This window comes from Papio anubis, chromosome 8, assembly GCF_008728515.1.
Source record: "Papio anubis isolate 15944 chromosome 8, Panubis1.0, whole genome shotgun sequence".
Lineage (NCBI taxonomy): Eukaryota > Metazoa > Chordata > Mammalia > Primates > Cercopithecidae > Papio > Papio anubis.
The window spans coordinates 62,222,017-62,294,105 of NC_044983.1; the positions used below are offsets into that span (position 1 = coordinate 62,222,017).

At 45.0% G+C, this 72,089-nt stretch overlaps 1 protein-coding gene and 1 non-coding gene across 2 annotated transcripts; one reads left to right on the forward strand and one right to left on the reverse strand.

Annotated features, from left to right (window-relative positions):
* Positions 1–16,025: 16,025 nt before the first annotated feature.
* On the forward strand, positions 16,026–43,988 carry VXN (vexin). The gene is made up of 6 exons (XM_003902821.4): positions 16,026–16,679; positions 20,926–20,981; positions 30,839–30,992; positions 35,579–35,640; positions 39,009–39,106; positions 41,357–43,988. The coding sequence occupies exons 1-6, from the start codon at positions 16,610–16,612 to the stop codon at positions 41,538–41,540; spliced, it is 624 nt and encodes a 207-aa protein (XP_003902870.1). The 5' UTR covers positions 16,026–16,609; the 3' UTR covers positions 41,541–43,988.
* On the reverse strand, positions 26,216–26,322 carry LOC116268698. Its single transcript, XR_004175871.1, has one exon. It is a non-coding gene; the product is annotated as a U6 spliceosomal RNA (small nuclear RNA).
* Positions 43,989–72,089: the final 28,101 nt, after the last annotated feature.

Sequence of the window (72,089 nt, forward strand, 5' to 3'; positions counted from 1 at the left end):
GAATACAATACCACTTTAAGTTAGATATGCATAGCTGGGCATGGTAGCTCACACCTGCAATCCTAGCACTTTGGGAAACCAAGGCTGGAGGATCCCTTGAGTCCAGGCATTCAAAACCAGCCTTGGCAACATAGCAAGACTCCCATTTCTACAAAAAATGAGATTAAAAAAATTAGTCAGTCATGGTGGCACATGCCTGTGGTCTCAGCTACTCGGGAGGCTGAGGTGGGAGAATCCCTTGAGCCCAGGAGTTCGAGGCTGCAGTGAGCTGTGATCATCCCACTGCACTCAGCATGGATGACAGAGCAAGATTTGCTCAATAATACTGCTACTACTAATAATAATAATAAGTTAGCCGTGTGTCTGGGACTGTATTTCTATGGAATATGCTGCTCCAGAAGTTCAGCATAAGCTAGGAAAGAGTAAGGGTTGCAAGCCACCTTGAAAGAACTCAGAGGCTGTGCTGGCCCCTGGAGTCAGCAGAAAAGGGACAAGAGTCACTTAGCATCCCCCCTTGACTATCTAGGGGCTGTCTCAAACTTCCTAGGTATAAAACTGAGTGCCAAATCTGTAATGGATGCTGTAGTCACTACCCAGATTCTCTGGGACCAAGGCACCCTTTTCTCCAGCCACTGAGAGTGTTGGTGACTGACAACCCAACCCCACTCCAAAGCTTGACTTCCACGGAGGAGAGCCACCTTGCCTGAGGTCTAACCCTTCCCAGAACTACCTTCACTCAGCGACAGTCAGTTAGAAAGTCAAGTGTGAGACCTGGCTGACTTGCCCCATTGGAGTAACTCTGAAGGGCCTGACCAACTTCAGAGTTCCCCCATCGGGTTGGTCAAGTCCCTTGTTGGGACCAAGTGGCTACCCAGCAACTTCCTCCAACACATCCTTCTTGTTCTGCTTCTCTCTCAGGTATTGATCACAAAAGCCCTGGCCAGCAAACCTCTCGCATGATCATTTCATCTGGGTCTGCTTCCTGTGAACTTGACCTACAACACGATCTTCCTCCCACATTTCTTCCTCTTTTCATTTTCTGCTGGTGCCGTCTTTACTCCTGTCTTTCTCTCACACCCATAGCCTAGTAAGGGTCAGAAATCCTATTGGTTCTACCTTCAAATTATATCCAGAATTTGACCAGTTTTCAGGGCCCCTTTGCCATTGCCCCTGATCTACACCCCCATCTTCTCTCACTTTGGGTATTGTGGTGGCACCCCCACAAGCTATTCTCCCTAATTCAGCCTTACTGGCCTTGAGTCCCTTTCAACAGAGTAATCAAAACAGAGGTCTCGAGTCAGGTCATGTTGCAGCTCTGCCCAAAGCCAAGTCACTTAGAGTAATGACTAAATCCTTACTAACCCAGCATGCCTGGGATAATCCTAGTTTGTATCTGTTGTCCCAGCATAGTTTTAACAGTGACCACTTAGCCCCATTTGGATTACAAATTATATGGTCACCCTACCTCCTGCTACCTCTTGGAAATCACCTCCTACTACCCATCCCCATCCCCACTCACCCCATTCCAGTGACTCCAGAATAGTCCTCAAAGACACAGAAAAATCTCTGCCTCCAGGCTTTTGCACCAGCTGTTCCCTTGCCTGAAATGCTCTTCCCCAAGATAGCTGCAGCTCCCTCACACAAAGATCGCCTTTTCAATGAGGTTGATTTTCCAGGTCACCCATTTTAAAAGTTCAAGTATCCATTCTAAGCCCTCATATTCTCTCTTCCTTGCTTTATTTTTTCTCCTTTTTTTTTTTTTTTACCTTATCACTCTCTAATATGCTTTATATTCTACTTACTTATCCTGTTTGTCACCAGTCTCCCTCAAGATAAGGGCCAGGGGTGCTGCTACACATCCTAAAATGCACAGGACAGACCACACAGCAAAGAATTAACCAGGCACAGTGTCTCACTCTCTATTCCCGGCAATTTGGGATCCCAGGGTGGGCAGATCACACTTGAGCCCACGAGTTCGAGACCAGCCCGGGCAACATGGTGAAATTCCATCTCTACAAAAAATACAAAAAATAACCAGTGAGTCATGATCGTGCCACTGCACTCCAGCCTGGGTGACAGAGTGAGACCCTGTCTCAAAAAATAAAATAAAAATAAACTGCTTAAGGAATTATTTGGCCCCAAATGCTGATAGTGCTGTAACTGAGAAATCCTGCCTTAGACCAATCACTAAGCTTTTCTTGACCTCACTTTTCCCATCTGTAAAATAGTGATACTACTACTGGGCCTAGTCGTAGGACTGTGAGAATTAAATAAAATAGTGAATGAAAGACTCATAGCATAGTGCTTGGCACATAAGTGCTATTTTTTTTTTTTTAAGGGTTATTAGGTTCAGGCTGTGTCTGATTGTCTCAGTCACTGCAGAGCCTGACAGGTAAGTTTTAGTTCTGCTCCTTCTCAAGTCCTGGCCGCATCTTCTAACACATGAGCATCCCTGGTTGCAGAAGAATGAGGCAGGTTCATTACTAGAGCCAGAAAACTCACTGTAATAGGCTTGCCTGATGTAGCAAATAAAAATACAGGATGCTCAGTTAGATTTGAATCTCTATTAATAAAAACTAATTTTTAGTATAAATATGCCTCATGCAATATTTGGGACATACTTATAATTTTTAAAGCCTATTTTCTATTTATTGTAAAGTCAAATTTAACTGGATATCCTGTATTTTTTCTAACAACCTGACATACCAAGCACCTGCCCTCTGATTAAAGGAGTCCTCTTCACAGACAAAGAACATCACTTTGCATAAGTTAAAGATTGAAACCACCTCTCTTTCCCTCAGAGGAACTGAAAGGAGAATGTTATACTGCTAAAATTACAAATATATCTCCAATTTCACAAAATAAGCCACTGAAGATTACACAACAGAGGTTTCTCAGAGGCCCACAGCCTGGTGCCCCCCTAATCTGCCAAAACTGATACTCTGAGATGGTGGAAAGCCCGGGTTTTAGAGTCATGACGGACCTGGGTTAGAGACTCGCTTTCGTAAAACCATGATAGGCCCACCTTTCCGGGTTGTTGTAGGGCTCATGTATAAAGTGCCTGGTACATAGTAAGTGTTTGACAGTAACATCATCAGCATCTTGTCTGAGTTTGACCCCTGAGAGGTGATGGATGAACACTGTACAGCATGAGCCAGGAGGCCATACATAAGCCCCCACTCATGCTGAGAGCTGCCACCCCTCTGCTCAGCCACTGAATCAGCACCTTATGGGTGCTTTTAAAGCCACATACTTCTGGGAACCACTCCAAGATTTTGGAATTAGAAAGAATGAGGCTGGGATCCAGGCTTGTGAATGTTTATCAAGATGCTCCATTCAACAGTGGCAAGGATGAGCATCCCCTAAAAAGCTTGTTTAAACAGACGCTGGGCCCTGTCCCACAGTTCCTGATTTGGCAGACAGGATGGGGCCAAGAACTGGCATGTCTAACAAGTTCCCAGGTGATGCTGATGCTGCTCTCTGGGGACAATTTGAGAATTACTGTGCCACATCCATGACTCTCAACCCTAGCTTTTTTTTTTTGCTTTTTTTTTTTGCTTTTTTTTTTTTTTTTTTTTTGAGACAGAGTCTTGCTCTGTTGCCCAGGCTGGAGTGCCGTGGTGTGATCACAGCTTACTGCAGCCTCAACCTCCCACAACCCTAGCATATTTTAACCACCAAAGGTGTTTTTAAATACCTGTGCCTGAACCCTTAGTAATTGAATTTAAATAGTCTAGGGGAGGACCTGAGCTGCTCATAATTCTAATGCATCCTGGTCAGGAACTTCTGCTCTCCTTAAGGCAATTCTGCTCTAACTCCACAGTGTGCCCGGGACAAGCCACATTCCATCCCAGACCTTCAGAACCAGAATCTGCATCTTAACAAGCTCCCCTGGTGATTCGTACCCATGCTAGAGTCTGAGCACTGCTTAGGTTTCAGCCTAAATGTAGCTTCCTCAGACAGGGCTCTTTTTTTTTTTAGTCTCACTCTGTCTCCCAGGCTGGAGTGCAGTGGTGCGATATTGGCCTCCCGAGTAGCTGGGACCACAGGCACACACCCAGCTAATTGTCTTATTTTTAGTAGAGACAGGGTTTTGCCATGTTGGCTAGGCTGGTCTCAAACTCCTGACCTCAAGTGATCCACCCATCTCAGCCTCCCAAAGTGCTGGGATTACAAGCATGAGCAACCGCACCCAGCCCAGACAGGGCTTATTCTAGTGCCTTTGGTGGGCTAGATCTTCAGAACTCTCAGATTGGAGAGGGAAACACAGCCACTCGCTGGTCAAGCACGTGGCAAGCTTTTTACAGAGAACCCCGGAAAGAAAGAGTCTCCCACTGTGGCCAGGCATGGTAGCTTACCCCTGTAATCCCAGCACTTTGGGAGGCCAAGGTGGGAGGATCACTTGAGGCCAGAAGTTCAAGCCCAGCCTGGGTAACATAGCAGGACCCTGTTTCTACCAAAAAAAAAAAAAATTTTTTTTTTTTTTTTTTAATCAGCCAAGTGTGGTGTCATGTGCCTGTGGCACCAGCTACTTAGGAGGCTGAGGCAGGAGAATCACCTGTGTACAGGAGTTCAAGGCTGCAGTGAGCTGTTATCAAACCACTGTACTCCAGCCTGGGCAACAGAACAAGACCTGTCTCTAAAAATTAAAAAAATAAATAAATAAATAAATAAATAAAGTCTTCTATTGACATCAATTGACTGCCCTTTCAGTAAATGTAGAAGTCAAACGTAAAAACAGCAGTAAGTGAGCACTGGTGTGCAGTCAGGATGGAACCCTCAGCAGTGAGTTCCCTGGACCTGGGAAAAGAGGAACCGAGACCAGAACAGAGTTGACCTTAGGCTTAACCTTGTCCTGGACAGAAGCTACCACCAGTACTCACAGGTGTGGCATATACTTACTGCTCCATGTGGGTTACACTGTTTGCATTCCAAAATGAGGCCTCAGCCATCCACCTCTCCACGAACTACAAAGTACCTGGGCTAGGAGGACCCTAATAGTCTAATACGATCAAGATTCTGGGCGCTGAGCACAAAAGCCAAACAAGATCATTTCAGCAAGAAATTAAAACTGATAATATCGAGTATTGCAAAGGGTGTGGGGAATAAGCCCCTCATGGCCTATTACTGAAAGTGTCAACAGATTAAGAATTTTTGGTAGACAATTTGGAAAAAAAACCCTCAAAATTTAAAACATACATATGCTATGACTAGCACTTCTGCAGCTAGTAATGCAACCTATAAAAATATTAGAAGTATGTATAAAGATACATCACAAGGATGCACTTTGCTGCATTGAGTCTAATTTTAAATAATGTAAGTAAGCGATGGATCTATCAAGAAGAGTGGATAAATTTCTATAACACAGTGATCTCCTACATATCTGCTAAAAGAAGGAGAACTATAAATGTCGGCACACGTGTGTGTGCATAGTGTGACTCCATTTCTATTGTTTAAAAATCTCATACATGTATATGTAAATATATGTGTGACTAAGCATGAAAAAAATCTGCAAAAAAACCTCCAATCTTTAAACAATGATTGCTTTTAGGAAGTGATACTAGATAGGGGGAAGTGGGTTTCACTTTTTCTGTATACTCCTCTATAATTTTTGAGTTTGTTATAATAAGTGTGTACTATTTTTACCATTTAAAAAATATTTCAAACAGGTAAAAATGATCTCTTGAGAACTGTTTCTCTTTCTCTTTTTTTTCTTTCTTTCTTTTTTTTTTTTTTTTTTTTTTTTTTTTTTTTTTTGACAGAGTCTCACTCTGTTGCTGAGGCTGGAGTGCAGTGGCACAATCACTTTATGCTCTGTCTCAATCCCCACTGCAGCCTTGACCTCCCAGGCTCAAGCGATCTTCCCACCTCAGCCTCCCAAGTAGCTGGGACCACAGGCATGTGCCACCATGCTCAGTTAATTTTTGTATTTTTAGTACAGACAAAGTTTTGCAATGTTGCCCAGGCTGGTCTTGAACTCCTGGGTTCAAGTGATCCACCCACCTCCCAAAGTCTTGGGATTACAGGTGTGAGCCACTGCAGCCCGCCAAGAACTGTTTTGCTCTGGACATGTTTCTTGACATTAACCATTTATCTGTGTGTTTCAGGCTCAATAACTGTGATTGATTAAATTTGGGTTTTCTTAGCTAACACCTAATCCAGTCTGGATCCCTTGGGATGAAGTCCAAGTAATCCTGATTGGCTTTTGGGTTTCCCTGAGTGTTCTTAATTTCGGTTTAGCATCATGTCCTTGAAACGTTGTGTCTTTTAGGCCCTGCTCTTTAATATTGCCTCTATTAAGCATGTGGTTAACCAAAACCCTAGATTCCTTTTTATTAATTTGCTGCTAAAGCATGTCAGCCCCATTCTGTACCAAATCAATTATTTGTGTTAATGTAAAAATATATGATTACATTTGGTTTTGTTAAATTTCATCTCGTAGATTTGGTACAACAGTCCAGTCTGTTAAAACAATTTTGGATCTTCACTTCCATCGCACTAGGTACTCCTCTAAACTTTTTATTATCTAAAAATGTGTCACTGGGGAGATCACAAAATTTATAGACAGCAGGCACAAAGAAGACTTTTCGATACTATCTTTTTATTTATTATTATTTTAGAGACAGTGTCTCACTCTGTGTCCCAGGTTGGAGTCCAGTGGCACAATCATATAATAGCTCACTGCAGTCTCAAACTCATGAGCTCGAGGGATCCTCCCACCTCAGCCTTCCAAAGTGTTGACATTACAGGCGTGTGCCACCACACCCAGCTAATCTTTATTGTATTGTATTGTATTGTATTGTATTGTATTGTATTGTATTGTATTGTATTGTATTGTATAGAGAGGTCTTGATGTGTTTAAGGCTGGTCTCAAACTCTTGGCCTCAAGCGATCCTCCCACATCAGCCTCCCAAAGTGCTGGGATAACAGATGTGAGCCACCACACCCAGCCCTCCTTTTCAATTGAAAATGACCAAAACCTACATAAACTTAAGCCAACAGGAACTTTATCAGATGGAGACTGAGCTGTCTCACTGACTCCAAGACAGGCATGGCGTTGGCCTGAGAGAGGCAAGGTGGGAGACAGGTAATCATCCCTCCCTCCTGAGCTCGGCCTCTTTATTCTCAATCCCCAATATCCCTTCTTCCTCTTCCAACACTCCCTTCAACCCCAGTCCACCCTCCCGTCCCACTGGCCCTTACTCTCATGTATGCATGACCACAGACCCACCAGGTGTGGACCATGGTAAAAGCACTTGTGCCCACTTCCAGCTAAAACTCTTTACATTGGATGTGCATTCAGGCACCAAGGCCTCTGCCAGACCACCAGTTTCATTTATTTCTACTGACTTCCCTTCAATTTTATCCCCTGGGCCATGAGAACTATCACAGATATCCAGAGTTTACACCTTTCCTCTGGCCTCAGAGCAAAGCCCAATTTCTGTTTCCACAAGGCAGTAGTTTGGGTTAGATATCCACCATGGTCCACGCAAAGGTGGCAAGAGGACAAGTTCAAAGAGAATAAACATGGCTTCCTGGAGTCATCCTCTGTGACTGAGTGCAATTCTCAAAGAAAGAGGTATACAATATTGACAACTACCTGATGAGTAAATGCCTCAATTTATTTACTATAGAGATATCAATGGATGCCAACTCTAAGTCTAAAATATATGGATCAGGTTCACCCAAGTTTAAAGTAGTGGAAGGTTTTGCAGTGGGAAAAGTTGTGAGAATCAAAATGGAGTCACTTATGTCATCCTTAACAAAATAGAGCCAAGAGGTCATGGAGGTAGGGGGAGGCTCTCAGGCATGATTTGCCTGATAAAAGGAACTATCACAGGAAATGTTATCAACCCATGGTTTGCTACATGAGTCACACAAGGACAGCTAGCAGCTTGTACACGAACACTTGCCTGATACATTGTCTCCACTAAAGAACTGACAACAACTGGAGGGTTCTAAGATGACTGAATAGGAACAGCTCCAGTCTATAGCTCCCAGCGTGAGCAACACAGAAGACAGGTGATTTCTGCATTTCCAACTGAGCTTTGAAGAGAGTACTAGTTCTCCCAGCACAGAGTTTGAGGTCTGAGAATGGACAGACTGCCTCCTCAAGTGGGTCCCTGATGCCCAAGTAGCCTAACTGGGAGGTACCTCCCAGTAGGGGCCGACTGACACCTCACACAGCCAGATGCCCCTCTGAGATGAAGCTTCCAGAAGAATGATCAGGCAACAACATTTGCTGTTCTGCAATATTCGCTGTTTTGCAGCCTCCGCTGGTGATACCCAGGCAAACAGGGTCTGGAGTGGACCTCCAGCAAACTCCAACAGACCTGCAGCTGAGGGTCCTCACTGTTAGAAGGAAAACTAACAAACAGAAAGGACATCAACACCAAAACCCCATCTGTACGTCACCATCATCAAAGACCAAAGGTAGATAAAACCACAAAGATGGGGAGAAATCAGAGCAGAAAAGCTGAAAATTCTAAAAATTAGAGCACCTCTTCTCCTCCAAAGGAACGCAGCTGCTTGCCAGCAATGGAACAAAGCTGGATGGAGAATGACCTTGATGAGTTGAGAGAAGAAGGCTTCAGACGATTGGACTTCTCCGAGCTAAAGGAGGATGTTCGAACCCATCATAAAGAAGCTAAAAACCTTGAAAAAAGATTAGATGAATGGCTAACTAGAATAACCAGTGTAGAGAAGTCCTTAACCGACCTGATGGAGCTGAAAACCATCGCACGAGAACTACATGACACATGTACAGTAGCTGATTCGATCAACTGGAAGAAAGGGTATCAGTGATTGAAGATCAAATGAATGAAATGAAGCAAGAAGAGAAGTTTAGAGAAAAAAGAGTGAAAAGAAACAAACAAAGCCTCCAAGAAATATGGGACTACATGAAAAGACCAAATCTATGTCTGATTGGTGTACCTGAGAGTGATGGGAAGAATGGAACCAAGTTGGAAAACATTCTTCAGGATATTATCCAGGAGAACTTCCCCAAACTAGCAAGGCAGGCCAACATTCAAATTCAGGAAATACAGAGAACGCCACACAAAGATACTCCTCGAGAAGAGCAACTCCAAGACGCATAATTGTTAGATTCACCAAAGTTGAAATGAAGGAAAAAATGTTAAGGGCAGCCAGAGAGAAAGGTCGGGATACCCACAAAGGGAAGCCCATCAGACTAACAGCAGATCTTTCGGCAGAAACTCTACAAGCCAGAAGAGAGTGGGGGCCAATATTCAACATGCTTTTTTTTTTTTTTTTTGAGACGGAGTCTCGCTCTGTCATCCGGGCTGGAGTGCAGTGGCTGGATCTCAGCTCACTGCAAGCTCCGCCTCCCAGGTTTACACCATTCTCCTGCCTCAGCCTCCCGAGTAGCTGGGACTACAGGCACCCGCCACCTCGCCCGGCTAGTTTTTTGTATTTTTTTTTAGTAGAAACGGGGTTTCACTGTGTTAGCCAGGATGGTCTCAATCTCCTGACCTCGTGATCCACCCGTCTCGGCCTCCCAAAGTGCTGGGATTACAGGCTTGAGCCACTGCGCCCGGCCTCAACATTCTTAAAGAAAAGAATTTTCAACCCAGAATTTCATATCCAGCCAAACTAAGCTTCATAAGTGAAGGAGAAATAAAAATCCTTTACAGACAAGCGAATGCTAAGAGATATTGTCACCACCAGACCTACCTTACAAGAGCTCCAGAAGGAAGCACTAAACATGGAAAGGAACAACCGGTACCAGCCACTGCAAAAACATGCCAAATTGTAAAGACCATTGATGCTAGGAAGAAACTGCATCAACTAACAAGCAAAATAATCAGCTAGCATCATAACGACAGCATCAAATTCACATATAACAATATTAACCTTAAATGTAAATGGGCTAAATGCTCCAATTAAAAGACACAGACTGGCAAATTGGATAAAGAGTCAAGACCCATCAGTGTGCTGTATTCTGGAGACCCATCTCACATGCAGATACACATAGGCTCAAAATAAAAGGATGGAGAAAGATCTAAAAAGCAAATGGAAAACAAAAAAAAGCAGGAGTTGCAATCCACGTCTCTGATAAAACAGACTTTAAACCAACAAAGATCAAAAGAGACAAAGAAGGCCATTACATAATGGTAAAGGGATCAATTCAACAAGAAGAGCTAACTATCCTAAATATATATGCACCCAATACAGGAGCACCCAGATTCATAAAGCAAGTCCTTAGAGACCTACAAAGAGACTTAGACTCCCACATAATAATAATGGGAGACTTTAACACCTCACTGTCAACATTAGACAGATCAACAAGACAGAAAGTTAACAAGGATATCCAGGAATTGAACTCAGCTCCGCACCAAGTGGACCTAATAGACATCTACAGAACTCTCCACCCCAAATCAACAGAATATGCATTCTTCTCGGCACCACATTGCACTTATTCCAAAATTGACCACATAGTTGGAAGTAAAGCACTCCTCAGCAGATGTAAAAGAACAGAAATTTTAACAAACTGTCTCTCAGACCACAGTGCAATCAAACTAGAACTCAGGATTAAGAACCTCACTCAAAACCGCTCAACTACATGGAAACTGAACAACCTGCTACTGAATGACTACTGAGTACATAACAAAATGAAGGCAGAAACAAAGATGTTCTTTGAAACCAATGAGAACAAAGACACAACGTACCAGAATCTCTGGGACACATTTAAAGCAGTGTGTAGAGGGAAATTTATAGTACTAAATGCCCACAAGAGAAAGCAGGAAAGATCTAAAATTAACACCCTAACATCACAATTAAAAGAACCAGAGAAGCAAGAGCAAACACATTCAAAAGCTAGCAGAAGGCAAGAAATAACTAAGATCAGAGCAGACTGAAGGAGATAGAGACACAAAAAACCCTCCAAAAAAATCAATGAATCCAGGAGCTGGTTTTTTGAAAAGATCAACAAAATTGATAGACTGCTAGCAAGACTAATAAAGAAGAAAAGAGAGAAGAATCAAATAGACACAGTAAAAAAAGATAAAGGGGATATCACCACCAATCCCACAGAAATACAAACTACCATCAGGAATACTATAAATACCTCTACACAAATAAACTAGAAAATTTAGAAGAAATGGATAAATTCCTGGACATACACACCCTCCCAAGACTAAACCAGGAAGAAGTTGAATCCCTGAATAGACCAATAACAGGCTCTGAAATTGAGGCAATAATTAATAGCCTACCAACCAAAAAAGTCCAGGACCAGATGGATTCACAGCCGAATTCTACCAGAGGTACAAGGAGGAGCTGGTACCATTCCTTCTGAAACTATTCCAATCAATAGAAAAAGAGGGAATCCTCCCTAACTCATTTTATGAGACCAACATCATCCTGATACCAAAGCCTGGCAGAGACACAACAAAAAAAGAGAATTTTAGACCAATATCCCTGATGAACATTGATGCAAAAATCCTCAATAAAATACTGGCAAACCGGATCCAGCAGCACATCAAAAAGCTTATCCACCATGATCAAGTGGGCTTCATCCCTGGGATGCAAGGCTGGTTCAACATATGCAAATCAATAAATGTAATCCATCATATAAACAGAACCAAAGACAAAAACCACATGATTATTTCAACAGATGCAGAAAAGGCCTTCAACAAAATTCAACAGCCCTTCATGCTAAAAACTCTCAATAAACTAGATATTGATGGGACGTATCTCAAAATAATAAGAGCTATTTATGACAAACCCACAGCCAATATCACACTGAATGGGCAAAAATTGGAAACATTCCCTTTGAAAACTGGCACAAGACAGGGATGCCCTCTCTCACCACTCCTATTCAACATAGTGTTGGAAGTTCTGGCCATGGCAATCAGGCAGGAGAAAGAAATAAAGGATATTCAGTGAGGAAAAGAGGAAGTCAAATTGTCCCTGTTTGCAGATGACATGATTGTTTATTTAGAAAACCCCATCGTCTCAATCCAAAATCTCTTTCAGCTGATAAGCAACTTCAGCAAAGTCTCAAGATACAAAATCAATGTGCAAAAATCACAAGCATTCCTATACGCCAATAACAGACAAAAGAGAGCCAAATTATGAGTGAACTCCCATTCACAATTGCTTCAAAGAGAATAAAATACCTAGGAATCCAGCTTACAAGGGGTGCAAAGGACCTCTTCAAGGAGAACTACAAACCACTGTTCAATGAAGTCAAAGAGGACACAAACAAAGGGAAGAACATTCCATGCTCATGCTCATGGATAGGAAGAATCAATATCGTGAAAATGGCCATACTGCCCAAGGTAATTTATAGATTCAATGCCATCCCCTTCAAGCCACCAATGACTTTCTTCACAGAATTGGAACAAAAAAATACTTTAAAATTCATGTGGAACCAAAAAAGAGCCTGCATTGCCAAGACAATCCTAACCCAAAGGAACAAAGCTGGAGGAGTCATGCTACCTGACTTCAAACTATACTACAAGGCTACAGTAATCAAAACAGCATAGTACTGGTACCAAAACAGAGATTTAGACCAATGGAACAGAATAGAGCCCTCAAAAGTAATACCACACATCTACAACCATCTGATCTTTGACAAACTTGACAAAAACAAGAAATAGGGAAAGGATTCCCTATTTAATAATTGGTGCTGGGAAAACTGGCTAGCCATATGTAGAAAGCTGAAACTGGATCCCTTCCTTACACTTTATACAAAAATTCATTCAAGATGGATTAAAGACTTAAATGCTAGACTTAAACCATAAAAACCCTAGAAGAAAACCTAGGCCATACCATTCAGGACATAGGCATGGGCAAGGACTTCATGTCTAAAACACAAATAGCAATGGCAACAAAAGCCAAAACTGACAAATGGGATCTAATTAAACTAAAGAGCTTCTGCACAGCAAAAGAAACTACCATCAGAGTGAACAGGCAACCTTCAGAATGGGAGAAAATTTTTGCAATCTACCCATCTGGCAAAGGGCTAATATCCACAATCTACAAAGAACTTAAACAAATTTACAAGAAAAAAATCAAACAACCCCATCAAAAAGTGGGCAAAGGATATGAACAGACACTTCTCAAAAGAAGACATTTATGCAGCCAACAGACACATTAAAAAATGCTCATCATCACTGGCCATCAGAGAAAATGCAAATCAAAACCACAATGAGATACCATCTTACATCAGTTAGAATGGCAATCATTAAAAAGTCAGGAAACAACAGGTGCTGGAGAGGATGTGGAGAAATAGGAACACTTTTACACTGTTGGTGGGACTGTAAACTAGTTCAACCATTGTGGAAGACAATGTGGTGATTCCTCAAGGATCTAGAACTAGAACTACCATTTGACCCAGCCATCTCATTACTGGGGATATACCCAAAGGATTATAAATCATGCTGCTATAAAGACACATGCACACGTATGTTTATTGTGGCACTATTCACAATAGCAAAGACTTGGAATCAACCCAAATGTCCATCAGTGACAGACTGGATTAAGAAAATGTGGCACATATACACCATGGAATACTATGCAGCCATAAAAACAGATGAGTTCATGTCTTTTGTAGGGACATGGATGAAGCTGGAAACCATCATTCTCAGCAAACTATCGTAAGGACAGAAAACCAAACACCACATGTTCTCACTCATAGGTGGGAATTGAACAATGAGAACACTTGGACACAGGAAGGGGAACATCACACACCCGGGCCTGTCGTGGGATGGGGGGAGAGATATCATTAGGAGATATACCTAATGTAAATGATGAGTTAATGGGTGCAGCACACCAACATGGCACATGTATACATGCATAACAAACCTGCACGTTGTGCACATGTACCCTAGAACTTAAAGTATAATAATAAAAAATAATAATTATAAATAATTTTTTAAAAGGAATTTTCTGTAACCCACAAAAAAAAAAAAAGGAACTGACAACAACTCCTGTCATAAACCCTTGTAACCAATGTTCTGTTTGTTTCAAAACAATCTACATGTACTCTTTTGCCTTTAAAACTTCCCCTTACCTCAGCCTCCCTGGATGTGCCTATGATTTATCATAGCATCTGTGTCCTGCAATTCCCAATTAAACTACATATTTTTAGAGAGCTTCTCTTTGTTATTTGGATTGACAGGAGATAAAGAATATATTAAATATAGTGATTACAAATTTTTTTTTTTTTTTAATGGGGTCTGGCTCTGTCACCCAGGCTGGAGTGCTGTGGCGCAATCTTGGCTCTTTGCAACCTGTGCTTCCTGGGCTCAAGCAATCTTCCCACCTCAGCCTTGAGTAGCTGGGACCACAGGCACGCACCACCATGCCCGCCTAATTTTTTGTATTTTTGGTAGATACGGGGTTTCGCCATGTGGCCCAGGCTGGTCTCAAACTCCTGAGCTCAAGTGATCCTCCTGTCCTGGCCTCCCAAAGTATTGGGATTACAGGTGTGAGCCACTGCACCTGGCCCGGTTAAGTACATTTGACTTTGCAGTCAAACTAGGGATTAAATCCTAATTCTACCACAAACTAGATATTTTAATCTTACAAGAATTACTCGGTGGCTTTATGCCTCAGTTTTCTCACCTATAAGATGGCAAATATAATAGCTGTCTCATTGGGTAGTTGTAGATATTAAATGAAATTATATATCTGGCTACCTAACTTATAGCAAGCATTTAATAAATGGCAACTCTCATTATTATTATTTCATCACCATCAGTATTAGTATGAAGAAGCTGTAACAGTGTAATAAAATGCAGTGGGTTTGGCACGATACATGTTTCAACCATAACCTTATTTGTGTGTATATACATACAGAATATATAAAATACAGGGCATACATAGGACATCATATGCATATGATATCGTCTATCTAGTTGCCCTGGGATTTTGTTTTCACCTGTGTCCGCAGCAATGGCTTGCTGTCACTTCCATTGTTGTACTGGACTGTTGGTCCTGAATTTAATGAAACAGGGAGTATTTAGCTGCTCTCGCCTTCCCCTTGATGGATTGTTTCTCAGTGATTGATGTTTATCCTTGTGCCTCTTTCCCTCCTTCAAAAAATCAAATACCATCAAAACAGAGAGTCCGTCAGACCCCAGAGACCTGAGGATAAACCGTAGTAAGGCAGCATGTGACTGTCCTTCCCCTCCTGCCTAATATGCCACGTTAAGGAAACGGTCAAGGGCAATTTCACTCACCTTGGAAGGAATCACGGTGGTGAAAACTTCTATGTTCTCGTCACTGCAGCTGTAAATCTGATGCATCATTTCAGCCTCCTCTTCCTCAAGTGCCTGGCAACTGGAGGCCTCTGCCTCTGGACCCCTAGTCGCGAGGCATCCTAATCCAGTCTGACTTAGGGATCGTTGTGCATATATCACATATATGATATCAAATATAAACAGATGATATATAGATATCATATATACACATTATATATATGATATCATATATACACATTATATATATGATATCATATATACACATGATATATATGATATATATACACATGATATATATGATATCATATATGCACATGATATATATGATATCATATATACACGATATATATGATATCATATATACACATGATATATATGATATATGGAACAGTATATAACCTGTAACCTGTATATGTAGCATAATAGGATTTATAAGATAATAAATATATAGGATAAATATATTAGGATATATAGGGTAATACAAATATATACATATGTTATATATACATATACACATATGTATATATACAAATATATGATACATATACACATACATATATATATGATATACATACATATATAATGTGTATGATGTATGGGACAGTATATAACCTGTAACCTGTATATGTAGCACAATAGGGTTTATAAGATAATAAATATATTAGGATATATAGGGTAATACAAATATAACTTTCTATAATTGGCTTCTTGAGCATGGGGCACTGCCTGTTGCCATGTCTCTGTGAGCACCTAAGGGTTACACGCGGAAGTACCAAACACACGACCCTTGAGAAATGTCAGCCTTGTCATGTAGTGGCATGAGGGGAAAACAACTCTGGAGAAACAGTCCTTTTGTTTAAAATAGAAACTTCTAAGGGAGCCAAGTTAGCACATGACTGAATATCCCGTTCTCCTGGAGGGGAGAAAAAAAAAACCCCTTCATTTCTGAAATGAGAAAGGGAATTGCTGGTACCAAAATTCACGTTTCCTTTTTGGTGGAAATTCTCCAGCCAAGCTTGGCGCTAACGGAGTAGGCGATTTCACTTCATCGTCACCTCACAAAAGACTTCCAAATTCACTGCGGCAGACACCGCGAAATAAAAATGTTAAATACATCCTAGCTGGGAGGGGATTGAAGCCTCCAGGCTCAATCAAAGGTTTGCAATAATAGGATTCATTTAAAAAAAAAAAAAAAAAAAAGGACAGATGGGTTTAGAAAATGTTGCAGTGAAGACTGGAACGAGATGAGCTCACAGCACCAGCCTGTCTTTTGTGGACCCGCACAATGATCCCTGAGCCAGACTGGATTAGGATGCCTCGCGACTAGGGGTCCAGAGACAGAGGCCTCCAGTTGCCAGGCACTTCGGGAAGAGAAGGCTGAAATGATGCATCAGATTTACAGCTGCAGTGACGAGAACATAGAAGTTTTCACCACCGTGATTCCTTCCAAGGGTGAGTGAAATTGCCCTTGACCGTTTCCTTAACGTGGCATATTAGGCAGGAGGGGAAGGACAGTCACATGCTGCCTTACTACGGTTTATCCTCAGGTCTCTGGGGTCTGACGGACTCTCTGTTTTGATGGTATTTGATTTTTTGAAGGAGGGAAAGAGGCACAAGGATAAACATCAATCACTGAGAAATAATCCATCAAGGGGAAGGCGAGAGCAGCTAAATACTCCCTGTTTCATTAAATTCAGGACCAGCAGTCCAGTACAACAATGGAAGTGACAGCAAGCCATTGCTGCGGACACAGGTGAAAACAAAATCCCGGGGCAGCTAGATAGAGACTTTCATTTTTTCCAGTGAGCAAGTGGGTTCTGAAATGAGAACAGCTGGCTTAAAAGTATGACTTCTAACTGTGCCATGCAATGTGCGGAGAAATACTCCCGGCGGCTGCTTGAAGTCCAATGAAGCAGAGAGCGCCCTGACCCTGGGCTGGCTTCTCCACAGAACCCAGGGCCACCTCGCAAACTTAACCTGCGACTCATGCTGCCAGAGAATGCGACACGAGAATCTTGACTTTATAAGCTCTTGTGGTCCTCAGTGAATGGCGTTAAGGGCTTTGTGTGAGGGTTCTGATGAGTCCAAGTGTCTGGTTCCTGGGCAGTCCCCTCACCCCCTCCTAAGCATGGCCCCCTCTCCTGCCGCCTCTGCTCTTTGCCTGCGCTCCTGTCTTGCCCCCTCCCATCCATCCCCATGACTCAGGCTTAGCCCCTGGTCTCATTGTCAGCCTTGAATGAAGTGGGCTGGGTGTTTGCTGGTGTTGTGAGTCCACATTCAAACAATTCCTTTCTTCCCCTGTGTCAGCCGCCGACAGGGCCATTGCACAGCAGGGGAGGGAGAGATTCCGTTTGGCCACAAAGAGACAGCCTGCAGGACATAAATTAAGCTTTAGACATTTACTGCCAGATCCAGAGAGAGGGAAAAGAGCTGGGAGTCTGCCGCCCACGTGCAGGAGTTGGAATTCCCTCTGGAAACGCTGCAAGTCCAAGTTGACCCTGGGAATCAGTAGTTTCGCTTTTGGGTGGAACTCCTCTTACCCCTGGATGTTCACAGTGGCATTGGTTCTAAGAGGGCACAACTGAAAATAACCTAAGTGTCCATGAAGAGGGGAATGGTTAAAATGTGGTGCCGTCATGCTGTGGAATACTATACATTGTCAACAGGAATAAACTAGATGTATGCATATGAACATAGGTAGATCTAAGCATAATGCTGAGTGCCAAACACGCAGGCTGAAAAATTATATATGTATGATAGCATTTCTGTAAATTTGAAAATATAAACCAATACTATATATTGTTTATGGATATGTATCTACAGAAAAATACTAAAACATACACCAGAAAGATACAGATAAAATTAGTGATCTCAGTAGCCTTGGGAAGGTAGGGAAGGAGAATTAGGGAAGGGTAGAAAGAGAACCAAAACCTTGCCTCTGATTTTGTGTTTCTTGTATATGAGAAGAAAACAAAGTGGAAGCAAATATGAAAACGTTACATGTGTTTATTTTCTATCATTCATTTCCCTTTACAAAATTTTTAAAGGGAGAAAAAGTGAAAGACCAAGTGGTTAAGGGGCTGCTGCCACTTCTGCACTGTTTGACCTTGGGCAAGCTACTTAACCTCTCTGGGCCTGAGTTTCCACTGCTATAAATGGGAGAAACAACTTATCTTCCAGGATCATATGGGGAATAAATGAGTATGTATATAAAGCATTTAGAACAGTAGCTGGCATGTAGTTAGCACCATTAAATACATCACTTACAAAGTGATTTCCAATTTTATTTTGTATTTACAATAATCAACATGATCCGTCAAAGATAAATATGTAATCTTATCTTTTTTCCTTGTCATTTTCATTCATGGCCACCTCCTGGTATGAAACAAAGTATTCACTGGTATTCACGGACATTTCACTGCTCAGGAAGCTGTTCTCTAGAAAAGGATTATGGCCATTTTGTATTAGATCATGGATGAATTAAGTCCACCTCTTCTCACTTCTTGCCTGGCCTCACTGGCCTTCTCCAAAGCCTCCAAACAGAGGGCTCTCCATGAGAGAAGACAGCGCTAGCAGGTCTTGAGTCGCCACTCATGAGAGAGAGTGATAACTCTTCATTACATTCCATATCCCCTAAATGTACAAATAGAGTCGCTTGATTCTATCTAACAAGGGCTCCTCCCTGGTGTGCCGTTTCCCAATGGCTGCGGGTTAGCCATGCTTAAGGATGTTCAGTAACCAAACCTTCCCCAGTACAACCTCAGCAGTACAGGCAGTGCAGCCTGGTGGTTAGGAGTGTGGGCCTTGTTCCAACATCGACTGTGTGGCCCCTCTATCCCTCAGGCATCCCCATCTGTGCAGGGGAGCTCACAAAGAGTAGCTACCTTGCGAAGTTGCTGTAAAAGAGATAAACAAGCCATCACCCAGGGTAGTGCAACGTGAGCCATCATTACATTTATTGTTTTTGTATTACATCCCTCTTTCCAACACATACATACTGAGTTCAGCTCAATATCTACATACGCATTTTTTTAACTGAGCCATCTTAAAACCTCCCCAAAATATGGCAATAGCAAATATTATGTTGCTTCTTAAGTATTTTGAAAGGCACAGGACATAGACCAATCCTGTAACTGAGAACATGTGTGTGGTTTTACTTTCTTGAAAGGATGAGAGCCCTTTAAGGGAAAGATTTCATCAGCACAATTCACAGTAACTACAATAGATAAACGTCGTGGTTTTATGAAAAAGTTGTGCCAGAAGTTATTTCAGTGGATTTAACTCTGGGTGAACAACACCATAGCATTCAAAATAATTCATTTGGGATAAGCAACAATGGGGAAGGGGTGGTGAGGGGAATTGGGGAACAGCAGGAGGAAACGTGGAATGTTCCAGAAAGAGAAATCTTAACAGAATGCTATCATCTGTAGCCATCACCTACTCCTCCCACCTGCCCTCATCTTGCAGAAAAAAGAGGAAAATCATAACTACCTCTGATTCCTGGGAATTCATTCCTCATCAGGTGCTAGACCAAGGATTTTTTAAGGATGAGTTCCTTTAATCTTTGCCATAGCCTTCTGAGGTAGGTGCCATTATGATCCCTGCCTTGAAGGGAGGAAAATGCGACAGAGAGAGAGAGAGATTGAGAGAGAGAGAGATTTAACCAAGTCGCATAGCTGGTAACTGGCAAAGCATCAAGTTCAGATTCACACCAAGCCAAGGGAGGGAGCCAGGAGCTCTGGCTGCTAACCAGCATTCGTTTCTGCAGGCTTCTCAGGCTTTGCAGAAGATAACAAGGCCAGCACTCGTCTATCACTCATCTGATATTTGACACGAAGTCATTTCTGTTCTAAGCCGGGCAGGGACATGGTGGGATTTAAGTTGTAGGTGGATCATCCTAGCAGCAACATGGAAAACAGACGCCTGGTGTCTCCATTTTCAACAAAATCCACACGTTTTCCCAACCAAGTAACATTTTTAATGGTTAATTTCTTTAAGTATTTTTATAATTCTGGTAAAATATGCATAACAAAATGTACCATTTTAAAAACTATTTTAAGTGTACAGGTCAGTGGCATTAAGTCTATTCACATTGTTATGCAACCATCACCCCCATCCATCCTATCGCTTCTTCATTATCCCAAACTAAAACTCTGAACCCATTGAACACTAACTCATTCCCCCACTCTTCCAGCCACTGGTAACCACCATCCTACTTTCTGTCTCTACAAATTTGGTTTTTTGTCCTTTTGTTTGTTTTTCTGTCTCTATAAATTTGACTACTCTAGGAACCCCATATTAAGAGGAATCGTAGACTATGTGACCTTTTGTGTCCGGCTTATTTCACTTAGTGCCATGTGTTCAAGGTTCATCCATGTGTAGCATGTATCAGAATTCCATTCCTTTTCAAGGCTGAGTAATATTCCATCACATATAGACACCATATTTTGTTTATTCATTCATCTGTTGGTGGACATTTGGGTTGTTCCCAAACTTCAGCTCTTGTGAGTAATGCAGCTATGAACTCTGTACTCAAGCCAAGTAACATCTTCGATCGCAATGACCCTGTCTCTTTTTCCCATCTCCTCCTCTATGCCCCTGCCTCGCCAGAGATTCAAGCCTTCTTAGTGTTGTTACTATAGCTATGTCAGCCTCGCTGGTGTTGTCTAAAACCATTTCTTTCTCTCTGTCTTTGCAGTATCCAGTCCAGCCAGAAGAAGAGCCAAAAGCTCTCAACACCTCTTGACCAAGAATGTAAGGAAACTTTAGTTTTGATGCTGTTTGGTTGACTTTCATTTAAAAAGCAATGCCAGGCTTCTTCACTCTCCCTCCCCAGCTCTCAGTGGCCAGGAGGGTTTCAGTGTTCCGTGTGGTGGGTGCTGCACTCTCTGCTCTCCACTTAACCAAAATAATTGACAAATGTCAACCAGACACCGAGTGACCCAGAACTGGACCTCTTATTCTGCCATTTTCTCCAGGCACAGAGAGTAAGCCTTGTTTTACGCACACATTTTTTTTTCTTGTTTAAACAGAGTCCATGATATGGACATAGCATTCCTGATCTAGGTGTTTTCCTATTGTTGGCATTCATAATGTTCCATTTTTTTTAACTATTATTAATAGCACATCAATGAATGTATTTATATAAAATACTATTCTTTTTTTTTTTTTTTTTTTTTTTTGAGACGGAGTCTCGCTCTGTCACCAGGCTGGAGTGCAGTGGCGCAATCTCGGCTCACTGCTACCTCCGCCGCCTCCAGGGTTCAAGGGATTCCCCTGTCTCAGCCTCCCAAGTAGCTGGGACCACAGGCGCATGTTAGCACACCCGGCTAATTTTTTGTATTTTAGTAGAGACGGGGTTTCACCATGTTGACCGGGATGGTCTTGCTCTCCTGACCTCATGATCCACCTGCCTTGGCCTCCCAAAGTGCTGGGATTATAGGCATGAACCACTGTACCTGGCCAAAATACTATTCTTTTGGATTAATTCCTCAGAGCATAGGCCTCAAAGTAGAATAAACAGGTAAAAGGATAAGAACAATTTCATCCATCCATCCACTCCTTCATCAAATATTTGCATTCCTACTGTGTGTGACAAACATTGTGCTAGATGTAGAGAATTGTGATTTGCTCAAACTAGTTCTTTTTACAGTTTTGTCACATACTGTCAGGAATTCTGAACAACTGGGGGGTTTCCAGTAGTGCTTGTCCATTTGCCACCAACATCACCAGCATTGGCTTTCCTCTTTTTGTATTATGTTTTGCTGCTTTAACATGCGTATGCATTACTCTAAAATTAGCTTACATGTCTTTAGAGCCTAATAATGCTGTGCAATTCCCATTTTATATATAAATGTCTTTACATAAAAACTGTCAATACATCTTTGTGCTTTAAAGTTGAAACTGAATTGTCTCCTCTTGGTTGTACTGGAGTTTCTATTTCTATGACAATTTTTCCTTTTTTTTTTTTTTCTTGAGACAGAGTCTTGCTCTGTCGCCCAGGCTGGAGTGCAGTGGCTGGATCTCGGCTCACTGCAAGCTCTGCCTCCTGGGTTCATGCCATTCTCCTGCCTCAGCCTCCCGAGTAGCTGGGACTATAGGCGCCCGCCACCTCGCCCGGCTAGTTTTTTTGTATTTTTATAGTAGAGACGGGGTTTCACCGTGTTAGCCAGGACGGTCTCGATCTCCTGACCTCGTGATCTGCCCGTCTTGGCCTCCCAAAGTGCTGGGATTACAGGCTTGAGCCACCGCGCCCGGTCGACAATTTTTCATAGGATAGCCTTTCAATTTTTGAAGTATCTCAATTTTCAAAAGCCTATTCTCCGTTAAAAATGTTTTTCGACTGGGCACTGTGGCTCACACCTATAATCCCAGGATTTTGGGAGGTTGAAGCAGGAGGTTAGCTAGAGCCCAAGAATTCGAGGCCAGCCTGGGCAACATAATGAGACCCCGACTCTACAAAAAAAGTCAAAAAATTATCCAGGCGGCCAGGTGCAGTGGCTCAGGCCTGTAATCCTAGCACTTTGGGATGCCGAGGTGGGCGGATCACCCGAGGTCAGGAGTTCAAGCTCAGCCTGGCCAACATGGAGAAACCCCATCTCTACCAAAAATACAAAAATTAGTTGGGCATGGTGGCGCATACCTGTAATCCCAGCTACTCAGGAGGGTGAGGCAGGAGAATTGCTTGAACCTGAGAGGCAGAGGTTGCAGTGAGCCAAGATCGTGCCACTGCATTCCAGCCTGGGCAACAGAGCAGCTCCATCTCAAAAAAAAAAAAAAATTAGCCAGGCATGGTGCTATGCTCCTGTTGTCCTAGCTACTTGGGAGGCTGAAATTGAAGGATCATGTGAGCCGGGGAGTTCAAGGCTACAGTAAGCCATGGTCATGCTACTGTACTCCAGCCTGGGCAAACAGTGAGATCCTGCCTCAAAAAAAAAAAAAAAAAAATTAATGTCCTTTGAATGAGATGGAGTTTTACTAGCTGTTGTTTGTATATAACATGTACATGTACTATACATGTAAATATATACATGTATATAAATGTATTACCTTTTTATATCCAAAAGCAGTATATGCTATATAAAATTTTATACAATACAGTAGTCCCCCCTTATCTGCAGGAAATATGTTCCAAAACCTCTAGTGGATGCCTGAAACCATGGATAGTACTAAACCCTGTATCACTATGTCCTTTAAATCTAATAACCGGGATGGCTACTAAGTGACTAGCAAGTGGAGGTTGTCCACAGAATGGAGACCCTGGACAAAGAGATGATTCATGCCCCAGGAGGGGCCATGTGGATCGGTGTGAGATTTCATCACACTTTTCCAAATGGTGCAAAATTTAAAACCTATGGAATATTTCTGGAATTTTCTGTTTAATATTTTCAGACTCTACTTGACCAAGGGTAACTGAAACCATAGATGAAAGGGGACTACTGTATACTATCAGCAAATCCTGAGAAGCTACAGAAGAGAGGGGTTAGATATGTAGACTTCAGAGTCAGATGGCCTGGGTTTAAATCCCAGTTCTATCCATTTCTAGCTATGCGACCCTGAGCAAGTTGCTTAGCTATTGTGGAACTCAACTTCCTTAGCATTAAAATAAGGATAATAAGAGAACATATCTCAAGAACCATGGAAAGGAGCAAATGATTTTTTTTTCTTCTGCAACAAAAGCCACATTTATTTTTGTAAATTTTTTTCTCATTTTTTGGCAAATGATTTAATGCATATAAAATGTTTAGTCCAGAGCCTGACACATATAAGCATTCAATAAGTATTGGGCATTTTTTTTTTTTTTTTTTTTTTAGACAGGGTCTCACTCTGTTGCCCAGGCTGGAGTGCAATGGCATGGTGTTAGCTCACCACAGTCTTGACCCCCTTGGGCTCAAGTGATCCTCCCTTCTTAGCCTCCCGAGTATCTGGGACTGCAGGCATGGGCCACCACACCCAGCTAATTTTTGTACTTTTAGTAGAGACAGGATTTCACTATATCACCCAGTCTAGTCTCAATCTCTTGGACTCAAGCAATCTCCCCGCCTCGGCCTCCTCCCAAAGTGCTGAAATTTACAGGTGTAAGCCACAGTGCCCAGCCAGTTTTTTGTTTGTTTGTTTGGTTGGTTTTGGTTTTTTGTTGTTGTTGTTGTTTTGTTTTGTTTTGTCTTGAGACAGAGTCTCACTCTGTTGCCCAGGCTGGAAGGCAGTGGCACCATGTCGGCTCACTGAAACCTCTGTCTCCTGGGTTCAAGCAATTCTTCTGCCTCAGCCTCCTGAGTAGCTGGTATTAGAGGCACCCACCACCATGCCCAGCTATTTTTAAAAATATTTTTAGTAGAGATGGAGTTTCACCATGCTGGCCAGACTGGTCTTGAACTCGTGGCCTCAGGTAATCTGCCCACCTCGGCCTCCCAAAGTGCTGGGATTACAGGCGTGAGCCACTACGCCCTGCCCAGGTTTTTGTTTGGTTTTTTTTTTAAGTGAAAACTTTCCATATACTAAACTATATTATGCCTTATTATCTGATAATGTACTGCTTTGCAATTTGCTTCTTTCTCTTAATAAATCTTGAATATCTTTCTATGCCAATTCATCCGTATAGCTTTACCTTATTCTTTTTTTATATACACAAACATTTTTAAATCTTTATTTATTATTATTACTATTATTATTTTTGATAGGGTTTTGTCATGTTGCCCAGGCTGGTGTTGAACTCTTGGACTCAAGCAAACCTAGTGTCTCAGCCTCCCAAAGTGCGGAGATTGCAGGCCTGACCCACTATGCCTGGCCTACCTCATTCTTTATAGCGGCTGTATAATACAACATTGTATGAATGCGCTATAATTTGTTTTACCCAACCAAACCTGAAGTTTTCTAGATTCATTATTTAACCAAATTATCAATAAATAGGGTTCCCCATTTTTTTCTATTAAATAATGCCACAACAAATTCTTGAACATATTTTTATGTTCTTAAATGATTCTGAGGATAAATTTATAGATATGAAAATCCTAGGCCAAAGGAGATAAACATTGAAACAATTTTATAGCCATTGACAAATTCCTAGCAATTACGTTTTAAAACAGCTTTTCCAGAACAGCTGAGCCTATACTATGTGGCATCAATGTTGTTAGTCTTTGACAATCAGATAGGTAAACATATCCTGTTTAATTTGTACTTCTATAATTATTGATGTGATTCTTTGTCTTTTCATAGATGTATTGATCATTTCAACATTTTTTTCCCTACAGGTTTCTTACTCATGTCTTTTGCCTATATTTCTCTCAGTTATATGCCTTTTCCTTATTTTAGATTTAGGGGGTATGTGCGCAGGTTTTTTACATAAGTATATTGCATGATGCTGAGATTTGGGCTTCTAATGATAGCATCGCCTAAGTAGTGAACATAATACCCAATAGGTAGTGTTTCCACCCTTTCCCCCTTCCCTTTCTCCTCCTTTTTGGAGTTCCCAGTGTCTATTAGTTCCATCTTTGTGTCTGCGTGTACCCAATATTTAGCTCCCACTTAAAAGTGAGTGCATGCAGTATACAGTTTTCAGTTTCTGTGTTATTTTGCTTAGGATAATATCCTCCAGCTGCATTGCATCCACGTTGATGCAAAGGATGTGATTTTTTGTTTGTTTTATTGGGTTTTTTTGTTTTGTTTTTTTGTTTTTGAGAGACAATCTCACTCCGTCGCCCAGGCAGGAGTGCAATGGCGTGATCTCAGCTCACTGCAACCTCCACCTCCTAGGTTCAAGCGATTCTCCTGCCTCAGACTCTGAGTAGCTGGGACTACAGGTGCCCGCCATCATGCCTGGCTAATTTTTTTTGTATTTTTAGTAGAGATGGGGTTTCACCATGTTGGTCAGGCTGGTCCCAAACTCCTGACCTCAAATGATCTGCCCGCCTCGACCTCCCAGAGTGCTGGGATTACAGGTGTGAGCCACCACGCCCAGCCAATTTTGTTCTTTTCTATGGCCGTGTAGTAAAAATAAGGAATACTTCATGAATTTGTGTGTTACCCTTGCACAGTGGCCATGGTACTCTTCTCTGTATCATTTCCATTTTAGTGTATGTGTTGCTGAAGCAAGCACTATATGCCTTTTTCGAGAACCTGTTGTATGTTAAGAAAGAGAAGGGTTTCTAATGGATGGAAAATTTGATTATAGGGAAACTGATTCTGATCCTTCTCATGGTCCCTGAAAATTCAATCCCAAAGTCTAGAAGGAAAATGCTCCCAACTTTCAAGGAGCAGTGGGTGAGGTATTCCCAAAAATTGAAAGAGAAGGAGCTGTCCGTGGGTAATTTGGAGTTTAAGAAAGTTTCACCACAGATCTTTCAGTCTTTTGGTCAAGAAGTTTGGCTCTTGTCTTCCCATATTCAGTCTTCCTCCAGGTGGACAGCGCAGGAGTGCTCTCTGGCCTTTTGCACTTTCCTCTGAATTTCTGATTTCCCCTAACAGTTAGCTTAGCCCAGCCTCTGCTTGTAAAACTCAGCCCCAGTCATACAGACCATTCAAATTAGAAGACAGGCAATGTCTCTTAGTCCACCTCCTCCTTTTGCAGATGGGAAAAGTGAATCCCAAAAAGGAAAGAATTGTCTCTGGTCTCTTGTGTCCCTAACCAACTGATCCTTGGCTTCCCTTTGAGTCTTTGTCTTCTCCAACTTGGTGATCTAAAAGCAATTGTGACTGGTTATCTTGATGAGGAAAATAATTCTTATTTTGCAACTGTACCCATATTTACAACTTCCTATGGCCTCAAATTTGTATTTGTGTCTCTTCTCATCCCTTAGACTACCATGTGGATGGAGGTCAGGTTCCTTCTTCTCAAATATCTCTTTCCTCCCCGAGCGATGCTTAATGTCAGCTTTCCTTCCTCTCTCACTCTTCTTGAATTGTATTTCTTCCAAATTCAAGGCAAAGCCTCACACTGTTCCTTCTCTAGACGGTCTCTCCAGTCTTTAATTTAATTCTTAGACAATTTTATTGACATTTTGATCATCCCAATGCCCACTATCATAGGAGTAGCTCAAGGGGATAAACTTACACAAAGATGTGGGTCAGTTAAGCCTTCTGGCATGGAGCGACGACGATGGAGATTTGTGGCCCCTTCAGAATAAGAAGGCGGTCAGCCATCAGAAAGATGGATAAATGAGATTGCAAAGGTCACATTCTTCCCAGATTTCAAGCTTGTGAGGAGAAATATTTGTGGGGTTCTCCTGATTTTTTGAAATGCACAGAGTGCCGGGCACGGTGGCTCGCACCCATAATCCCAGCACTTTGGGAGGCCGAGGCAGGTGGATCACCTGATATCGGAGTTCGAGCTCAGCCTGACCAACATGGTGAAACCCCGTCTCTACTAAAAATACAAAAATTAGCCGGGCATGGTGGCACGTGCCTGTAGTCCCAGCTACTTGAGAGGCTGAGGCAGGAGAATTGCTTGAACCCGGGAGGCAGAGGTTGCAGTGAGCCAAGATCATGCCACACTGTACTCCAACCTGGGTGACAGAGTGAGACTCCGTCTCAAAATTAAAAAAAAAAAAAAAAAAAAAAAGAAAGAAAGAAAGAAAAAAGAAAAGAAATGCACAGAGCAACCAATTGCACTTGCACTTGAAAATTCCTATCTGGATGTAGGCCCTTTCTTTTTTTTTTTTTTTTTTTTTTAGACAGAGTCTCGCTCTGTGCCCCAGGCTGGAGTGCAGTGGCGCAATCTCGGCTCACTGCAAGCTCCGCCTCCCGGGTTCACGCCATTCTCCTGCCTCGGCCTCCCAAAGTGCTGGGATTACAGGCGTGAGCCACCGCGCCCGGCCTCTTTTTTTTTTAAGACAGGGTCTCACTCTGTCCCCCAGGCTGGAATGCAGTGGGATGGTCAGAGCTCACTACAGCCGCAACCTCCTGGGCTCAGGCGATCCTCCCATTTCAGCCTCCCAAGTAGGTGAGACCACAGGCACGTGGCACCACACCCAGCTCGTTTTTGTGGTTTTTTTTTTGTAGAGACAGGGTTTTGCCATGTTGCCCAGGTCTTGAACTCCTGGGCTCAAGCCATCTGCCACCTCATCCTCCCAAAGTGCTGGGATTACAGGCATGAGCCACTGCGCCCAGCCTGAATGTAGGCACTTCTATGGGTTTACCAAGAACACGCACTTAGGAGGCATGAAACCATGGTTCTCATCCCGGCTCTGTCCCTTACAGTTCTGTGGTCTTGAGTAAGACACATGGCCTCTCTTGGCCTCAGTTTCCCTATGTATAAAATTAGGCTAGAATTGGGCTAGAACATTTCTGTGGATCCCCTCAGCCCCAAAGCATTGTGATTCTCTATTATCTCGGTCTTCTTGACTGTCTTTCTAACTGCCTATCAGCAATCTAGGCAAAAAATAAGCAGAAGTGTGAATCAAAGATGTCAGCGGATGGGATCCTGAGGCTTGTGTGTTAGCTCGTGTCTTCTGCTTTTCCTACCTTGACCTCTCTATGACCAGCAAGGGAGTATTACTTTATTGTGGTAACGCTTGTTACTCTAGTACATTCCCCGACTTCAGCTAACAGTTTGCTGGCCAAGAAAAGGAAACTTTCAGCATTCAACCCTTATCTCTCCTCCTCCCTGCTCATTAACATCCCATACCACCATCCTAATTCTCTAATCTTGCTCCTAAACTCAGGATGCTAAAAAGCCTCCTCTCAGACCAGTGTGTTCTAAGACCACCAGCAGCAAACTCAGACTGTGTCCTATAGACCAGAAAATAAACCAGGCTGCCAGGAGCCTTTCAGGAGGCCACATGCATCCATTTAGCTGTCTGTTTCCTGGGACGGGCCTAACCCACTGAGCTGCAGCCATCTCAGAGCCTCTCTTATTGTGGAAAATGAGAACCAAGTATCAGGCCCAGCTAAGAAACAGGAAGGCTCAGAGCTGGGCCCTTCTCCTCTTTCCTTTCCTGCTACTGGCATGCTTTGGTGGGCTGGAGGAGGCATGTCCCCAGTCACAACCTGGGAAATAGCTGGCCTCCTTGCCAGCCCCAGGAAACCTCCTACATCCATCTGGCTGCTGGGCTGAGCAGCTAATGTCACTCCACTCTCTCCCTCCCCATTCTCCCTCCCCACCATGCAGAGAAGAGATGGGGAGGTGGTGGTTCTTGTTCCTGATAAGCGAACATTTGTCTCCCTTTCAGAGGAGGAAATGTTGGAAGGCAGCGGCAGTCTTCCTGTGGACTCCAGGCTTCACATCCTGCCTTACTTCCTCCTTCTACAAAGTGGGTCTGAGAACTCCGCAGCAGTCCTCACTCCTCCTCTCTGAGAGCGATGCTGAGAGAATGAAAATAAAATCAGGAACAGCTGTGATGAAAGGGCTGCCCACCCCCCCCAACCCCCAGAATGAATGACCCAGTGTCCTGCCTATATATAAATATGCAGGATCAGAGCCCAAACTACCAAGATTCCCCTTCACGACTCTCCATAGTAAGATAAAATGGCTACTATTTGTCTCAAGTTTTTACACTTAAATTATCTCAATGATTTAAGTATTTTTATTACATTCTTTTCCAAAAAAAAAATACCGGCCGGGCATGGTGGCTCACGCCTGTAATCCCAACACTTTGGGAGGCCGAGGCAGGCAGATCATGAGGTCAGGAGATCGAGATCATCCTGGCTAACACAGTGAAACCCCATCTCCACTAAAAATATAAAAAATTAGCCAGGCGTGGTGGCGGGCACCTGTAGTCCCAGCTACTCGGGAGGCTGAGGCAGGAGAATGGCGTGAACCTGGGAGGCGGAGCTGGCAATGAGCTGAGATCACACCACTGCACTCCAGACTGGGTGACAGAGTGAGACTCCACCTCAAAAAAAAACAAAAAAAAACAAAAAGTAAGGCCCATTTTGGTGGACTCTAACGGAGTAACTTCCCAATATAACTACTCAGCAGGTGGTGATGACTGAAAACATTTTAGCTTTGGGCCCTTTGTTCTGGCTTATCAAGATTTCCGTGCACAGAACCACACCTAGTGGAAATTCATCTCCCAGCTCCACCCTGACCCAGGCACTCTGGTCTGGGAAGTGGGGGCGCGGGTAGGAGAGCACCCCGTGCCCCCTGCTCCATTTTGCCAGCAGCTTCTTTCTTTTTAAAAATCTGAGACTAAGTTGGGCCTGAGCCCTCTCCCTAGGTCTTCGCTCTGCTAGAGCATCCAAAAAGTTGTCCTCTGCATGAACAAGGGTGTTGTCCACTCAGCTACAAAGACTGGAAGACCTCGATCTCCAGAACTGCCCTCGTTTCAAGGCCTGTCCTATTGTCAAAACATGTCAGGCGACGGGGCAGCTGACCTGCCCAGATCTCTGGCCTGATGGCCCAGGCTCCTAACTCTGTGAAGGGCTTGCTGTTGAGGAACACCCCTGCCCCCTCCAGAACCCTCATTTGCTTGCACCATGGCACCATTTGGCAGTCTGAAGTCAAATAAAGCAGCCACTTCTGGCCGGTTTCCTGCCCAGGTTTTGTCGCTGCTACTAGAATTCACTGGAGTCAGGAAGGATCAAGAAACTCCATCTGCAAAGCTCCCGCCCTGGGGGCCGTGGGTCCCGAGGCCCGAGCAGAGGAGTGGGCTAACCGCGCTTCCCCCGCCCGGCAGGTGGTGATCGAGTCGGACCTGTACACGCATCAGCCCCTGGAGCTGCTGCCCCACCGCGGAGACCGCAGGGACCCGGTCGACGGCCGCAGGTTCGGGAGGCTCCAGACCGCGCGGCCGCCCACAGCCCACCCCACCAAAACCTCTGCCAGACCCGGTACGTGAGTCCCGGCCCCAGCTTCCCGCACCTCCCTGGGCGCAGGGACCCACTCAGAGCCACCCACACGCCCAGGTCAGGGCAGCGTTGGCGGTGGCTGCGGCCTCAGTCGCGCCAGGTGACCAAGCACCTGTGCTTTCCCAAGTAAATGCTGTTTCCACCACAAAAGCACCTGCTGTCAGGCCTTACCTTAGCCCCACACATCTTCTACCTATAAAACAATCACTCCTAGGTGTACGTAATGAGTAAATACTTTTTTTCTTTTTTTTTTTTTTTTCGTTTGAGACAGGGTCTCACTGTGTTGCCCAGGCTCAGGTACAATGGCAGCAATCACAGCTCACTGCCCTGGGCTCAAGCCTTCCTCCCGCCTCAGCCTCCCTGGGACTACAGGTGCACAGCCACCATGCCCAACTAATTTTTTTTATCTTTAAAAGACAGGGTCTTGCTATATTGCCCAGGCTGGTCTCGAGCTCCTGAATGCAAGTGATCCACTGGCTAAGGCCTCCCAAAGTGCTGGGATTATAAGCATGACCCACTGAGATGGGCCCTTATCTACCATCTTGCTCCACAGGAGGCGCTACTGTATTCTAGAGATAGTGTAAATCAGAATGCTCTGGGGGAGAGAAAATCATGACCCATGAAGCAAAGGAGGCTCACATAATTTATTTAACACACACACACACACACACACACACAGACAGAGAGAGAGAGAGAGAGAATGTGTGTGTGTGTGTGTAAAATTGTACAGGCTCTTCATAAACTGCCATCATAAAATCTTACCATTCTAAATTTGAATGACCCAAACAACAATCTATAACAAGAATGTAGGAGTAAGTTTGTCTTGAAAACTGGAAACATTATAGTTTTACCTTAGATACTATTTTTTTTTAATGGCTTCCACCCCAAGCAGCTAACCAGGAATCTGCCTTTAGCCCACCCAAGTCTATGATGGTATTTTGCCTTTAATTGCTGGTTTAGGTTATTTCTGTTATGCCCACAACCTAAAGTTATTCATATTTTAACTCCAAAAATACACAATAGAAAGTCCAGGGTGTCCTTCGGAAAGCCTTTGGGCGTTGGCAATTTTGTATATTACAAGAACTGAAATAAGACTCTACTGAGTATAGTCCCTTCCATCTTTGAGTTTTCCCTTTGTAGATGCTAGACCAGGCCACCAAGATTTCTTTGATTGCTAAGAATCTAATCCTGCTCCTCTGATCCTTTGCATAAGAACTCACACATCAAGCTATATTCTCTATTAAGTGGTTACATACACGTATATGTATGCAGAGTTTGAAAGCATTAGGAGAACCACAATCTGCCTTGCAAATTAAGATGAGATAGATTTTTCTCTGTGTCTATATATAGGTGGGTGGGTGGGTGGGTGCATGTGTGTGTGGAAAGAAGAAGAGACAGAATATTTATCTTTTCTATAAAATCATAAAGTGAGTTTAGAGCCATGCTTCTCAAGTTTTAATATGCAAAAGAATCACCTAGGAATCTTGTTTTTATGCAGATTCAAATATAGTAGGACTGGGTAGGCCCCAAGATTTTATGTTTCTAACAAGCTTCCAGATGCTGCTGCTCTGGGCACAACATATTGAGCAGCAAGGATTTAGAGATGATCTAATGCATGGTTCTCAAAGTGGAGTCCCGGGAGCAGCAGCAGCAGTCCCTGGAAAATTGTTGGAAATGCAAATTTTATGGAATTAGAAACTCCAGGTTTAGGGCACATTAATCTGTGTTTTAACAACCCTCTCCCCACCACCCTTCACTGCCCCCGCCCCACGTGATTGTAATGCACCCTGAATGTAGAGAGCCTCTGATTTACTGCAATTGCCCCTCTGCCAATTTCCAGAAGAAACTGAAACCATAGAAATTGTTTGACCTACCCAAGGTCGAACTGCTTGTAAGCAACAGAGCCAAGATTAAATCTCAGGTCTTTTGATTCCCTAGCTAGTGCCTCTTCGTCACAGGGAATGTCTTTCCAACTGTCTAGTTTTAGGGATTACTTTCATTCCTTTCTAAGTAGTTTGTAGAAGCTTGAGCTGCCTGAGTCAGTCTTTTATTCTAAAAGACAAGAGCAATAAGTTATGATATGGAGAGAATCTGCCCAGCACGTGACAGTCAGCTCATGCAGGAAATATGCCAGTGAGGTTTCAAAAAAAAAAAAAAGAGAGAGAGAGAGAGAGACTGGGCTGGGGATTGGTTCAATTCCTTCACGTCCTCCAATCTGATAGATTCCAGAGTGGGTGGGAGGGAGGGAATGTTTCTGAGTCAAAGCCAGACCATCCTCCTGTCAAGAAAGGTGCCTGTCTCCAGGGAGCTCAGATTTTGGAACTGCTTTTTTCCTGAGCCATAGACGGCACCTGGACGCAGTAGCTGTCTCACCTGGGAGAAAGATGCTCCGGGGAATCTTGGGAATTGTAGGAACTCTGAATGCAGAGACCTGACTGAGAAACTCTCAGGTGCCTGGAAATGGGGCAGTCCCCAGGCCTGGGCCTGGGAGAATTAGCTGCCTCCAGGACTTCTTCTGAGATGTCCTCAGGCACCTCAGAACCAACTTGTTCAAGTCTTTCCTCCTTTCTCAGTGGGGGCTATTATCCTTCATCCCAGCAAGTCCCCAGGATGTTTTCCCTAATGCCACCTTGTCCTCCCCACCCCTTCGACATGAAACACTGACAGCATCAACTCCTAGGTATTTCTCTCCTAGCCCTCTTGATCCCTACCTTGAGCTACCCTGGCTCCGCCTCCCTTCATCTCGACTGTGTAGAGAACGTCATCAGTGAAGGGCCCAGCCTCCAGCCCCTCCCACCAGGCTACCAGAGAGGTCCACTTGAGAGCAGAAATCTGCCCCTGTGCGCCCTCAGCTTTAAGTACTGTGTCCGCTCCTGGCCTCTGCCCTCCAGACCACACTGACCTCTCCAAGGCTACCTCCTATGACACCCCTGTCCTCACCGTTCTATCATGTAGAACAGCCCTGAGCCGCGGAGTAGTTCTGTGACAGCTCCATGATATCCTGCTTCCCAGGACTTTCCCTGACACTGTTCTCTCTGCAGATTGCCTTCCCTGTGTCTCTCCACCTCGCAAATTCCGCTTTCTCCTAGCCAGGGTAGAGGGTCCCTCAGTCAAGCCTCCTTAACCCTGAAAGACCACCCAAAGTCAGTTCGCTACTCCCTAAATCACCCTTACCTGGCTTTATCATAACTGTTATGTATCTCTAAAGCCTCGTTTCCTTGACTGGAAAGTACAGACTAGTCCAGACCAGCCTGGGCAACATGGCGAAACCCTATCTCCACAAACAAAAATTAGCCAGGCGTGGTGGTGTGCACCTGTGGTCCCAGCTACTCCGGAAGCTGAGGTAGGAGAATTGATTGAGCCCAGGAGGTCAAGGCTGCAGTGAGCTAGAGATTGCGCATGCCACCGCACTCCAGCCTGGATGACAGAGTGAGACCCTGTCTCAAAAGAAAAGAAAAGAAAGGTTGTGGTGAGGATTAAATGAGATAATACTTTTACGGTTTATGTTCAGCACAGTGCCTGGCATGCAGACAAAAATGTGAGCTGCTATTATTATTAGTTGTGCCAGGGCTCCATTCATTATGGTTTAATCTTGGTAGTCTTGTAATACTTGATTTCATTTGCATTAAGGTATTTTCTTGTGGGAGGGGAGTTATTTCTAGATTCTGTAGTACAGTCAGATGGGACTTGTCCTGGGACACCTGCCCCAGAGAGACCTGTGCTGAAAGCCAGCTTTCCCCTATGTTTTGTCAGCTACCTCAGCTCAACACCTGAATCCTCAGAAGCTTCAGGGCAAAACCTACTCAGAATTAGGTTGGGGCATCAGGAATAAAGGCATTAGAAAGAAGGTTCTCCAAGGTTCTCCACCCATACCTCTCGTAAAGCTAGCGTCCCACGATTCTGATCTGATACACTCCGGTCCTTCCATGTTATGCGGCTGCACTCCCTTCCCAGCACGCGCGTGAAGTGTTCTCTGCCCATTTTCAGAGGGGTATCCAGAGCACCGTGTTAAATAACTGATCCCAGCGATAAAGACTTAACTCTGAGAACCTCTTTAACGTCTTGTGATCTGAGGCCTTGGGAAGGAAGGAAGAGCTGAAGGCACATTCTGAGCACCTACTGCATGCAGACATAGTGCTAAATGATCCACACGTGTGATCTTATTTTTAAATAGACTTTAATTGTACAGCAGTTTTAGGTATACAGCAAAATTGAGCTGAAGGTAGAGGTTTCCCATATACCTCCTGCCCCCACACACAAGCACAGCCTCCCCACACACACAAGCACAGCCTCTACCCATCAACAGCCTCCACCAGAGGGATATGTTTGTTACAGTTAATGAACGTACATAGACACACTGATCTTATTTAGGCCTTAGTTCCAGCTCCCCTAGAAGAGTGACAGTTGCCTCATGGCCTGACCCTCCTGCCCGGTTTTGCTGCTTGGTACAAAGGCCTTTAGAAATTCCCTGCCATGGCTGATTGGCTAACAAGGTAATTGATGCAGAGCCAGGGGGAGGCAGAACACAGAGTACCACTGAGTAATATCTCCTCTGTTCAATGTTGCAGTGGGGATTTCTGAACCCAAAACATCAAATCTGTGTGGGAATCGAGCATATGGAAAATCTCTGGTAAGTAGAATAAGCCTGCTTAGTTGTATCTGTTGTGCATTAAGCTTCTGGTCATGTCTAATTCTCCTGTGCCATGAAGAGAGACTCAGTGTTCTTTGTTCCAGGCCTGAGGATTATTAGAAAAGCATAACTGGCTGTTCTTTGCTCCTAAAAGCTCTCAGTTGGCTCTAATTTGTGCCCTTGTGGAACATCCCTGGCTGCTTCTCTCTTTCTTGTAAGAAATTCAGCTCTTAGGCAAACAAAAGAAGTTATTATCCAATAGACATCTTACACATGGTGGGGGTGGGGGCGGGATGGGCTGGTTTCTATCACAGGACCCTGCCAGGTAGAAATGCCTGACTAATTCCCAAGCACAGTCACAGGGGAAAAGAGATATGAGGTTGTCATGTGCTATGAAACACCAGACACCACTGTCTTAGTTAGCACAGGCTGCTGTAAGAAAATACCATAGACTGGATGGCTAAAACAACAACTGCTCACAGTTCAGGAGGCTGGGAAGTCCAAGATCAAGATGCCAGCAGATTCAGTATCTGGTGAGGGCTTTCTTTCTGGCTTGCAGATGGCCACCTTCTCACTGTGGGTTCACATGGCCTTCCCTCTGTGCATGTGGGGAGAGGGAGATCCCTGACATCTCTTCCTTTTCTTATAAGGGCACTGATCCTATCATAGGATCTCTACCTTCACGACCTCATCTAAACCTAATCACCTCCCAAAGCCCCTGCTCACAATACCATCACATCTAGGACTAGGGCTTCAACACCTTGTGGGGAGGTCCGGACCCACTCAGACTGGTCTGAGTCAGGCCAAAATGACCAAGCTTTTATGTTCCCTTCTCACTCCATCAAGGCATGTGGGCTGTGCCAGGAAGGGTGTAACCTTAACAAGGTGGCCCTCTACAGCCAAGCCCACCTGAAGGAATTAAGAGCTTTCTGCTACCCACCCTGCTGTCCTCCCTCCCACAGCTGGGCAGCTGTCCTTCCTTGAAGGAGATGGAGTGGCACATCTCCAGGCCTATCAGTACATCTCTCTCATCTCTAGGCATGAATGTTGGGTTCCCTCTTGGTTAGCAGAGTCAGCAGTGGCTGGAAGTGAGGTCAGCTCAGGCATCCTAGACTCTTTGAATATCCGCTCTCAAGATCCGTAGGTGGTGCAATGTGAGAACGAGAAGAGACCCAAGTTATTGTGCCAGGCCCTCATCGTCACAAACAAATTGGACAGAGATTGCTTCGCTCCTGGTCTGGGCAGGAGATCTAATCCAGGGAATCTCATTTAGGTTATTGCTATTCTAGGAAAACCACACACAGGGCTGTTTCCTCTTCCCAACCTGGTACTCAGGGGAAACCAGGAGGTCTGGGCGGTTGACGTCGAGGGAAGATTATCAGGCTGTGACAGTTCCAACAGCTGCCCTCACCTGAGCCAGACAAAAAGCAAGGTCAAGAGGAGGCAGGTAGCCATGATCTTGGGCTGACTGGCCCCAGCCCTTAAGCTGGCCTCAGACAGTGTCCTTGGCAGAAAGGCAGTGACAGCAGGAGTCCAGAGGATGCTGGGAGGGTATAGGGTGGTGATGGGGATATAGTTACAAAGGGAGGGAATAACAATGAAGAGGAAGAGGCCAGGCACAGTGGCTCACACCTGTAATCCCAGCACTTTGGGAGGCGGAGGCAGGTGGTCACCTGAGATCAAGAGTTTGAGACCAGCCTGGCCAACATGGCGAAACCCTATCTCTACTAAAAATACAAAAATTAGCCAGGCGTGGTGAGCCATGCCTGTAATCGCAGCTACTTGGGGGGCTGAGGCAGGAGAATCACTTGAACCTGGGAGGCAGAGTTGGCAGTGAGCCAAAATCTGCCACTGCACTCCAGCCTGGACAACATGAGCGAAACTCAGTTTCAAAAAAAAAAAAAAGAATGAAGAGGAAGAGGAGGCAGCACAACAGACCCTTCCTCGGGCCTGGAGACAGTTGGGGCTGGGGTCCCACAGCTTATCAGACATCCGTGACCCCAGCATGGGAGAGCAATCCAGGGCTCACACAGCTAAATCCCAGTCAGTGCTGAAGTGTGCTGGGTGAGACTGGCCTAAGGACAGGGGAAAAGAGTGGGAACAAGGCCTTTCACCCAGAGATGAGGGGTGTGGGAGTTCACCGGCCCATGGCTTAACGGGAAGGAAGCGTTCAGATGGACACCAGGTGGCAGCAGCTCTGCCCGCAGTCAGCCAGCTTGGGGCAGGAGGAGGGATGAAGAAAGTGCCCTTGACCGGGAATTTCCCAGCGATTTTAGGAATGTGGTGACTTGAAGCCTTGGATAGGGCTTAGGGGGAAGAACACAGCACAGAGTGTGTCTATTGTCCAAGCGGCCTCTGGACTTAGCCCTAGTTAGGCCACTGGTTAATTTTCAGTTAACTCTCTATGTTCCTGAGTACTTGTCCACTCTTTGGGACGGGTGAGGAGGGCTGCCAAGTAGTCCAGTCCCAGACCCTGCTACCCACATAGACACTCAGTGCTGTGGGGATCTGAGGACAGAGAAAGATCACCGTGGGCCACCAGCCTCAGGGAAGGCTTCCTGGAGGAAGCAGCCTTGAAGGGGAGACAGATGAGGCCTAGAGCCAGAGGGTGAAGGAGGAGGTGCCGCTGTGTGAGCATCAGAGAAGGGAGCACCTGCTGCTGGCAGTGGAGCTACTGACACACACAGGGACCAATGGGAGGCCGAGCTGCATAGATGAGGACGTCCTGTGCTGAGGAGCCTGGAGGAACAGCTGCAGAGTCGATCTGCCCTGCAAGGTGGTTGGGCGGGGGTGGGGGTGACTTATGCTTCTAGAGCCCAAGGAGGGGCATGAGGAATGTGGTGGATCTGCTTGGAAGCAAGGAGGTCCGAGGTCACCGTCGCTTGAAGGCTGCAGCAGAGGAAACGGAGAGGCTGGGCTGGCCCTACCCTACGCAGCCTAATCAAAGCAAGAATCTGCAGAATTTAGTAACAAATTGGACACCAGTGATGATGGAAGTGTGAGGGTGGCAGTTGCCACATAAGACTGAGCTGCGCTGTCTCCAGTTTCTTGTTTCTCTCTCCTGAGTTTCTCTAGGTCAGTGGCTCAAAGTGGAGTCCCAGGACTAGCAGCACCAGCAGCATCTGGGGAATTGTTAGCAATGCAGATTCTCAGGCCCACAGCAGACCCACGGACTCGGAAGCTGGGGTGGTGGGGCCCGGCACTGTTTATCAAGCCCTCCCAGGCAGTCCCACACCTGCTGAATGATGAGGACTATGCCCGGGCGGTGGTGGTTCCATTCAGTCATCCCCACTTGCAGACGGCCTCAGTCAGGGCCAGAGTGGGAAGGCAGATGCATCCTCACACTCCCTTCCGCTTCCTCATGGCAGATTCCGCCAGTGCCCCGGATCTCAGTGAAAACTCCGACCTCTGCCTCGTTGGAGGCGACAGTCATGGGCACAGAGAAGGGAGCTGTTCTGATGAGAGGGTAAGTGCTGCGTCTCTGGCCCCACCGCCTGTGCCCTCCCACTGTCCTGATCCTTCCTTCCCCAGAAGAGCACCAGGCCGCCTGGCTGACAGACCCTGGAGAGGCTGACACAAACCCATGCCAGCTGCAAGTTACCTTTTAATGAGGCCAATAATCCTGGGTCTCTGCAGTGCCTCATCAACTGTTTCCGTAGGATTAAATGGGAGAGTTTTTCATGGTTTCCACTTCATTAACGCCACTCTTTAGGCTTGGAGAAGTCATTTGGGAGGTTTTTTGGTTAATTAGATGAATGTAATCACGAGCCATATTCAGAACCTCCCATAAGCATGTGGGCATCAGAAATGTCTCATGAGTAAGTTCAGGGTCCCCTGCCCACCAGTTAAGAAGTGTGTCAAGTACAGAGGTTTCAAACCACACTTGCAACTGCAGTGTGACTACTCGCTTTCATCCAGAACCAGCAGCTAGGGAGGCAGGAGTGGATAACCCCAACACCCCTCAGTGACACTGCCTTCTGCCTTGCACCAAGACAGTGAGTCTTCAACTCGATTCAGCACATACCTGTATGCCCCGGACTACGTCCTCCACACTACAGGCATTTCAGGGTGGCAAAGGGTTAGGTTCTTTTCTCAGATCTGCTTTCTAGCCTGGAACTGCCACCAACCCACCATGACTTCAGGCAAGTTATTCAGCCTTCCTGTCCCCATCCGTTCAAAAACAAAAACGTAAAACAGGAATCACAGGGAGTACCCATCTTAGGGGGTTGTGGTGAGAATTAATTTTTTGGTTTTTGTTTTGTTTTGTTTTGTTTTGAGAGGGAGTCTCGCTCTGTCACCAGGCTGGAGTGCAGTGGCGCAATTTTGGCTCACTGTAACCTCCGCCTCCGGTATTCAACCAATTCTCCAGCCTCAGCCTCCCAAGTAGCTGGGACTACAGATGGCCACCACCATGCCCAGACAATTTTTGTATTTTTAGTAGAGATGGGTTTTCGCCACGTTGGCCAGGCTGGTCTCAAACTCCTGACCTCAAGTGATCCACCTGCCTTGATCTCCCAAAGTGCTGGAATTACAGGCATGAGCTTCCGCACCCGGCCTGAGAATTGAAAGAGATAATGTGTGGAGAGCTTAGTACAAACTGTTGTCAACGTGTTTCAGGAAATTCATCTAGTAGTTGGGAAGCCATGCACCTGGAAACATGTTGGATGCACGCAGGTGGGGCTGCAGACTACACCGTCAGCCTGAGCACTGCACACTTTGAAAGCAATGGGAGGTCAGAGCAAGAACAGGCTAGTGAGGAGCACATCTGAGTGACAGAAGGTTGGCTAGAAAGAATTATAAAAACCAAGTCATGTGTCACTCAATGTATGGGGACTTAATTGCAGAAAACAAAAAAATTTTTTCTTTGATTCTATTATATCCAATAAATATCCAAAAAGATTGGATCATATTTATTTTATCTTAATGAGGTACAATATTTAAGTGGCAACGACTGTTGCTGACTGCTGGTGTAAACAAGCAAAAACTTCACTGTGCCGTGACAGAGGCCACCCTTTCAGTCCACATGGCTGCATTGCAAAGGGTTCTAAATGGCTCCCTTCTCTCTAAACTCAATCATTGTCATTTCAAGTTGTTCCTGGACCCTGGTTGCAGAAAAGAAAAGTAAGGCCACCATTTCTTTCACCTAAGGGGAGAAGGGTGTAGGGAATGAACACATATTGAGGCCCACAATGTGCCAGATGCTTCACTCTCTCATTTTCCTCCTCCAAAAAGCCCCTTGAGTTAGATGAGATTATCCCCATTTTGCACATGAAGAAATTGAGGCTGGTAAAGGTTAAGTCGCTTGCCTGAGGTCACACAGCAGATGGGAAGCAGGAACCCATCCCAGACTTCATGCTTTTTCAATAACTGCTGCTTGGGGACCTGTCCTTTCCAGCAAGTTTGTTCACATAGAGGCTGGAGAGGTAGGGATGCAGAGCCTTTGGCAAGACCAGACCCAGAGCAGGGGGACAGGAGCAGAACTTGAAATCCTTGAACCAGTGTGTCCAGGGCCACCTCCTCCATTCACACCATGGGAAGCTTTCCCCAGGAGAAGCCGTTCCTGTGAGGGTCCCTACAGTGACCTTACAGCTATGTGGATCCTGGTCACAGAGGAGGAGCAGAGGAGATAGAGCTCTGGCCACTCTTCTCTAGGGCAAAAATGAAGTCTGGCTTGTGAGCAGACCACCGTCCCCACCCACTCCTGGCTTTTCTTTAGATCCAGACATCTCAAGAAGATGACTGAAGAGTATCCAGCCCTTCCCCAAGGAGTGGAAGCCTCTCTACCACTGACGGGCAGTGCTTCCTGCGGGGTCCCCGGCATCCTCCGGAAAATGTGGACAAGGCACAAGAAGAAGTCTGAATATGTGGGAGCCACCAACAGCGCCTTTGAGGCCGACTAAAGGTGACCCTCTTCAGGTGCCCTGTTTTGGCCGAGGTTCCCTGAACAAGAGGAAAACACTTCAGGATTGGAACTGAGCCACACACACCTCTGCTAGTAGCTGGTCCAAACCCATTATCCTCCCTCACTCATTGATCACCCTGGGATAGAGCACAGGAAAGAAATGTCCCTCGAAGGCAAAATATAAAACTGTCCCTTCTTAGAACTGCTAAAGCCATTGGTCTGAAAGTGACTTTGGGAGGTCATAAAGTTGGTATCTCTATCTTTAAGCAAAAAATTAAACTTTCTCAGCTCATTTTAAAGACCTCCAAGGAAGGAAAAAAGCAATTCCTCTGTCTTCCTTGTGAGTTGCTCTAAAGTGTGTGATTTTCTAGTGTAAATTGACTTTGAGGCACTTGTAAACACAATGGTTCTTACTGTTTCCATTACTGCATTTACTTCACCTTGACAAGGTATAAGTTTCAAGGACAAAGCACTATATATTAAGTTAGTAGTTCTAATATCCACTTGAGAGTATATTCGAGGTTGATTTTCATGGCCATTTGGCATGATTGCATGAACTCTCTATTCTTTTATGTGCAGTTTTTCTATAGAAAAACATTAAAAGTTAAATGTTGACTGCTAATGTTTTCTGAAGTGGCATAGTCTAGTAGAATCAATACTCCCTTGCTTTGGTATAATAATTTGAACTTTTCAAAGTGCTTTCTCATCCATTATCTCTTATCTTCACAAAACCCCTGTGGAAGAAAGCACAATTATTCCCAATCTGCAGAGGGGAAATGGAGGCCTTTGGAGGTTACGGGACCAGATACCAGATAGTGGAACCAGACACCAGGTCCTCAACTTCTCTCCAGGGGACTACCTGCTTTGCCTACTCTCTAGCAACTGATTTGGGGAAATTTTAAAATGGTGAGAGAGTGTGTCTCTGGGGGCAACCATTGAAGGGAAGACTGATAATGTTGGAACAAGTAAGGGATTTGAATGAAATACATTATTATATCTTATATGTTAGCTTGAACCAGAAAAAGTTGCCATTTTTGTAGGTCAAAAACAAGCATCAATTTCATATGGTTCAACCTCATATATGATACTATGCTTTTGTTCTATCCATGAAAATGTCATCATCAATTCCATTGTCAACATTAGTAGCCTTAAAACTATAACATAATAATAATGATGATAATGATAATTATAGCTATCATCTATTAAATGCCTACTATGTTTCAGGCATGATACTAGGCAATTTACATGTATCATCCTAATCTTTCTAACAATTCTATTAGGTGGCCCTATCCATTTAATGGATGCCAATTCAAAGAAGTTAAATGATTAGACTAAGGCACCTAACTCATGTGAGTGTCAGGCTTCAATGCCTGTGTTAGAGCTACTCCTTCACACAAAATAGTTCAGAACATAGAGAAGGACCAAGGTTAATAAATGATTTTCATCCCAAACACTAAACATGATTGATGGGTAGAGGCTGCCCGAAGTGCTGTGTAGAGATGGAATCTGAGATAGAAGAATGCAGTGGTCAATTAGTAATGCTTGCCCATGGAGGGATTAGTTGACACATGCCTTGTATATTTGTCATCTGTGGCCTAAACTCTGCCCCCAAAGGTTTGTTTTCTAATTCTGAGGTTTAAATTAATCTAGCTCACTTAATGAAACCAGAGATCCTATGGTAAATTCAGCCTAAGACAGTGCTGGAAATTGCCATATGTTGGTACAAAGAAGTGTTTGGCCACATTACAGGTCTCAGACTCAACTGCTATGTGTGACTGCTGCTCTGTGCCTATGCATGCTTTTTTGCTGAGTTCCCTGTTTCCATATCTCCAGGTGAACCATAAGAAGGCAGAGGGTGGCTGAGAAGCCTGGGCTTCTGGGATTCCACCTTGCATTCTCTGCTCTTCAACCATTGTTTTAGACTCTGAACACCTGATCCTCATACCTGAACGTGATTTGGAGACTTGGGCATCAAGTGCTCTTTTAAGAAGGGGCTGTCCCAAAGGACTGTTCAATAATCTTATTCAATAGAGATGTTAGAGTCCAGAACCAAGTTAGGGAGCAAACCAGTAACCTATGCTGGTCGTAACAGAGGATCCTACAATGATGTTTGTTTTTAAGACAGGATCTTGCTATGTTGCCCAGACTGGTCTCAAACTCTTGGGTTCAAGGCATCCATCCTCCCACCTCAGTCTCCTGAAAGCTGGGATGACAGGTACATGCCACCACACCTAGCTCCTTACAACCATTTATTTTAATTTATTTCATTTATAACTGATATCTTTCATTTGTATGTGGCAGCTAGAGATTTATATAGGATGGAAGTAATTTATTTTTAATTTAAATATTTCATGTTGAACTGTTTGCCTTGTATAGAACATTTTATTTGGCCAATTCAAATAAAAATAAAATCTGCTTTGTTTGTGACATTAATGCACCACCGTAAGAGCATGCCTAGGCTCCCTCATTAAATAAAAGTGGCGACTTTCACAAAGGGAAAGAATTAGGAACCTGGACCTCACTGCTCCTTTAAATGAGAAGGATGGTAAGAAAGAACCCAGCGTGTTCTTTCCATCCTAAGGCAATGTCTGGTTTTGATATTATGGGCACTGCTCAGCAGTTAACAGCAGGGTCACTTCTGTCAGGGCCTGGACTGGCCTGACCTGTCCTCCCCGGGCTCGACCTCCTCCTGCTGATGCTGACCCCTTGGTCCCCACCATAAGCCCCAGGGGGTCCAGTGGCTATTGTCAGCCTGCTGGTCTCTCACCTTTGATGGGGAGAAGATGCAACCTCCCTGTTCTGTACCCACCTCTTGTTCAGCCTCGCTAGAGACTGCCCCCATGACTCATGTCACAGCCACTTGCAGAAGGACGCCAAGGCTTGCTGCAGCAGGTCATCCGGGAATGACCAAGCCTGGAGTCTTCTCGAGCCAGAGGCAACAGGGTTTCCAGGACATTTAGGGTAATAAAATCGCCTCTGTTAGGACCCAGTCCAGTCAAATATTTCTGTTCTTACTTGAGCACTCACTGTGGCGGTTCCCCCACCCCACCCAGCACTCAGGTTGTCTTTTGAGCCAGCAGATGGGCAGTGGGTAGGAAAAGCAGCACCAGCCAGAGCCCAACTTTAAAAGGAATCATGTGACACGTTGTCTCCTTGAAATTGGCAGAGACCGAAGGACAAGCGAGGAAAAAACACAGGCAGAAAGATGACTCTCCTAAGGATTAGAATTTGCATTGAGTTTTGCAAACCACTGAGAGCTTTGTGGTTGACTCCATCACCACAGTGCACAGCGAGAAGGCTCTCATTCTGCAGACCAGGCCACATGCCTGGAAATTTATTTAAATTTTTGTTACTCTGGACCCGGGACAAGATTCATACCTTTTAATACCCTTGGTCAGGAGGGAGCAGGGACGGTGAGAAATGGCAGCAGAAGGAGCCTGACATGCGGCAGGTCATCAGTTGGGTAGCTGAGCTGCACCAGCCACGTCCCTATGTCCTCATCAGGGAGCCAAGCCAGGAGGCTCCCACTGCCCCCCATTATGCGCCCTTCCCACACCCCTCAGACTTCTCAGGACCTGGGCAGTTCTGGAAAGCCAAGCACCATTTTCCCAGGCCTGGGCTGGCCCCTTGGAGCACAGTTGTCATAAGGCTCATCTGCCTCCCCTGGGGGAGTTGCCCAGAGGAGCCCAAGGAGGGATAGGAAGGGCCTCACTTTTCCAGGAAGGACCAGGATCTGGACCCTGCCTGGCCCTAATTAGGCAGGAGTACCCAGAGTTCTGAGCAAATGCTGACCAACGCTTTGGACTGGATCCGCAGAGAAGCACACTGAGTTTTCTATTCAACTGCCTGAGCCCTGGGCATTCTTCAGAGAGAGAGGCCCCACTTCGTCTTCAACCAGACTCCACCGAGCTCAGGATTTGCCCCAGCCAGGCAATGGAATGATTGGCATGGGGTCTGGGGACATCAGGAGTTAATCAGCAGCCCCCAGTGGACAAGATAGAGCTATTTCTAAAATCACAGATGCCCCAGTGACTGCTCCCAGTGTGACCACACCTCCCAGGTGACCACATTCAGATAAAGGCCAGCGGGAAAGCAAACAGCGGGAATGGTTTCATTGCCTCGCCGGGACCAGTTTGGCCACAACAAAACCCTGCTGAGGGCAGGTTTGCTTTCAGTTTCTCAGTGTCTTCACCTGCACCCCACAGACCCCCATCTTCCCTGTTCAAAACACACACACACCACTTTTCCTTCTGTTCCTTTCCCTGGTTTCCCCCACATTCTGCTCCTTGACCTCTGGCAGGACCTGACCCCTCATCATGTCCTCTGCCTGCCAGGACTCCCACCTCCTCCTTCCCACTCGGGGCCTCCATCCTGGGTGCCCCAGGCTCCGAACTTCCTTCCAACTGCCAGAAACACTCACTGGCTCTGAGAGGTGCAGATGCTGTTGAACCTCATGGAGACCCAGTTTCCTCAGTAGTTGAAAAGAATGATTTTTTTTTTTTTTTTTGAGACAGTGTCTCACTCTGTCACTCACAATGGAGTACAGTGGCGTTATCTCAGCTTACTGCAACCTCCACCTCCCAGGTTCAAGCAATTCTCCTGCTCCGGCCTCCTGGGTAGCTGGAATTACAGGTGCCCACCACCACGCCCAGTTAATTTTTATATTTTTAGTAGAGATGGGGTTTCACCATGTTGGCCAGGCTGGTCTTGAACTCCTGGCTCCAAGCCTCGGCCTCCCAAAGTGCTGGGATTGCAGGTGTGAGCCACCATGCCCAGCCCTCAGTAGTTGAAAAGAAAAAGTTGTATCTTGCTCCAAATGTCCTAGGAAAGATTAAATGAAATAATCAATGCTGACATGCAGCTGGTATGCACCAGGACGACTGCACATGTGTGAACATGTCCGCATGCCTCAACACTGACTGGTACCAGCCAATCCCAGAGCTCCCCGAAGCATCCCCTGTCCCCTGTTGGCCTGATTACCCAGGCCCTCCCCAGGACTCTTGCTGACTTCCCCACAGATCAGCAGCTGTGGGTAATGCCTGGCACAATGTGTGTGTGTGGGGGGGTGGGCAGCAGCAGGGTGAGGGTGGTTTCAGGACCTGCTCAGCATGGCAGCTGGCATTTGTCCTCATTGGTCATTTGTCCATGCTCTTCCTATTAAAAATTTGGACTGTCCTCTGGAAGCAATGGATTTGGGTGCACCTGTCTTCTAAGTTGAATTATAGACCACATAATTATCAGGCAGGCTAAGATAGAGTGGGATCACCCTTTAAACTGTCATCAGTCATTTATACCTTACAGTAAGTGAATGAAGGAATGGAGAGGAGGTTTTCGTAGGGACTGGCAGGTAAGGTGAAAGGAAGGAGGTGAAATGCCAAGGGAAGGAAGGGTTAGGAGCCCAAATGGGGAAACAACTTCAGGCTATTTCTCCTCACTGCCTAGAGCCCTACTTATCCCCCAAACCCTACTTGTTCCCCACCAGCATTTTAAATTCCTTGGATTCAAGGTGCAATACTCCCTAGAAGCAGATGTCCTCCATGAAGAAGAAGGGAAATGGGCCCCACAGGTGGTGCTGCAGTCCCACTCGCCAGCCCCAAACACCATGGACACCCAGGACAGTGTAGATGGGTGGGACAGTGGACCCTGCATGGTGAAGGAGCACCAGATTCAAGGCAGAATGCCCGGCCCCAAGACTCAGCCCCACACTTTCTGGAGAGAGAGAGAGAGAGTCGTTGGTCAAGCTGCCTGAGTTTCTTTGAGCCTCTATTTCCCCTCATCTGTGAAATGTGGATTAAATTACCTGCCCAGTCAACCTCACAGGCTGATGAAAGATCAGAAGAGAGCTGGTGTATAAAAGGCTTTGTAAATTGTGAATCGCACTTCTAACATATGGTGTTATGCTAATCCACTCCATTCAGAAAGAAGCAGAGCTGGGCGTGGGGAGATGTGACTCAGGCAGCTCAAGACAGGAGTGAGGGCTGAAAAACTAGGCGGGGACTGAAAATAGAACCGTTTGCAGAGCTCCCGTGCCAGGTTCCCGGGGCCAGGCTCGCCAGCGACTGGCAGGCAGGGGCTCCAGCTTGGCCAGGCCCCAGTTACCTGCTCCCCAGTGCTGCAGCCCGAGGTGGCCAGACGCCCCACCTGGTCAGTGCTGGCCAGTGACCTCTGCTTACAAGCAAGAAGTGGGGGATGATGACCAGCTTTTTGAATTTGAATGACTCTCTCTCCTGGAGCCGCCTGCCTGCTGCCAAATGCAGCTCTTGGCTTGTTGCCTGCATTCCTGCCAGCAAAATTAGCCCACGGATGAAACCTACGAAGCACATTGGCCCAGGAGACCACAGGCCCTGCCTGCATGCTCCAGCCCCACGAGGGAAGCGTCCCCTGCCCATCCTGCCTTAGCTGAGTCCCAGCCCTCCTATTTTGAGGCAGGTAACAGGGTCGGTACCCGCAGAACTAAGCACTACTGAGCCATCAAGGTCCCGCGGCAAGCTGGCCTGTGTGGGTGTAACTAGGCAGATGTTTCATAAACAAACATTCCTTCAAGGCATTTCTGCTGCTAGCTCAGGCCAAGGAAAGCAAGGTAATAAGGAACAGTGACCTCACCAGGAAAGCAGGCTCCTCCGTCTCACACACAAATCCCACATCCCTATATATCCCGGACTCAGTGTGTCATGAAAATTCCCCAAGAGGCACTCTCCTGTAAAGGGAGCAGGTAGCCAGTTGAGAAGCAGGCTGGGAGCAGGGAGGGAGCTTTTTCCAGCTGCCTAGAGATACCACCATCCCAGCAGCGAGGGGTGGGCAGTGCAGAGGGTTTCTGTCCTCCGTGGGTCCTGCCCTCTTGCCACCACAGAAAGAAAGCAGAACAAAGCCAAAGCTATTTGTCATTTTGGCTCTTTCGGGTCCTGGCCAGGCTCTGTGACAGCATGCTGCCTCGGCAGCCACTGGGAGCTGGAGCTGGAGCTGGGAGCTGGGAGCTGAGCGCTGGGTGCTGTTGTGAAACCACTCAGCCTGGTCCTGTTTCATTTCCCCCATCTGCTGCTTTGTTCTTCCTCAGGATGTGGTGAGAGGTGGAGACTGGGGAAGGAAGTAGGAAGAAGAGAGGCCTGGAAGTCCTGGCTGTTTATTCCCTGCTCCTCCACCCTGAGAAGAGAGAGGGCAGAAAGCCACCCTCAGTCTCTGAAACTGGGTAAATGCACCCCCCAGGTACCCACCTGTGTGCTGGTGGCTACTTGAAGCTGCAAGCTAAACCCACACATCTTCCTGGGCCCTCCAGTTGGGCCGCGGGACATTAAGACAAATACAACTGTATTAACAGAAGCTAACATTTATGCTTTACATGTGCCGGACACTGTGCTAAGTGCATCAAGTGCCTTAGCTCATGCAATCCTCCAAACAACGCCATGGGATGGCTCTTTCATTTACCCTATTGGTTTACAGAGGCTTACCGAGTTTCTGAGGCTGCCTGAGGTCACACAGATACGGATGACGGCCCAGAGATGGACTCAGGTAGTTGGACTGCAGATAGATGTCCAATTTGTACACTGCCCAAAGGTGCCCTACTAGCGACAAGTGCTGTGTGCATGGGCACTGCCTCCACTCAAAGACAGCACTCTCCACTTGCTTCGAGGGGACAGCTTCCTAAAGTGGCAAAATTTACTTGACTATTTCAGTTAAAGGTTGAGTTCTCTTTGGAGGTGTTAGTACCAAAACACCAATAGCTATACATAACTATATAACTATATGTAACTGTTATGTAGTTATATAGTTATATACATATACTATATAACTAGTTATATACATACACTATATAACTATATGTAACTGTTATGTAGTCATATAGTTACATATAGTTATTGGTGTTTTGGTACTAATTTAATATTCTGTTAAATTGAGTTTATCCTAAAGCTGCCTCCTTACATCTTCCTAAAGGTTTCTCCCTACACAGTGAACTGTAACCTAAACTGGATATATAAACAGACTGTAACCTATTCTTGTTTCAGCCAATCACAGACGGCCAACCGTTCATACTGTGTTCAAGTAAGGCAAAGGCCCAGCTGTACCCTGTGCAGCTGTACCAGGCAAGAATCCAGCTGTGTCTGGTCCTCACTCCCATTTTCTGTACATCACTTTCTTTTTTTCTCTCCATAAAAGGCCTCTGACCACACAGCAATACCAATAGAGTCTCTCCAAACCTATTCTGGTGTGGGGGACTGCCCGATTCACAAAAAGTTTTTTGCTCAATTAAACTCTGTTAAATTTAATTTGTCTAAAGTTTTTGTGTTAACACTTTCAATTTCAGCCCCTTTCTCAAAGGTCACCGCTACTATCAAAGTGGTATTTTTATAGAATACAAACACATATGTGATTGACTTTCAAATGGTTCAGATGGGAAAAAGTTCTTTGAACTATACTTTCAATTTATCTGTAAGCTTAGGATTGTTTCAAAGTTAGCTTTTTTTAAGTTAACAAGAAAACAAATCAGAAAAAAAAAGTATTCAAAGAAAAGTTGCTCCTAGGTTGACCACCCCCAGGGTATATCTTCTCTGCTGTTAGAGGCATTAAAGTAAAAACGTGTGGAGCATTTCCAAGCTGCCTGGAAATGCTCCAGTCCCCATTTATGCTCTGAGCTCCCTGGGAGTGGTAGGGTCCACCCCCAGGTCTCCTTCCTCCCCCAGCCCTTGAAGTTCCTTGAAGTTCCAACTACGGATCCTCTACCTCCTAGACACTTACTGCCCTGCACCCACACACCATCCCCCGGGCATAAATGCCTGCCTGCCAGGGTCTTATCACATTTTATTGATTGCAATAGAAAACCACTCTAAAAAAGAACTGGTTCTTACTCTGGGTACCCTGTCCATAAGGCAGGGGCTTTTCTGGCCCTAGTTAATAGTGATGGAGAAATGTGGTGGGGATAGACGGGTGAGAACGTGCCAAGTCTAACAGTGGCATCCCCAGTCCAAGAATGTCCAGGCTATCAGAGTGTGGTCCCTGCACAACTTCCACATCATGAAGATTGTGCCTACCTGCTCTTGAATCGCTTCAGGTCTCTCTTGACTCAGGACAAAGGCCACAGATATTTTCCCCATTTTCAATGATCTGTTACTATTGCACAATTTTTCATTCTAAGGACCAAAAGAAGGGTGGAGACTTCAGTGTTCCCGACCAGAACCACAGCTCATGTTCAGAAGGAAATGCTGCCTGTGGCTTCAGGGAGGCAAGAGGACCAGTCAGGCCCTCAGCCAGCCCATTACTCAGCAGGTGAGCTGCTTGTGAAAGACAGTAGCTCACTTGTCATCCCAGTGTCCAGGGCAACGGCACAACAGTGCAGAGCCATACAGGTCAGTGTCCTGGCCTCCTCATCATAAAAATCTCCCAAGCCTGTGCAGTGGGCGGGGCAGGGCATCTCTTTCCTCTGCCTGAAAGTGCAGTCAATAAAACCATGAGCCTAATTCTCACCCAAGTGATTATTTTAGTGCTGGGGACCTCCAGAACGAGAGGTCCTCTCCCCACCATGAAACCTAGATTTATGACAAGGATTTAAGAAACACACCCTCCTCCACAATTTAACATTGTGTTTTGAAATGCAAACCCTGTGTTTCCTACAACAAAAAGCAAACGTCATCCTCAGGAAACACAGAATTCAGCAGTGCCTAAGTTGGACTTACGGGGCAGGCAAAAGGAAGAGGAGGTTATGCACTAGAAGAAGTGAGCTGGGAATTAGATGTGAGAATTTGAGTGGGCAATCAGAAAGAAAAAGAGAAAAGGGAAGAACTTGAAACAGCTTAGATGATTTCAGACACGATTAACTCATTATTCAGCAAACCATGCTGCACATTGGGAATGTAAACATGAAATGCTCCTGCTCCTGGCCAGTGTAACAGTCTAATGGAAGATACTGACAGAAACAAACAAACAAGAAAACCATGTGATCTGTGTTAGACATGTTTACCTTGCAAAGGGAAAATAGAATAAGTGTCTGACTGGGAGAGTCGGGGACATTTGAGCTGGGTATTGAAAGATAAGTACAAGTTTTGCTAAGAAAAGAAAGGGCAAGGGCCTAAAGCCATTCCAAAGACAAGTCACTCAGAAAGCACTAGAAGAAAAGGCGCCAAGAACCCAGTTCGGGAAGATTTCTCTTACTATGAGAAAAGGGAGTATTCCTGGACAAAATGCATGGGCCCTTTGGCAAGGGGCTTGAGAAATGGCAATACAGGTCAGCCTGAACTCAAGGGGATGTGGGCCAGGGAAGAGAGAGAGAATGGTTTTGACCGTACTTTGCATATAGGCTCTCATCTCAGATTACTTACCCATAAAATGTGGATAATAATTGCCCCTCTGCAAAGTTAGGGTAAGAATATACATATGGTTGAGGTATCTTAAGTAGTTAAACTCAACGGAAACAGAAAATGGAATGGTGGTAGCCAGGGGCTGGGGAGGTGGGGAAATGGAGAACTTTTGTTCAGTGGGTATAGAGTTTCAATTTTACCAGATGAAAAAGTTCTAGAGGTCTTTTGCACAACAAAATGAAAATACTTGGCCAGGCGTGGTGGCTCATGACTCTAATCCCAGAACTTCAGGAGGCTGAGGCTGAGAACATTTACAATTAATTTTAACCTAAATGCACCCTGAGAACTTGTTTTTAAAAAAGTCTCTTGTGCTTCTAATGAAGCCATCACATTAACACCAATTGCTTTACTTGTTGTATATGAACAACAAAACTTATAAATAAAAATGAGTGAGATTAATTTAGAAGAAATAACACTTGATCTAAATGAAAAGTCATGCTTTACTAAGTCACGTGGAAATGCAGCTCCTGCAGCTGCATCATCTTTCTGCTCTGTCTTCTTAAAATTACAACAAACTTTTGAAGTAGATGCTGATGGGTGTTGTCTGCTTTTCCTGGTCAGTGATGTCACTATGCCTCCCTTCCCTATGGTGGACAGACAATAAATGCTGACAAAATGTTGTGCAAGTTACATGTTCATTGCCAACAATCTTAAGACATGGAGAGCTGGTATCTAATTTTTCGTTAAGCAAGAACTTTCTATTTTTTTAGGTGGTTGTTGGCAGAAAGGCTTATCGAAAAATTTAAAAAACATTAAGTGTATTCATTTCCCATTGCTGCTATAACAAATTACCACAAATTTAGTAGCTTAAAACAATGCAGGCTGGCGCAGTGGCTCATACCTGTAATCCCAGCACCTTGGGAGGCCAAAGTGGGTGGATCACCTGAGGTCAGTAGCTCGAGACCAGCCTGGCCAACATGGTGAAACCCCGTCTCTACTAAAAATACAAAAAAAAATTAGCCAGGCATGGTGGCACCTATAATCCCAGCTACTTGGGAGGCTGAGGCAGGAGAATCACCTGAACCCAGGAGGCAGAGGTTGCAGTGAGCCCAGATTGTGCCATTGCACTCCAGCCTGGGCAACAAGAAAGAAGCTCTGTCTAAAAAATAAACAAATAATAATAATAAAACCGCAAAATTATTATCTTACAGTTACAGTTCTGGAGGTCAGAAGCTCCAAATCAGTCTTACTAGGCTAAAGTCAAGGCGTTGGCCAACTTGGTTCCTTTCAGAGACTCTAAGCAAAGGATCAGTTCCCTTGCCACTTTTAGTTTCTGGAGTCCACGTGCATTCCTAGGTTCACGGCTCCTTCTCCACATCATTCCAACCCCTTGCTTTGATTGTAACATCTACCACTGACTCTGAGCTCCAGTTTCCCTCTTACAAAGACCCTTGATTACATCAAGCCCACGTGGACAATCCACAATAATCTACTCATCTCAAGATCCTTAATTTAGTCACATCTGCAAATTCTTTTCGCCATGTGTGGTAACGTATTCACAAGTTCCAGGGATTAGGACATGGACATCTTTGGGTACTGGAGGTGGGGGCATCAGTCAGCTGACCACAATAAGCAATATAAAAACTAGATGTAATTTTACATGATACAATAAGTGACACAACCAATGTAGCAGATTTCCAACTACTCCTTATACACTCTGAGCTAGAACTGCTTGGCCTCTATTTCCCAAACATATTGAAAGTACACGTAGCCTGTATTTTTCCAGATTTCACATTGACCCCATCGACTAGCAGCCTGGCACTTTGAGCATATGGCATCACGCAGGCCAAAATATGGGTCACAGCACAACTGACTGGTACACTGAGTCACCAACAGCAATCAACAGCCAGTACCACAGCATATACTACCACTGCCTGTGACCAGAGGGAATTAGTTGTCCTTAGCAGCTGCTGTCCAAAAGCACTTTATTTCGTCAACAAACACCCTGCATACTGTCCTTGAAAAGGAGGTGCTACTTATGCTGCATCTGGAAAGCTTCAAAAAAAAGCGGGGGGACGCAGGCTGGGCGTGGTGGATCACACTTGTAATCCCAGCACTTCAGGAGGCTGAGGTGGGAGGATCACTTGAGCCCAGGGGTTCAAGACGAGCCTGGACAACAAAGTGAGACCCACCCTCTCTAAAAAAAAAAAAAAAAAGTTAGCCAGACATGGTGGTACATGCCTATAGTCCTGGCTACTGAGGAGGCTGGGGCAGGAGGATTGTTTGAGCTCCAGAGTTGGAGGCTGTAGTAAGCCATGATCGTACCACTGCACTCCAACCTTGGCAACAGAGCAAGACCCTGTCTCAAATTTTAAAAAATAAATAAATAAAGTTGGAGCAACCTTGGTGAGTAAAAAGGAAAAGGAAAAAGAAAGAAAGAAAAGAAAAGGCACAGGTATGCCCAGCTGCCCTTCAGATGTAGTCATGTGTTGAAAGGAGAACTGTGGCTGCTATGCCGTCTCACACACTGTTTGCCAAGACCAGAAGCTGAAAGTAGGAACCTACCAAACTCATCCCTGCTTTCTCTGTGCCAGTAATAAGAATACATCTTTTAAAAAGAAAATCTGGGACAAAGGCTAATCTGGACGGGATGTTAGAATAAGAGGCAGAGCAGGGACTGTCCCAAGCAAACCAGGACCTAAAATCTTACCTTAATAAGTGAAAGAAATTTTAACATTTCCTTTAAATTAGAAAGAAAGCCAAAATTTAGCTAAGCAGTGACTAATAATAATGAGTTTAACAACAATGGAATTTTAACTAATGTTGAGTTACTTTAAATTATATAGTATTTCTTTCTAAGTAGAAATTAATCACAAATAGCCTATTTTATTTTATTTATTTTGAGATGGAGTCTTGCTCTGTCGCCCAGGCTGGAGTGCAGTGGCGCCATCTCGGCTCACTGCAACCTCCACCTACCGGGTTCAAGCGATTCTCCTGCCTAAGCCTTCTGAGTAGCTGGGATAACAGGCACCCACCACCACACCTGGCTAATTTTTGTATTTTTAGCAGAGATGGGGTTTCACCATGTTGGCCAGGCTGGTTTCGAACTCCTGACCTCAAATGATCTGCCCGCCTCAGCCTCCCAAAGTGCTGGGGTTACAGACATGAGCCACCGCACCCAACCATAAATAGCCTATTTTATAAAAGAGATATATTTTTAGAGGAAAATGCTATGAGTCTGAATTGTAGGGTGATCTTTGTTATTCGCGCATCAATCAAACATAAGCAAGGCAGCACCTACACTGACCACTACCCAAATTGTAATTGCTACACGAAGAAACAGCCTGGCAACCCAAAATCTATGAAGTGATAACAAATAGGAACTCCCTTCAGGTCAAAATTGTCCCTCAAGTCAATGTCTGTACTCCAGGACTGCTCCCGCATGGGACACTTGAGAGCACACATCCCCTTTCTTCAAACTCTTCTTTCCATGCTTCTTGCTGCGGGGCACTCCTGGGTCCCCCTCATCTCCTTGACCTTCTCTTTCCTGGTTCCTTGGCTAGTGTTTCTTCCTGCTTCCAGGCTGTGACTGTAGGTTCCCCCTAAAACTGAGGCCTCAGCCCTCTGTTCATCCTGCATTACAATCACTCTCTTGGAGAATCAACCCTTATACCATTGCCTTTCATCTATCTAACTCAAATTGCATCTCCTTTCTTGACACCCACCCAAACTCCAGATTCAAGTCTTATACTTTCCTCAAGTTTCAGTTCAAGTCTGTCTCCAGACCTCACTGCTATTTCCCTCCTGTGAATTCTAATAGCATTTATAACCTACACCACACAATCTGAAATTTAATTTTGTTTGTTTATTTAGTTTTTTGAGATGGGGTCTCACTCTGTCTTTCAGGCTGGAGTGCAATGGTGCGATCTTGGTTCACTGCAACCTCTGCCCCCGGGTTCAAGCGATTCTCCTGCCTCAGTCTCCCAAGTAGCTGGGATTACAGATGCCCACCACCATGCCCAACTAATTTTTTTTTTTTTTTTTTTTTTTTTTGAGATGGACTCACTCTGTCGCCCAGGCTGGAGTGCAGTGGCCGGATCTCAGCTCACTGCAAGCTCCGTCTCCTGGGTTTACGCCATTCTCCTGCCTCAGCCTCCCAAATTTTTGTATTTTTAGTAGAGACAGGGTTTCACCGTTTTCGAGACCCAGGCTGGTCTCGAACTCCTGACCTCAAGTGATCCACCCGCCTTGGCCACCCAAAGTACTGGGATTATAGGCGTGAGCCACTGCACCCGGCCTAATTTTATTTATATTCCAAGTTTTTCCCTACACCTTTCATGGATGTATATTTGCTCCCATCCCAACCAAAATGAAAGCTCTTCCTGCACAGAGGTGAGGCCTTTCATTCATTTATTCAACTAGTATCTATTGAGAATTTACTACGTGCCAGTGCTATTCTAAGTACGTAAGTAAACAAAACAAGGATCTCTGGCTTCGTGGAGCTTATATTCTAGTGGGTGGGGTAGGGGGCCAAGGTAGGGGTAAGGAGAGACAGATAATGACGAATAAACAAATAAATAAGTATATTGTTTATTGTTACTAAGTATATTCAACAGCTTCACGTGGCTAGTAGCAATAGTATTGGACAGCATAGGTCTAACGTTTTCATTCCCTGGATTTCATTTAATTTAATTTGGAAAAAATGTCACAAGTAAATCAGGCTGACATATTTGTATTCATTTTCTCAAATGCAAAGCAACCTTCTGAATCCACATTTTTCATACCACAATGCAGGTGGTGGGAGTAGGCTAGGATGGTGGATTTGTTTGCTTTTTGTGTAACAAGAAAAGCAAATAACAGAATGACCACATTAGCAAATTCAGGTGCAAAAGCAGATCTACCAGGTGTCTCAGGGCTTACGCTCTTAGGGTCTAAAAGGGCTTTCTTTGCTATTTAAACAACTGCAAGAAAACACATTGTTCTGTAGACTCTGAAGGGCAATTACAAAGGAGAGGTTTCAAAGACATTTGGGAGATGACGTCACCGGGATGAATGGACTGCTTGCCACGGTTTTAAAGAAAACAGCCCTCATTAGACCCCACAGGTTTCGTACAATCCCCATATGACTTTCTAATCAGAGAAGGAACAGGCTGTTTACAGACAGTGTTTGTGGTGCAGTTATTTTTCAGGACAGCTATTTTGGCAGTCTCATGGAAACTGCTCCATGAAATGGAGCCTCCTTCTGTCTGGTATCACCGAACCCTATATGCATCCCTGATGCTTGCTCTGCCTCTGGCCGCCAGGGTTTATAGGGGATTTTTGCTCCTTCTATTGCTTTTGGTTCCATGTTAGTCATCCAGAATTTATGTATTTTTAATGAAATGTATAAATAACATGCAATATTCATGTGAAAAAAAGGTAGGCTATCACGTTGATGTGTACTTAGAGAAACTCCCTAGATGGATATTTCCTTTCTTTCTTTTTTTTTTGAGACAGTTTTACTCTTGTCACCCAGACTGCAATGGCGCAATCTCAGCTCACTGCAACCTCCGCATCCCAGGTTCAAGCAATTTTCCTGCCTCAGCCTCTCTGGGATTGCAGGCATGTGCCACCACGCCTGGCTAATTTTTGTACTTTTAGTAGAAACAGGGTTTCACCATGTTGGCCAGGCTGATCTCGAACTCCTGACCTAGGTGATCTGCCCACCTTGGCTTCCCAAATGCTGGGATTACAGGCTGGCCTAGATAGATGTTTTCTAAACTGGCAGTAATCATTGCCTCTAGCGTGGGATCTTAGGAACTTGGGAACAGGAATAGTGAGAACTGTACTGCTCAAGATACACCCTTTTGAACTCTGAATATTTTTTGTATCAAATGCATCTGATTTTTAATCTTGTTTTAAAATTTATTTTTGAGCAGTTCTAGATTTACAGAAAAAATTGGCAGAACACAGAGCTCTCATATACTCCCTCATCCCTCCACACCCTATTATTAATATCTTGCATATTAGTGTAGTACATGTGTTACAATTGATGAGCCAAGATTGACACATTAATAACTAAAGTCCTCTGGGCCAGGTGGCTCTCCCCTGTAATCCCAACACTTTGGAAAGCCAAGGCAGGCGGAAGGGTTCAAGGACAGCCTGGGCAACATGTGCATTTACCAAAAAATACCAAAAAAATTAACCAGGTGTGGGGGCGCAAGCCTGTAGTCCCAGCTACTGGGGAGGCTGAGATGGGGGGATCACTTGAGCCCAAGAGGTTGAGGCTGCAGTGAGCCGTGATAGCACCACTACACTCCAGCCTGGGGAACAGAGTAAGGTCCTGTCTCAAAAAACAAACAAACAAAGTCCATAATTTACATTATGTCACTTTTGATGTTGTACATTCTATGGGTTTCAACAAATGTGTAATGGCATGTATCTGCCGTTTCAGGCTCAGACAGACTAGTTTCACTGCCATAAATATCCTCTGTGTCCTGCCTGTTCATCTCTCCCTTCCTCTCTCTCTCTCCACTGGACCCCGGGTAACAACCGGTCTTTTTATCGTCTCCGTAATTTTGCCTTTGATTTTTGTTTTAACCATGTGCATCTTTATTTATTTAAAAAAAATTGTTTTAACCTTAAGAATATTTTTGAAAAGTCTATTCAAACTAGGTTAGCTTTTCAGTGGATGCCCCTCCTACAAACAGTCATCATAAAGGAATGTAACCTATTAACTAATGCCAATACAAAATATGTTGAGAAAACTGTTAGAAATGTAATTGAGCATTATCTGGGCAGCCTGTTGCTAAGGAAAAAGGATCACATTGTCTCCAGTATCCTCACCTCCTATCCCCTGCCCCCTCTAGCGTCTGAAAAATAATTCCACTGACATATTCAAGAAACTTAAAAAAACAGACAGATTTGCAAATCTGTCATAAAATGTGAGTGTTGCAATTCAAAGAGCAAAATCAGAGGACGTGAGATGTGGAATTCTCAGGACTCAAGCAGATTCTCAGAAAAGAAGCAATCCTCACCAAGCATAATGATGCCCTTGCTGAGGGCAGACGTGTGGTAAACACAATCACGGTGTTGTTATTCATGGTTTCCCATCAGCAACTGCCTGCCCCCGGACCTGACACAGCCCTGGTCCCCGCCTTCCCTGATCCCTGTCTCAAAGGCATCCAGGGCACTGACATGGAGGGGAGGTTACGCAACCAAATGGAGCTTGGGATGGATAAAGCTCTTCCTTTATAGATAATAAAGTCAGCTGAAAAAATCAGTGTTGTGTGGGGTTTTTTAATGACTTTTTAGGCTTCTTCAAAGGCTGTATCAAATATGCTTACATCAAAATGATAATGTCAAAATGCCAGGTGTCCTTCCAGACTTAATAAGATGCTAGTCCACCTGTCACTCCAAGGAGAGGGAACAGAGAGGCATGCACAGGGGGAAGGACCTTTCAGAGCCACCAAGCCAGTGTGCAGCAAAGCGGGGTCAAACACTCAGGTATACTGTGGCCCCATAATATGTGTCATATTTTACACACACACAGGATGAAATGTTCACCCCAACAGAGCAGATTCACTCATTTTGCGTTCCCTCTAGAGACTATCGGAATTTCTGAATTATCAAAATCAATGCCAGCACGCAATACCAGAATTATCAAACTCAATCTTTTTTCTTGCTTTTACTTATATGCTGTGCTTTAAAACCCTGCTGCTGTAGGGTTCTACAGCTCCATGATCTTCCCACCAAAACATATGTCAGTTAACTCCCTTCAGGACTGAAAGGTTTGTCTCCAGAAACCTGCAAGGGGTATGCCAAGTGCCAAATGTGGGTCTGGGGTCTCCTAAAGAAAGGGCTGTGACATGACCAGAGCAAGGAGATTGGCTCTGTGGAATTCTGGAATAGAGTTTTGTGTTTTTTTGTTTTTCTTTTTTTTGAGACTGGGTTTTGCTCTGTTGCCCAGGCTGGAGTGCACTAATGCAGTCGTAGCTCACTGCAGCCCTGAACTCTCGGGTTCAAGGAAGACTTTCACCTCAGCCTCCCAAGTAATTTGAAATACAGCCACAAACCATCACAATCGGCTACTTTTGTGTTGCTGTTGTTGTTGAGGCCAGGTCTCACCACATTGCCTAAGCTGGTCTCAAACTCCTGGGCTCAAGCAATCCTCCCACCTCAGCCCCGCAAAGTGTTGGGATTACAGATGTGAGCCACCATGCCCAGCCTATAGCACCTTTTGTTAGTGAGTTTTACAGAATTAGGAAAAGCAGATGAGTCACCCTAAAGCCTTAATCTTTACAAGAATCACCTGCTGAATTTGTATAAATACAAATTTCTGGGTCCCTATCTCAGATTATCATAGGTTAGGGTGGAGAATTAAACACACACACACACACACACACACACACACACACGGAATTCAGATGCTATCGGTCCAATTGGCCCTAAATTGTCAGTGAGTGAATGAGTTTCACTTGCCTTCATTTCACTTTCACTTCATTTCACTTTCACTTCATTTCACAATGGCCCATGTTTTTCTGAAGAAGAAGTAGAATCCTAAAGGGCAGCCTCATTTAAGTAGTGAGATACATCATTGAATATTTACTTGTAATTTATATCTTGCCTGTTGCTAGGATTGTTGAAACAGTCAATGCTTGAGCAGGATCGCAATGAGAGATACATATTAGGGAAAACTAGAAGATCGGGGACCTCACATTCGTGAGTGGCTGGTATCGGCTCATCCCCTGTTTTCACAAATATACATTCTCATGCAGTCCTCCCAGCCACCTCATTTTCTAAATGAGAAATTGGAGGCTTAGAAAGATTCAATAACTTGCTCGAGGTCACACAGACACTAAGTGTGTTTCTGTCTGCTTTGATCCCATATCGGTCCAATACCCTACAGCTGCAACCTATCTGAAACTCTAAACAAGAAAGCGTGAAATCACTTGTATTTAAAATTAATAGAAAAAGCAAAAAAAAAAAAAACCTTTTGAAAATGTTTGCACCGATGACTACATGAGCATGGCCAGCAAAAACCTCTCTTGAAAGGGGAAATAATTTGGCTGCTTGTGGTTTAGAAACATTGCCCCACCCTCAATGCTGTACCTATCAAGTCAGTGAGCTCCCTGCTAACTGTGCCCTCCACTTGAGTCATGAATATGCCAACGACAGGAAAGGAAGGGGAAATTCCATTAAACATCTGAAGTCTTGTTTCAGGAATGAGTGACTCAGAAGCCACTGACAGCTCCCGGCCCTTATGAAGAAGCCACAGGCAATCAGTGCACACTTAATGGAACTTGGGCTTTCAGAGCACCAACTTCTAGAGGATGGTTGATTTCTGGGCCCCAAGTCTGCAGTCAAACATTTCAGAAACCTCTGGGGCAAGTGCTTTAACTTCCCTGACCCTCAGTGTCTTTGTGTAAAATGAAGATAACATCTACCACAGAGAAATTGTGAGGCACAAAATAAGACAGGGAGGTAATGACATTGGCACACAATAGGTACTGGAACGATGGGAACTCCTGATTACCAGGAGAAAGGAAGAAGCATAATAAATAACAGTCAAAGTGCTCTCCTCTTTACTTCATTTCTTCAACAACCATAAGTTAAGCGCTCACTGGATGCCGAAGACACAAAGGAGAAGACAGGTGGGCAGAAGGATTGAGCTCCCGTGATGATGCAATGTGATCAGTGCAGAAATCCAAGAGGAGCAAAGAGTTAGGGCCAGGGAGGTGAACTGATGAGTTCTGCCTGGGCCATCACAAGGACCCAGGGGAGCTGGGCTTGGGCAGGGCCAGGAGTAAGAGGTCACTAGGTGGACAAAGAAAAGGTGTTTTAGGCAAAGCAAAGAGCAGCTGGAACTACAGGCACACGCCATCATGCCCGGCTAATATTTTTGTATTTTTAGTAGAGACAGGGTTTCACCATGTTGGCCAGGCTGGTCTCCAACTCCTGACCTCAGGTGATCCGCCTGCCTCAGCCTCCCAAAGTGCTGGGATTACAGACGTGAGCCACTGTGTCCAGCCTAATTTCTTAAATTTTTATAGAGACAGGATCTCAGTCTGTTGCCCAGGTTGGCCTCAAATTCCTGGGCTCCAGCAATCCTCCTGCCTCAGTCTCCCAAAGTGCTGAGATTACAGTCATGAGTCACTGTGCCCAGCTTGGAATATAGTCTTATAGTTTTATTTTGCCCATTAATTCACCCATTTGTTCATTCATTTAACAAGCATTTGTGAAGACCTGCTCTGTGCCAGCAGTATGAAGGCTATAAGGAGAAATATCGAGACATAAGAAAGGGATGGCTCCTGTCTTCAAGGAGGTTACTTCTAATATGTTGCATGGCTGTAATAAAATGAAATCTGCTACATGGGCCTTTAGAATAGCACAAACACGATATTAAGGGAATTCAAAGTGAGAAAGGTGTTTTGAGAACCTTAGTTACTGTACATAATTGGAAAATTATCTCCAGATCCTTGCTTTTTGAGGTATGGCTCATGGAACCAAAGCAAAGGCACCACCCCGGAGCTCATTAGAAATGCAAAATTACAGATGTTGAATGTGGATCTGCATTTTAATGAGATCCTCTGGTTGTGTGTATGTACATTCCAGTTTGAGAAGCACTGGTTTGCAGCCCATGAGGCCTTAAAGCTTGTTTTAAATAGTCTAAGAAAAAAAAAATAAATGATAAGCAGAAAGTGATCAAAACTAAACTCCTTGTACTGTGAGATTAACCTAACCACAATATAATCTTTCAAAAATAGTACCTCTTTTCCTTAAATACATCTTGTATTTCCAACTCTTCCATTATTCCTCCTGAGAGATATGCAGGTGTGTGGGCCTCAAATAAGAAGGAAAAAAAGAGAGAGAGAGACGGGGAGAGAAAATAGGTCCTTTCTGGAAGGCAGACAGGGTTGGCAAGCTAGCAGCAGACGCAGTTCTGGAAAATAAAGCCTATGTGCTTTGAGGTGGCTGGGGAGTCATTTGTTCTTAGATCTCCATTTCACCTGCCTCACAGCTGCCCTGCTGCATGCTTCATCAACATCCAGGCAGGCATGTTTGTGCCAGCTTCATTTCATATGTCAATCAAGGGACACATGTTCAGTTACCTACTAAATACACTGTGTGAGCTAAATGTTCCAAGGTACATAAAGGCTTGATCAAAGGTGAGTAGAAATAATGATAAGAATAGGTAGAAAGCAAGTAGTATCAAAAGAGAGGTACAAACCAAAGACTGTGAATGTTGAGATAAGGGAGAGAAAATTCTGGCTCAGGAGATCCAAGAAGACTTCATGAAGGAGGCAGCAGAACCAGTTGAGCCTTGAGCCTTGCATGCTGATTAGGATTTGAAGAGGGAGCTATGGGGTTAGGGCATTTTTATAAGGGCATCTAGCTCAGAAAAAGAATGGAGGTGGGAAGAGAAAGGCTTTCTCTGAGGAGATGAAAGGACCTGACTGGGGAATGTGAGGAAGCAAGCCAGAATGGGAGGCTCCAAGTGCCCAAATGTGAGTAGCAGGGAGTCATCGAAGGGTTTGAGTAGAGGCGTGACATGATCATGTCCGGACTTTAGAGCTCTTGTATGCCAGGAGTTCTTGGCAGGTGAGGGAGTAAGTGGGAGGGTTAAGAATTGTCCTCCTGGCTGGGTACGGTGGCTCATGCCTGTAATCCCAGCACTTTGGGAGGCCAAGGCGAGTGGATCACCGGAGGTCAGGTGTTCGAGACCAGCCTGGTCAACAGGGTGAAATCCCGTATCTACTAAAAATACAAAAATTAGCTGGGCCTGGTGGCACATGCCTGTAATCCCAGCTACTCAGGAGGTTAAGGCAGGAAAATCACTTGAACCCTGGAGGTGAAGGTTGCAGTGAGCCGAGATCATGCCATTACACTCCAGCCTGGGTGACAGAGAGAGACTCTGTCTCAAAAAAAAAAAAAATTATCCTATCCTCCCTACCACTCCCAGTTGAAGACATAGTTATTATTCTCTTCCAGCCCACTAACCTCCGCCTTCCTGCCAACCATGCAATCAGCAAGTATGCAGTATCCCAGTTACCAGGGGCTGGAGTTGAGTCCAGCCCCTACTAAGGCCTTGTCTGAGGGTTGGGAAGTGACCTGAGCTTGGTTCCCAGGAAGACAGTCAAAGGAGACCAGGGATTCTAGGATGGTAAGTATGAAAGCCATTGATTTACTCAAGTCCAGGGTTTTGATGGTTGTCACTGGGCACAGTCGTCAAAAAGGAGAGGATGATCAGGTAAGAAACCTCATTTGACAGTCAAATGTGTCCTTGTACCTGTGCTTGTTTCTGGGTATGTGTTGTTCTGGGAAGAAATATTCAGTTCCCTTTTCTGGGAACCTGATTCCTCTGACACTGCTGCTGCTTCTTTCTCATGGTAGTCACAGACTTGGGAACTAGACGGAAATATAGGATCCATTTTGCTCACAACTTCCCTATTTAATGGAGAGGCCAAATGACTTGTGTAGCTCTGCAGTTGGCCAAGCCTAGAGTAGGGCCTTTGTGAAAAAATAAAATAAAAAAACATATCAAACATGAAGCTGGAGGAGAGTCTCTGGCATCCTCCCATTCTTGAAAGTGGGGGCTTCTCTGTCACACATGCCCTCTAGACTGCTGGAAGCTGGGGAGGGCCATTTCCAGCCTCATTCTGGGCTGCAGGCCGGGAGAAAGGGCCTCCACACAGGGTACTGGGCGTGAGGGAGAGTGCCTCTGACCAGAAGTAGGCTACCCGCCCACACAACCCAGCTTGGTTGTCCCCACCCTGTCCTGATTCCCATTCTGTATTCTGAGACGTCTGCTTTCACTTGTAAAAACTGAAATGCAATGGGATTTTAAACTGTTCAGAAGAGAACTTTGTGTTAAGAAAATGCAACTTCTTCTGCTTGGCCTACACCAAAGTACAAAAAGATTGGTGTGAAATGGCTTTCTCTTGGGAGGAATGGAGCTAAGTGAGACATGCTCAGTTGCTTCCCAGAGACGTGAGAAGGAGTTCTTCTTCTCTTTGCAGAATGTTGGTGGAGAATCACTGTATAGGGCAATAAAATCCTTCCTAATGAAGTATTTGGGGCTTACCTTTGCTCAAGAGGGAAAGAAGGACATCTCTTTCTCCAAGTTGTGGCCACAGGTCCAGTTAAATAAGGCATAAAGGTCATTGGCAGATTTTCGTTTTGCTTCCTTTTTTTTTTTTTTTTTGAGACAGAATCTCACTTTGTCACCCCGGCTGGAGTGCAGTGGTGTAATCATAGCTCACAGCAGCCTGGAACTCCTGGGCTCAAGCAATCCACCAGCCTCAGCCTCCTGAATAGCTAGGACCACAGGCGCTCAACACTGCACCTGGCCATCACTCTCTTTTTAGAAGAGCAACGACACACCATGCAAACACAGATCTGTGCATACTACCCAGGATGATGTGTTAGAAATGCAGGATTGGGTGGGAAGGTGAGATCCAAACAGGCTGGCTGTGGGCAAATATGTCAGAAGTGGCTTTTGGGGTTCCCCTGCGGAGTCTTCTCTCTTTGCCCCACCCCCCAACAGCAGGAACCCTCTTGCTGGGCTTTCACCCAGGTCTGCCTGTCCTCCCTCTCTCTCATCCTAGCTGCAGACCTCTCCTGGTTCTCACGCCTCAGGGCACTTTTGGGCCAAGAGTCATGGCCTGCATGCAATGACTGGTCCCTGCTAAAGGGATGAGGTGTGCTGATAGACTCGGGTCACCACCACAGATGTAACCAGGGCCTTCTGAAGACAGCACCTAGGCCTGAAGAGGACAAAGCAGTGGAGCAGATGCTGAGACCATAGAAGGGGACTTCATACAGCTTTCCTCACATCTACTGGCCCAGGACGGTGGTGTTCTAGAACGGAACACTCCATTCAAATCCAAACGGGGCATTTCCCAATCTGTGTAAATGGTGGTCAAGCTGCAGGCCTAGATAAATCATGCTTACTATCATCAGTTCTGCTGCCAGATCTGAAGAAACGGCCACCAGGGATGGCAGAGGTCAGGGGAAGTGTGGCTACAGCTACAGCATGACTCTGCTTGCCTGTGTCCCATCCCCCTCCCCTAAACGCACCACACATCCAGGCCGGGTCAGGAGGAGTCGGCCCACATCCCCCAGTTGCCAGGTCTTTCTCTGGCCAGGAATACTGGGCTAAGAAGTACCTTGGGAGACTCTCTCTGGGGGTCCCGGTGTCCTGTCTGTCTGCAGATGCAAACACCCTGGGCGCTCCTGGGGCTGGCCCTGGACAGTGGGATGCAGAGCAGATCCATCCTGGCTGACACCCTGCATTCAAGAGTCCTAACAATGGCCCGGGGCCAGCCGCGCTCACCCAAGTGCAAACATCGCTCTAGTCTCTGCCCACAAAGGCCAGATGGAAACTCCCCCTCATTTGTTGGCTCAGATCCGACAGAGGAAAAGCCTTTTATCCCAGAGGAAAGAGCTGGTTCTGAGCGGCAACCCCGCCCCCGAGCACACACGAAGTCAAAAAGACGTTTGTCGAAAGGGCCTGTCACAGAGTAGACGTTCTGTTATTTATTTCGTTTTTAAATAATTTTCTCTTCCCGCCAAAATGTCCATAGCAGTAGCAGCAGCAGCAGGTCCACGGGGAGCCTGCCCTCGACCCTGCTTGTCACGTCCCTAATCGCGTCCCATCTGGTGTCTGGCATGCACAAAGGCCGCCCGCCCCGGCTGCGCTCCAGCGGGTTATGCACTTGTGCAGTGCAGTGGCCGCTCCGTGCCGGGTCGACGCGACACACTTCTGGCAGGTGCGGGCCAGGGCCATCCGCAGGCTATGGTGCCCCCTGTGCCCTTAGCCTCTCTGGGGCTCGGCCCACTCAAAGGGCCCAGGGTGCTGCGGGCTTAGGCCCCCTCCCGCTCCCGGCTGGCGCCGGGACTGACGGCTGATGTGGGTAAACTGGCCCTCAGCGGGAGAAATAGAGAATAAGATTCTCTATTTTAGAATTGAGAGCAAAGGATGGTGCACCCTCAGGAAGCAGAGTAGAGAGTATAGGTGGGCACCTCTGCAAGGAACTTGGTGGGTGTAGGCCCAGCGGGAAGTGGGGGGTTGTGCTGGCAGGCAGGGGCGATGAGGTATATCTGGCTGGTTGTCACTATTTTGTCTAAAACACAAAGCAGAGACTGTGAATGCAAGTCTGAAGAGAGAGGAGAAGATGGAAAGGTCCCTCCTGAGAGGGGAGGAGCTGACCGCCCAGGGGCACAGGGCAGGACCATGCAGCCATCCTGAGGGACTGCTTTAGGTCTGTGGGCATGAAATGCATTTCATAGAAGACCAGTGGGCACCATTGTGTGTTTTCCTCTTACCACCTGCAGGTGCTCCCAAGAGAAGAGTGAGCCCTATGGAGGAAACCTGCCCAGGGTGATGTCAGAGACGACAAGGGGCACTGGGGATGGCTGCCTTGCAGAGAGTTTGTCACCTCGGAACATTGGATTGTGATGTTCTTCAGCCTCTTGCCGGAGATAGCTTCTCCAACCCCAGCTTAAAGTCTAAGCCTATTCTGTTTTTTTTGTTTTGTTTTGTTTTGTTTTTTGTTTTTTGTTTTTTGAGATAGAATTTTGCTCTGTCATCCAGGCTGGAGTGCAGTGGTGTGATCTCGGTTGACTACAGCCTCCACCTCCCCGATTCAAGCTACTCTCGCACCTCAGCCTCCCAAGTAGCTGGGATTACAGGTGCGTGCCACCACACTGGGCTGATTTTCGTATTTTTAGTAGAGACAGAGTAACACCATGTTGGCCAGGCTAGTTTCAAACTCCTGGCCTCAAGAGATCCACCAGCCTCGGCCTCTCAAAGTGCTGGGATTACAGGTGTGAGCCACCATGCCTGGACTTACTCTGAGTTTAAGATTTAACTTAGGGGTCGCACCCTGTACAAGCTAAAGAAGGGGCTGTCACTGAGCACATGAATTATAATTATGTCTTTGACTCTGTTTCTCCTTTTTTTTTTTTTTTTTTTTTTTTTTTTTTTGACAAGGTCTTGCTCTGTTAATCTGGACTGAAGTGCAATGGTGAGATCTCAGCTCACTGCAACTTCCACTTCCCTGGTTCAAGCAATTCTCTTGCCTCAGCCACCCAAGTAGCTGGGACTACAGGTGCACGCCACCACGCCAAGCTGATTTTTGTATTTTTAGTAGAGACAGGGTTTCACTATGTTGGCCAGGTTAGTCTTAAACTCCTGGCCTCAAGTGAACTGCCTGCCTCAGCCTCTCAAAGTGCTAGGATTATAGGTGTGAGCCACTGCACTCAGCCAGTGACTCTCTTTCTAAAAGTAGGCTAGGAGTTACTGGGGCTAGAAATGATTATTTCTATCTCCTGAATCCCTAGCACAGAACTTTAAAAATATATAGTAGGAGCTCAATAAATACATGTTGGAGGAAGGAGGGGAGGGAGGGAAGGAGAGGAGGGATAAAGGGAAGGAGGGAGGGAGAGAAGGAGGGAGGAAGGAAGGAAGGAAGGAAGGAAGGAAGGAAGGAAGGAAGGAAGGAAGGAAGGAAGGAAGGAAGGAAGGAAGGAAAAAGGAATAAGATTCTCTATTTTAGAATTGAGGAAATCAAAGCCCAGAAACTCTTCTATATAAGCCTTCCAATTCCAAATCCTACCTATAAAACCAATCAAGAGTCACATAGAATTTTTTTTTTTTTTTGAGACAAAGTCTTGCTTTGTAGCCTAGGCTGGAGTGCAGTGGTGTGCTTACTGCCCACCTGAACCTCTTGTTGTTGTGGCTTACTGCAACCACAACCTCTTGGGCTCAAATGATCCTCCTACCTCAGCTAAGTAGCTGGGACTACAAGTGCACACCACCACACCTGGAAATTTATTCTATTTTTTGTAGAGACAGAGTCTCACTTGTTGCCCAGTCTGGCCTTGAACTCCTGGACTCAAGTGACCTTCCCACCTCAGCCTCTCAAAGTGCTGAGACTACAGGCATGAGCCACTGCTCTGGGACCAAATATTTGTTATATTATCAGACACAAGATTAGAGGTAGAGTGACTTTGCATATGACTTGCTTATGTTTATTGTTCCAGTATGATAATGAATAGCATCACGTTTCAAGTTCCAAACTGTCCTTAGTTTACATAATAAATTATATGACCATTCCAGTTACAGCTACCTTTTCTCTTTTTTTTTTTTTTTTTTTTTCTGAGACAGGTTCTTACTCCGTCACCCAGGCTGGAGTGCAGTGGTGCAATCATGGCTCACAGCAGCCTCAACCTCCTGGGTTCAAGCAATCCTCCCACCTCAGCCTCCCAAGTAGCTGGGACTACAGGTGTGCACCACCACACCTGGCTGATGTTTAAATATTTCTCTAGAGACAGGGTCTCACATTTTTGCCCAGGCTGGTTTCAAACTCCTGGGCTCAAGCAATCCTCCTGCCTAAGCCTCCTGAAGTGCTGAGATTACAGGCATGAGTCATCACGCCTGGCCACAGCTAGTCTTAAGTCAACAAAAACCCTTTGAGTCACCCTCCCCTATAAACTCTTTCTTGTCCATGGTTCCTGTTAGTACCTCAGAACCTGTTGGAGTCACTGCTGAACACTGAATACAGAACTGGGGTGGTTACACGGGTCAAAGCTTTCAGAACACTCTTCAAACTAAAAATGCAATCATATTTCTCATGTGATTCAATATCAGATTCTCACTTTTGAGCATCCCTCTACAGCCTACAATATTACACATGGATGTGAACTGAGTTACGTCTTTTTAAAAATATTTTACTCCTATCTTCTTTTGTTACATTTTATTGGTTATACATGCCTAACAAACCAATTAATTTTTAACAGCTTTATTGAGGCATAATTTACATACCATTAAATTCACTCATTTCAAGTATTCAATTCAATAATTTTTGATAGGTTGGGCATGCTGGCTCATGCCTATAATCCCAGCGTTTTAGGAGGCCGGTGAATTGCTTGAGCCCAGGAGTTCAAGACCAACCTGGATAACATGGCCAAATCTCATTGTTATTAAAAAAAAAATACAAAAATTAGCCAGGCATGGTGGTATAAACCTATAGTCCCAGCTGCTCAGGAGGCTGAGGCAGGAGGATCACTTGAGCTCAGGAGGTCGAGGCTGCAATGAGCTGTGATTGTGCCATTGTACTCCAGCCTGGGTGACAGAGTGAGACTCTGCCTCAAAAAAAAAAAAATTTTTTTTAATAAATTCACAGAGTTGTGTAACCAACACCACAGTAATTGGACTATTTTTATTTATATAATGGAAACCATGCATATCTTGAGCTATTACATGAGTCATTTAATACACAAAACCCAAATATATACTCCCTAACTCTCTTTCTTTTTCTCAACAATTTTGTAACAACTTATATCTGTCTCAGGAAAATAAGTGGGGATTATAAAATAATGACCATATTCTTGAGCATAATAGTACTGTTAGCAGCCTCAAATCCATAAGGGTCTGAAGCAACCTCAATTCTTATCTCCTCAGAAGAATTCAACCGAGGGGAATAAGGCAGAGTGAGAGACCCGGGCAAGTTTTAGAGCAGGAGTGAAAGTTTTTTAAAGACATTTTAGAGAAGGAAGGAAAGAAAGTAAAGTACACTTGGAAGAGGACCAAGCGGTGACTTAAGAGATTCAAATGCCGTGTTTGACTTTTAACTTGGGGTCTTATACATTGGCATGTTTCTGGGGTTTTGCTCTCTTCTCCCCTGATTCTTCCCCTGGGGTGGGCTGTCCACATGCTCAGTAGCCGCCCAGCACTTGGGAGGAGCCCTAGGAGCAGTGTTTACTGGTGGTGTACGTGCTCACTTGAAGCATTTTTGCCTTACCAGTCAAGTGTTCCCGGAGGAAGGTCATCTAGTACTTAAACTCCGTCATTTTGCCTCTTAGTGCTCATGCTGGAGTCTGCTCACCCAATCCCTGAGATCTTATTGGGAAGCTACTGATCACCTGTTTCAGGTGTTTCTATCTATTGGGAGACTGCCTTTGCCTGGTGGTGGTTGCGACCAATTATTGTTTTGTTATATAATTTTTTTGTATAGAGATGAGGTCTCACTATATTGCCCAGGCTGGTCTAGTGATCCTCCCACCTCGGCCTCCCAAAATGCTGGGATTACAGGAGTGTGCCACTGCCCCTGGCTGCAATTATTATTTTAGAGAGAGTTTAATAACCACCTGACCATCACCAGATGGTTGCCTGACATTTCTAGTGAACACGGGGTTGGTGGGGGGCCTTTCCTGCCCTGATCGTGTCTGACTAGCTATCTACTGTAATAGTACTTTAGTATTTTTTTTCCCGGAACACACTGCATTTTATGTTTTCATGAAAATGAGGAGAAATAACCATAAGTGAGAAGATAGCTCTCTCCTTACAATGTAGGAAAAAGTCGAGAGCTGACATCTGTTGATTTAATTACCTGGCCCACAGACATTCTGCCTCTAGGGTTCCTCTCATCACTATCACCCAACCAAGTATCTCTACCTCCTCAGCTACTTTTTTTTGTGGTTATTACTAAATAGACATCCTGCCTTGTCATTTAAAACCATTGCCACTGGGTTATAATAAGAGAAGAAAATCCAGGCTGCTGCTAAGAATGCAGTGGCTTGTTTTCCCGTGGGCCCCTTTGTTCTTTACCATGGCTTGACATTCTGTGTGAGGATTCCAGGCTCAAACCTGCGAATTCAGTGTCTTTCATCACAGAACGCAAAGAGACCCCATCACGGCTGCAATGCCCAGTTTAACTGAAATGTACCACTAACCGTGCTCTTATCCATTTAATATAAAATCACCTACTCCAGTCAACTACTGTGACTAGAGTTTCTGATATCAACATGTCAAGAAAACAATGGCAACAAGAGCTAAATCTTACTTCCCACCAAGCTTCGTGTCATAGTTCACTGGCCACCAAACATATTCAAGAACATGAACAGTACAAGGAAATACTGGAAGAAAGTGAAAGAGATCTTTCTAGGGATGGGGGTTTCTTATTCAAGAACCCCAGGAGTGGTTCCCCAAATTCTGGATTTCATGTGCCTGTAAGATTTCAAAAATATTAGAGGTTCAGAGAAGTAATATGTTTGGGGTTTGTCATATATTGCCAAATTAGGACTATCCCCATTGTTTCAAAAAGAAAGATTATTATGCAGACACCCCAAAAATAGAAAGAATGTGTTCTCAGAATGAATGAACATTCTATAAGTTAATTAACTTTTGTTTTACTTAAAAAGCGTATTATGCCCACCAGCTTTTCTCAAATAAAAGTATAGCTTCACCCAAAATATAATTGCCTTTCATATAAACAATG

Bases quoted from the DNA above. Each gene is read 5' to 3' on its own strand.
- VXN (XM_003902821.4), top strand. From the start codon at position 16,610: ATGATGCATCAGATTTACAGCTGCAGTGACGAGAACATAGAAGTTTTC. The intron at 16,680-20,925 runs GTGAGTGAAATT...CTGTCTTTGCAG, and splicing joins CACCGTGATTCCTTCCAAGG to TATCCAGTCCAGCCAGAAGA. The intron at 30,993-35,578 runs GTACGTGAGTCC...TCAATGTTGCAG, and splicing joins CAAAACCTCTGCCAGACCCG to TGGGGATTTCTGAACCCAAA.